The following is a 72089-nucleotide window of genomic DNA, read 5'->3' on the forward strand; positions in this document are numbered from 1 at the left end:
TCTCAGATGATTCAATCCCGCTAGACTATCTCAAGGAAACAAAATAGGTTGTCATTTTCTAAAAACAGGGTGGTCAACTCTGACTTATAAAGGTTTTTTATTTTCACTATCACCATATTCACTGAATTGAACCTTTTCTCTTGGTGTTTGTTGGCTATTAAAAGACTCATGTAAAATGAGTATGTTATGTAAGATGAATACTTATGTAAGAATACACATGTATATATGATAAATAGAACAAGAGAAATTATTTCTAATTTTATAATTGAAAACTAGGATTCCCAGACAAAGAATCTACCTTTTCTCCTTCTTTGTCTCCCACTTTTCCATTCTACACACACACACACACACACACACACACACACACATACACACACACACACACACACACACACACACACACACCACACCACACCACACCACTTTATGCTTTGTCTATGAGGGCTTGTTAATCCATCATAGAATCTGGCCACATGTAAGGGTTTTCTGTAGTCCTCTGTACACCTCCCTCCATTGCTTACACAGGTCAAATGACCAGACACTCACTGTGTTCCCGTAGTACAGAGGAGAATAAAGAAAGAGCCATGTAAGCAGAGCAAGAGTAACAAGCAGAAACAGGGAGAACTCAAACCACATACCAGCTGATTGAAAGCACATACAGATGTTATCCCTAAAGTCTGTAGGGTAGAAGAATGTGTTTCTAATCCAAAACTTTACTTTGCATAAAATGGAATAGAGACAAAATGATGCATCTTCTCCTCTTGAATCCAAGACAATGATTATACACAACCCACAACCCTGCTATTAGTATGGCCACAAATGTCTGACTTTATAATGCTTTCAAGCTGCAAAGTATTATTTACATGATTTCTTTTGAGACAATGTCCCCAGTGGCTCCATTCCTAGATGAAAGAATTGTGAAGGAACAAAGGGCATAATTACAGACTTCCACCTTTTGCCTTATACTGTTTCCTTTTCCCTTTTCATAATCTTATAATCTGATACATTAATCATGAAAGTACTATAAAATATGTGTTTTTTCTTTTATAGTATTACACAGTAAACTCTTATATTTTGGGTTGTGAGCCTAGCCTTTAATGGCTGAGATATCCCAGGGTTGTGTAGGGGGAAGAATAGAGGAGAGAAAAATAAGAGATACCATCAGAGAGGCAGCCAGTATAGGTTTAAAGAGAAATAAGGCAGTAGGGAAATGTCTAGAGATCTACAAGGATGACACCAACTAACCATCTAAGCAACAGTGGAGAGGCTGCCTTAAATGCCCTCCCCTGATAATGAGATTGATGACTAATTTATATGCCATCCTAGAGCCTTCATCCAGCAGCTGATGGAAGTAGAAACAGACACCCACAGCTAAACACTGAACTGAACTGGTATCCAGTTGCTGAGAAAGAGGGGTGATGAGCAAAGAGGTGAAGACCAGGCTGGTGACACCCACAGAAACAGTTGACCTGAACAAGGAGGAGCTCTTGGCCCCCAGACTGATCACTGGGAAACCAGCATGGGACTGATCCAGACCCCATGAATGTGGGTGTCAGTGAGGAGGCCTTGGAAATCTATGGGGCCTCTTGTAGTAGAGCAGTTCTTATCCCTAGCATAGGAATGGACTTTGGGAGCCCATTTCACATAGAGTGATACTCTCTCAGCCTAGACACATGGTGGAGGGCCTAGGCCCCATCTCAAAGGATATGACAGACTCTGAAAACCCCCATGAAAGACCTCACACTCCCTGGGGAGCAGAAATGGTATGGGATAGGTGGGGGGCTAGTGGAGGTCAGGGGAGGAGGGGAGGGAGAGGGAACTGGGATTGACATGTAAAACAAGCTTGTTTCTAATTTAAATTTAAAAGTGGAGAAAAAAGAATCATTATATCTAGTCATCCTACCACCAATAGCACAGCAGAAGTCATCTTATACTTCAGTACACATTGATCAACATTTTACCATTAAGAATGACTATTATTAAATAGACTAGGGAAAACAAGTGCTAGCAAGGATGTTTAAAAAACAGGGAAACATGTCTTTCTGGAAATAGAAATTAGCACAGCTGTTGTAAATAAGCAGTTTGGAGGTTAATCAAATAATTCAAAATATGACTACCATATGATCTGGCAATCTCATTCATAGGTGTATATTCAAAGGAAGAAAAGTTTATGTCAAAGATATATCTGAGCCAGGCGTTGGTGGCGAACGCCTTTAATCCCAGAACTCGGGAGGCAGGGGTAGGCAGATCTCTGAGAGTTCAAGGCCAGCCTGGTCTCCAGAGTGAGTGCCAAGATAGGCTCCAAAGCTACACAGAGAAACCCTGTCTCGAAAAACCATATATATATATATATATATATATATATATATATATATATATATATCTGCCCTCCCATATCCATTGTGGAATTAGTAGCAATAGAATCATTATTTGTCATCAATTAAGGGAAATGTGATACATACATAATACATACATACATACATACATACATACATACATACAATGTACTAGTTATTGTTGATAAAAATAAACTATGTGATGACATGGATGGAAGTGAAGATCATTATTTGAGGTGAAATAAGTCAAGCACTAAGAGACAACTATTTCATGGGTTCACACATATGTAAGGCCTTCAAATGTCAGTGTTAGAGAGTGCAATGTTATTTGCAATAAGCCAGAAGACACAGGAGAAGGTATGAGGAAAGAGTCATCAGTGAAGTCTAAGCTACAGTTAGATAGAGTAAGACAGTCTGGTGAGCTAGTGCACCAAAGTGAGATGACTGGATAACAAACTTAATTGCTTAACCTTTCAAAGGACTAGTAGAAAATAATCGGGACATTTTCACCACAATGAAATAGATATGCTCACCATGGTTAAACGTTATATAACATGTACATCCATTGCATAGTACCCCATTAGTATACAGTTTTGGTTTTGTGTATCAGTTACAGTTTTTAACTTAAAATTGGAATTTGCTCATAATTAATAAAAGTAGTTGGTCTGGTATATCCACTTTTTCACTGATACCCACATAACAAGCGCATATGCTTATTGAGACTGTTGGCTGGACTGCCTTTGGAACAATGAGGTATAAAATTTGGCAAGGGCTTTGGATTTTAAATCATCTTAACAACATTTTTGTAATTATTGTCTTGGTAGTGGCAGAAAAGATGCAGAATAGACCTTCCTGTCCCAATTTGAATTAGTAATTATTTTGGATTGTTGTATTATGCATTAAACAGTTACATGAGTGATTGTAGAAAATAACATGTGTGTCATTAAGTATCTAGTTCCATCTCATTATGTCCATTTCTTCCCTCTGGATCACTCTAAAAACAACACTAAGTTAGGAAAAATCAGCCCAGCACTAATATAATTTATAACTAATAAACATCTTTCAGTTTCTCTTATTATAGTTATAATTGTGTTTTCAATTTTTCTCTAAATAATTCTAAGAAACTAATTCATGTGTAATAATTACTTCCCATGACACATTTATATAATTGCACACACACACACACACACACACAGAGAGAGAGAGAGAGAGAGAGAGAGAGAGAGAGAGAGAGAGAGAGAGAGAGAGAGAAGCAATGAATCTGTTTATCTGTTTGTCTTTACTATTTCCCAGAATGGGAGTTGTTGGCAAAACCTGGAGACATTAAATAATGTAACACAATAACTAGAAATGGTATCATTCGTTACAATTGTGTTTCTCAATCTCAAATCCTTCATGCAATAAGTAAGTTTCCTCTGCAAATGTTCTGTTTGTCAGCTAGCCAGAATGCAGCAGATCATAGCCCAAGCCCATTGTTTACCAAGACTTACATGTATTTCATGTTAAGAATGTATGAACATGTTATTTGTGCATTATATAGATTGAAACAAATAATGAATTTACAAAGATGGTTACAATACTGTGCTCACAAACACACAAGGCCCTCTAATTTCCTCTATGTAAACATAAAGTGTAGACTCCATTCCTAGAAGTCTTCTTTGAGGATATGAAGTTAAGGCCAAATGAAACAGATTATTGTATTCAAATATTCCCTTTCTAAACCACTTTCAGCTTAGTCTTTCTTTCACCATCTTAGTGTACTTCCCATAAGGCACCATGCATAGGGCCTGCATGGGTCTGCACCAGGTCCTCTGTGTATATATTACAACTTTCAGTTTAGTGTTTTTAGTGTGAATGAGTGGGTCTCTGATGCTTCTGCCTTCTCTTAGGCAAAGAGCCTAATTTTGATGTGATGGTTTTTGTTTAATCTTAGTATATATTTTATTATACATTTTTTACTCATTTTACTTATCAACAACAGTTCACCCTCCCTTCCCTCCTCTTGTTCACCCCAGACTTCTCCCCAATCCAACCAGCATCCACTCCTCAGAAAGGGTAAGGCCTCCCATGGGGAAGCAACAAAGCCTGGCACATTAAGTTGAGATAGGATCAAGTCCTTCCCCCTTGCATCAAGGCTGAACAAGGCATCCCACCATAGGGAATGGGCTCCAAAAATCCAGCTCATGTCCCAGTGGTAGATAATGGACCCCCTGCCAGGGGGTCCACAAACAGATCAAGCTATATAACTGTCACCCACATGCAGAGAACCTAGATCTATCCCATGCAGGCTCCCCAGCTATCAGTCTAGTGTCCATGAGTTCCCACTAGCTGTCTCTGTGGGTTTCCACATCATGATCTTGATCCCCCTTGTTCATATAATCCCCCCTCTCTCTCTTCTACTGGACTCTAGGAGCTCAGTCTGGTGCTTGGCTGTGGATCTCTGCATCTGCTTCCATCAGTTACTGAATGAAAGTTATATGGTGACAATTAGTGTAGTCACCAATCTGAACACAGGGGAATGCCAGTTCAGGCACGTTCTCTGCTGTTGCTAGGAGTCTTAGCTGGGGTCAACCTTGTAGATTTCTGGGAGTTTCCCTAATCCCATAATGGCCCCTCTATCAAGATATCTCTTTTGTTTTTTGGGGTTTACTTTTATGTTTTGATGTAGTCTCTTAGAAGCCTATTCTTTCTTAATGAGAAACAGAAAGGGAGCTGGACTCAAATGAAAGTGGATATGGAGAGGAACTGGAGGGAGTAGACGGAGGGGAAATTGTATTCATGATGTGTTGTATAAGAAAATAATCAATTTTAGATAAAATGAGGAAAAATAGAAATATCTCTGTTATCATGTATTTCTCCCAGGAACAACAGCTATGAATTCTCTGTCCAGTACCCACTTACCTTTTTATTGCTAACATTTTTAAAGAACAATTTATAACTAATAAAATTTACCTACTTTAAGTGGAAAGTTGAATCATGTTTAGAACATTCATAGTTTCCTATAAACATTGCCCAGCCCCAGAGCATTGGCCACATCATCAATGTTCCTGATGCCTACTGGCAGTCAGTTCTTAACTCCCACTGTCTTCCCCAGAAAGCCCCAGCCTGCCTAACACAGGTATGTCTCTTGTAGACATTCATATATGTGAAATAGTATAGTACCAGTTGAACAGAGCCTTTGAGATCAGCATAACATTGTCAAGATTCCTCTGTGATATAGATAAAACATTTAAATAAGGTATGCTTAACTGCTAATAATATTACATTTTAAGATAATAGCCAGTTTCATACATCCAGAGATGATGGAATAACACAATCTGTGCTACAGAGGTGTCGCACATGCCATGAACAACACAATATGAAGAGACTGTCCACCTAATTGGGGACACAATAGGATAACTTAATAAATGTGAAGATATGTCCATGTACAAAGTGCCCCTCCCCTTCCAAGTGCCCACTGTGGAACAGGTACACACTCTGTGGTTCATGATGACCATGTATATAACAAATAAACACAATTTGGTTATATGCCACCAATGATAAAGAAATCACTCAATATCCAATACCTCCTCTACTCTTCATCTCTGTATTTGTTTCCACCAGTAACTGGATGAAGGCTCCCTGATGACAATTGGGTTAGTCACTAATCTGGTCACAGGAGATGGCCATTTCAGGCTATATATCAACTAGTGCCAGGAGTCTTAGCTGGGGTCATCCTTGTAGATTCCTGGGAGTTTCCCTTGCATCGGGTTTCTACCTAATCCTGAAATGTACCCCCTATCCAGTCATCCTTTCAGTACTCTCCCCCTCTACTCATCCCCCAACCTGATCCCTCAGGTTCCCATCCTCACCCACCTCCAGTCCACTCAGAAAAATCTCTTTTATTTCCCCTAAACAGAGAGATCTATGCATCTGCCCTTTTGCCCTCCTTGCTACTTAGCGTCTCTGGGCCTGTGGATTAGCATAGTTATTTGTTATTTTATAACTAATATCCACTTATGAGTGAGTACATACCATGTTTGTCTTTCTGGGGCTAGGCTACCTGATTCAGATGGTTTTTTCTCATCCAATTGCCTTCAAATTTTATGATGCCATTGTTTTTAATAACTAATCTGGCTCATAGGACCTCACAGAGTCTGAAAGAACAACCAAGTAGCCTGAATGGGAACAACCTAAACATATAACATATATGTGACAGTTGTGTAGCTTGGTCTATTTGTGGGACTCCTATCAATGGTAGCAGGGACTATCCCTAGTGCTTTGTTGGCTCTTGAGAACCTATTCCTCATGCTGGATCTCTTTGCCCAGCCTAAATACAAGGGGATGTACTTAGTCTTACTGAAACTTGATATGCCATGCTTTGTTGATACCCATGGGAGGCCTGCCCATTTGTGAACAGAAACTGAGGAGGAGTGGACTGGGAGTGGAGGGTGAATTGTGGTTGGGATGAGGAAGGAAGGAAGGGAGGGAGGGAGAGAGGGAGGGACGGAGGGACTGAATTTCCATGAAAGCAGACTTTCAGTAGAACTTGCTTAAACCATCTCTCAAGGACACAAAGAGCCAATCTTCTTTGGCAAAGATGGAAAACTAGATACTTCATTCGACTCAAATTCTAAAATGCTATTACAAACTTCTTACGAACCCTTTGAATTTACTGTTATAACACTCATTAATAATTTGAAAATTACTAACCTTTTGAAATAAGCTAGAAGTATAACAGGGCTGAGTGTGTGGTCTGTGTCTTGGATTCAAGGGGAGAAAATGCAAATCTTGTCTCTAGCCTCTGCACAGTCCCATCTTACACAAAATAGGAGTTTGTCTTAAAAACACATTCTGCAACCCTAGAAATTTAAGGGAAACCATCTCTCTTCCACATTAGATGTGTTTTCCAGAAGCTGGTATACAACTTTAGTTCTGATTGCTTCTGCCAACCCTTGTTCTGCTTACATGACTCTCTTCCCCTTTGTCTGCTCTGTCCTATAGGGCACATTGTATATTATGGTGATTTTACCAGAACAAGCAAGGAGAGGAGAATCCTGGCATGTATAAGAGAATTCTTACATGTGGCAAGTTCTGAGACCTACCAGTAAGTCTTCATTGAGGACACAATAGAGGGAAACATGTTGGGAATAAAATGGGGGGCGCGTATGTGTGTGGGGGTGGGTGGGTATGTGTGTGTTCACAAAACTATCTTGTAGAAGGAAGGATGAAGACACAGAATCAGGAAGATTCTTTGTTTAGAAACTCAGTCTTTCAGTTATAAAAAGAAAATGGAAATTTTCTTCCCTTCAGTTCTATCACATGAGAGCTTTCTTCAACAGGCATATACATGCACATTCACTTCTCTTTTCTCATTATTTGCTTCCCCAAGACCCATGTGCAGAAGACCCATGGTCCTCAGCCAATGACACTACTCAGAGGTGGACATTTTAGAAGGCAGGGCCTGGTTTGAAGGAGGAGGTCACTAGGGGTATGCTCAGGAAGGGCTCTGAGCACCTGAACTACTCTTTGGCCTTCTTGACATTTGAGGGCAGCAGTCATAATTGCCATTTCTGGCCACAGAGATCAGCAATACCACAATCACAAAGCAATAAAATGATATGACCATAGAATAAAATGTCTGAAAAAACAAACAAAGATAAATCTTCCACCCTTTAGAATATATCATCCTAGCTATTTTGTCTCAGTAATGGAAAGCTAATACAACATACCAATGTATACATGTTTTGAAAATATACTGTTAAGTAACAGAAACTATGATTGTTGTCAACTAACAAAAACTTATGATTCGACTTAATTAAATTTTAAAAATACTCACTTTAACTATATAAAATAATAATGCCTTGAAAAATAATTGGAAATCATGATAAAGAAACCGTAAGAATGAATGAACAAAGACTAGTGAGACCAAAATGGAAATGAACGCAAAGTGGAGATGAGGTGCCCAATGGTAGTTAGCAATGTAAAACATTCTAATGCCAATGATTATTGCAGGAGTGTTTAAGTTCATAATAAACATAAACTATGTACATATGCTTATAAAATTTTATTCACATACTTTTCAAACAATTATGATAAAGTATAGATATACTGTAAATTTTATATCCTGGTCCACACACTAACAGGGATTATATTTACCTGCCCAGCCCGAGTAAATAACAAACTGGACCAAATACATACAAACAGGTGCCTCATGCCTGTGAAAAGTGCATACAACTGAAATTTCTGAGGAAGGAAAATTGAGAAGCTGAACATTTTTTTTCAAGGCATTTTCTAGATTGTGGGGTCAGGGGTCTCACATGAAGAAGCAAGCAGCATAATCAGCTAAGGAAAAAATAATCTGATGCAATATCTGAAGTCAGTGATGTTGAGTCACAAATTCTGAAGTCACAAGCATGAGGCACCTGTTTGTATGTATTTGGTCCAGTTTGTTATTTACTCAGGCTGGGCAGGATATAATACTGAGATAAAACATCTATTATTTTTCTATGTGTTAAAATTATCACTTAAAATATCAATCCAGGAAACACTAATGATAAGTCTGGGAAGAAGAGCAAGGTCTGAGCACTGAAATTGCATGTGTTGTTGAGAGGTATAAAGGACATATGTGCTATCCATACATCAGACACAGGGCTTATAAAATGTCAGTTCTCCCATAATTACTCTGTATATTCAATGAAAAGTTAACTGAAACATAAACAAATCTGCCTCTAGAAATTAGAAAGTTGATTCTAAAATAACATGAAAGTACAAAGAATGTTGAACAGTAAAAGTTATTATTGAAAAAAAACAATCATTCAAGGAGACACACTGGCAGAGCAAGTCAAATGATACTACTACAGTTGCTGAGTACACGAAAATGGAGTCCTGCCCTTATCTCATCATTTGCAGAGCATCAGAAGAGGACACTATTACATGGGAATGGCCTGGGGATACGGGACATTATAAAACCAACAAGTGAAGAATTATATTTAATTTCAATTTTATTTATTATTATCATCATTATTGTGCATGTATGGTGTGTGTTAGAATGTGCACATGTCATGGTTGACTTGTGGAGGTCGGAGGATAATTTTGGAGGCCATTTCTCTCCAACTTTATGAAGGTCCTAGGGATCCAACTCAGGTTGCCAAGGCTGTACATAAAGCACATTACAAGTCATCTCACATGCCTGCGTGCAGAATTCTTGATGATGCTGGAAGCTCTAGTTTGTTTATCACATAGATTCCCACTGTATTGTGAAGGAGAGTTTAAAATTGGATAATTCTTTTCTTATCACTGAAAAGTTCAAACTCATACAATGCTGTTGTTGAGATCCTCAATAGAAAACCTATACTGAGGATGTATCCCTAGTGCACAAACAGACTTCAGGAACCCATTTCCCATGGAGGGATACTCTCTTAGCCTAGATTCACAGGGGAGGGCCTAGGCCCTGCCCCAAATGACTTAACAGATTTTTGATGATCCCTCATGGAAGGGCTCACCCTCCCTGGGGAGTGGATGGGGGATGGAATGGGGGGTCGGTGGGGGCATAGAAGGATGGGAGGGAGAGGGAACTGGGATTGATATGTAAAATGAGATCGCTTCTAATTTAAATAAAATCTATTGAAAGAAAAAGAAAACCTATACTGAGAATCAAATGCCAAAATATGAAATGTAGGTTTCATAAAGTAATATTGAGATATGTTAAGTAGAAGTAAACTGCCAGTAATTATAAACTTTCTAAAAAATGTGATGGTTTTACATAGATCAAATATGTCTTAATTTAAGCAGACATCCAATGTTAGAAAATTGAGTGATGTGATAGGTTAAGTGTCAGGAATGTTAATTTAAGGGGCTTCAAGTATTGAAATCTCCTCCATAGAGAGGAATGTTGCCCATCTGTAAGTGCTAGCCTGGCTTTTAGCACAGTCTGGGCTTTGGGTTGCTATTTATTTTTGTGAGAATTCTTCCCTAGTAGTTAAGGCATGCATTAATTCCAGAGGAAAATATCTTCTTTTTCTGTAGTTTCATTAATGCATGTGAAAACAAATAAGGAAAGGCACCGTCACATAAAATGCAAACAGATTTTAAACCTAAAGAAGGAATAAAGACAGCAGTTTCAGAGGAGTCTCTCAGACAGCAAATGTGACATAAACATCCATTCCTGGACAGAAGCCCTGGAGAGGAGGGGTTTAATTAGTAAGATGTTTCTCCAGGAATCACCATCTGAGGGTCCCTGGAGCACAGAAAAGATTCATCAAAGAGACTTGGAGCTGCTACTACAGAGAATTGCCCCCTAGGGCATGAAAGCCCTTATTTTCCACTTGTGAAATCACAGAAAACATCTAGGATGAGTAGGAGGCATTCCCTGCAGAAGTCTTGAAGATTTGATGGCTATTCATTACATTTTGACAAAATAAAAAGGTTAAAAGAGTGATAGCCCATCAAAGCAGAACGAGCTTACATACATGCAGTTGGCTAGAGTTCTCGGTGTTTATAATAATGCTGAAATATGCCTGCCAAAGAAGAATCTAGGGCTAAAATATTATCTCCTGAGATATCAACCCAATTATAAATATTTCAAAGAATCTTGTTTCTATAGTTTTTCTTCAGTGTTTTTAACCACATAGGGAATAACTGCTACTACTCATTAAGGACATGAAGTACCTTTCAACCTTAGTATCTGCCTTGTGATCCAAAACAGAGTTCCCCAACTGGTAAGCAGTCAAAACTGTCTAAACTCAATATTTTGTTTCTGGATGGTCACATTGGGAAGTCTACACTATCTTTAAGGTGAAAATTCTTGGATTCTTTAGTCTTCTTTAAAGTCAGTTTCATTGCCTTAGTTGTGACCTAGATAACCCTGCTAGTTTAATAAAGATATATTATATAATGCATCCATCAAGTAAGTCCTTTCTCTAACTCTGAACATCCAACTAAGCTCCCACAGAGAATTTCTACAGATGAAAAGGCTATTTATTTCTGACAGAGAGGCAAAGGTGAAAAGGGTAGAAGTTCCCTAGTAATTGGGTAAGTAATATTCCTTTTTGATTGGCTACGTCTAGATTTCTAGCCAGATATCTATTGATGTTCCATGACTTTTAATTACGATTTTAAATTTAACTATATTGCTTATGAGAAACCCGGTCTGCTCTTTGAAGAAAAAACAAACATTGTCTCATCTCTGAAATAATAGATATCCTACAAACAAAAATTATTTCAGACTGTGTATATGGTTTGTATGCTAAGATTTTAGTGCAAAATATATGATTATTTTTCTTTCAAACCTGATATTGAAGGATGGGACATGTTTAATTCTCTTTAAAATTTAAGCACATTTTTCATGAGCATCACAAAATGCACACAGATTATTTGATCACATTTCAGTAGAATGAACAGTCCTGGGTAAATAAGAAGAGATGGAGTAAATGTGACCTGACCATTAGTGCAGTAGTTTCCAGCTCTTCATACAGCCAGAAAGGCAGGACACAAGAAAAAAAGCAGGCGGTCTGTAATACAAAGAGCAAAACAAAACAAAAAAACTTGAAAACATAATCCCTCCATGTACATGACCAGAGGGCATCCAGAAGGAAGGTAGTTGTAAATTTTTCATTTAAATGAAAGTATTTAATAATCTAAGGGGAAGAGTGACTGACTGGGTATGTGTGTGTGTGTGTGTGTGTGTGTGTGTGTATGTGTGTGTGTGTGTGTGTGTGTGTGTGTGTGTGTGTGTGTGAAGGGGGTGTGTAGATGTTAAAGGAAAAGGGAAAAGGTTACTAGAATGAAGGTTGGTGCTGAGAGAAGTTTTTCAGCACTAGTTATTACTTGAGCATGATTTTTATAATTTTACAAAACAAAGAATACTAAATTTGATCCTCTTCTTAAAAGTCAACCATTTCATATGAATTTTATGCTCTTTCAAGGGTATGGCTGGAATAAAGAAGCAACCATTCATTTCTTTGAACTGGGATGTCTATATATGAAAAATATAAAACAATTTATAGTTTATGTTCTCCATCAGTGAAAATTCAATGGCCATACTTCATATGAAGAAATGTCAAACATGAGCATAGTCACCATGTTCTTCCTCTCAGGCATTCCTCATGCACCATCTCTGGACACCATGCTCTTTGCCATCTTCCTGGTGATTTACATTCTTACTGTGCTGGGAAACCTTCTCATCCTGATGGTGATCAGGGTGGATTCCCACCTCCACACACCCATGTACTACTTTCTCACCAACCTCTCCTTTATTGACATGTGGTTCTCCACAGTCACAGTGCCCAAGATGCTGATGACCCTGTTGTCCCCAGAGGGTGGGGCTATCTCCTTCTACAGCTGTGTGGCACAGTTTTACTCCTTCCACTTCCTGGGTAGCACTGAGTGTTTTCTCTACACAGTCATGTCCTATGATCGCTACCTGGCCATCAGTTACCCACTCAGGTACAGCAGCATGATGAGCGGGAGAGTGTGTGCTCTCCTGGCTGCTGGCACCTGGCTCACTGGTTCCCTGCACTCTGCTGTCCAGACTACACTGACTTTCCATTTGCCCTACTGTGGACCCAATCATATCCAGCATTATTTCTGTGATGCTCCTCCTATCCTCAAACTGGCCTGTGCAGACACCTCAGCCAATGAGATGGTCATCTTTGTAAATATCGGCGTGGTAGCTTCGGGTTGCTTCGTTCTGATTGCGCTATCCTATGTGTCAATTGTCTGCTCCATCCTGAGGATCCGCACTTCAGAGGGCAGACACAGAGCTTTCCAGACGTGTGCCTCGCACTGCATCGTGGTCCTCTGTTTCTTTGGACCTGGTCTCTTCATCTACCTGAGGCCAGGCTCCAGGGATGCTGTGGATGGAGTCGTGGCTGTTTTCTACACTGTGCTGACACCCCTTCTCAACCCTGTTGTGTACACCCTGAGGAACAAAGAGGTGAAGAAAGCCCTGTTGAAACTAAAATATGGGTCAGTGTTTACTCGGGGTAAATAATCAAGGAAAGAAGAATATGTTTAATGTCTTCAATCTCTAGTTAAATTATGCTTCTAATGTGGCCATGAGACATTCAAAGAGCACTTGAAATGTTGAGCCCTTGTTTCTAATGCTGTGACTGATTTTTTTTTCCCTTGGTAAACACTTGTAAGAATCCCCAAGCAAACTCCCTGTGAACATGTTAATCTCAGCAGAAGGCTCATATGGCTGCTTTGCTTTTGTGTTCTGAGGAAATCATTAGAAAAACTACTTAATTTTATTACCTATATAAATAGTTTCCAGAATTGCAGTCCAGTATCATATTCTTTCAGTATGTTTTATTGGATTGAAGTAAGATTTTAGAAATCTCCTTGTTTGTATGTTTTATACTTTTCATAATAAATGTATAAAACTACAGTTCCTATACTTCAGTCCACTAAAAGACATAGTATGAAGAAATGGACATTTTAAAAAAACACTTGACAAACAATTTTATTCCCCGAACTATCTTTATTCCCTTTCATGAGCTAAAACTATCGAAGATCTTTACTTTTTTAATACTCTGACAAGTTTGGAGGGTTATGTCCATGAATATGACATATACATTGCATGTTTCCTATTGGTTACTGATAACGGCTGTCAGCTGCCCTGCTTTGGAAAATTCCTGACATTTTGTCCAAATTCAAAGTGTCCATTTCAGAAAACAAATTTTAACCTGTAAAAAAAGATAAACATTAAGTATAAAAAATAAATCAAATGTCCTTAGAGAAAAAGAATCAAAGGTATTCATTGAGTTTATTCTCCAATTTATACAAATTCGTGTATAATGATGCAGTTCTGCAAGCCACATTTATGTGACTTAAAGTATTAATTGAACTTTGGATACTTACGGAGAGGTAAGATTTGCACCTCAAACCTCCCAATCAGTTGTCCACATATATACATATGCACTAAGTATGAATTGAGTTTCCTAAAAAATGTTTCATTTACATGCCATGCATCCTCTTATTGCAATACATGCCATCCTTTCTAGCAGATGAGGAAGGTGGAGCTGGAAAACTGATATGAAATGTATCCAGACTCCTAATATTTGTTCCAACTGCATTTCAGAGGTGTTGGAGAAAGAGCATCCTTCTGTGCTAGCTTGCCCTGGCTTCCTTGAGTAGGCTGTGATACTGTGCTGAGAAGAAAATACTCCTAACTCAGGTAGGCTGGCACACAACATTCACAAAGCCATGACCTACACACAAGGTTGTGCACAGACAAAGGCCCACCATAGAACTCACGTTGCAAAGTTGAAAGGCAATGTGCATAAGTAATTCACCACTGGCCTGGCTTTGATTCTAATCCAAAATTTCTACCATTGTACTGTTTTGTTTTGTTTAGTTTTTCCATTTCTCTGTTTGTGAGATAACATCTCACTATGCTGCCCAGGTTGGTTTTTGAACTTTCGGTTCTCCTGTTTCAGTCTGTTGGTTACAGCTGTGCCCCACCACAATGTGTTCAATGATAACATAACACTCTCTTTGAAATTTCCCCCATAGTTTACCCAGAATAATGTATGCTTCTGTTTTCCCATAGTGTAAAAAGTGTTACATCACACTGTAAATTTTATACTAAACCTTTTTAATTTTAAATTTTTATTCATTTTACATACCAACCACAGTTCCCTCTCCCTCCCCTCCTCCTGCTCCCCACCACCTCCACCCAAACCACTCCCCCATGTATTCCTCAGAAAGGGTAAGGCCTCCCATGGTGAGTCAACAAACCCTGGCACATTAAGTTGAGTCAGGACCAACTCCCTTCCCCCTGCATCAAGGCTGAGCAAAGCATCCATCCATATAGAATGGGCTCCAAAAAGTCAGCTCATGCACCAGGGATAGGACTTGGGCCCACTGCCAAGGTTCCCACAAACAGACAAGGCTACACAACTATCATCCACATGCAGAGGGCCTAGTTCTGTCCCGTGCAGGCTCTCCAGCTGTCAATATAGAGTCCATGAGCTCCCACTAGGGCAGGTCAGCTGCCTCTGTGGGTTTCCCCAGCATGATCTTCAACAATCCCCTCTTGCTTATATAATCCCTCATCCCTCTCTTTGACTGGACTCCTGGAGCTAGGCCCAGTACTTGGGTGTGGATCTTTGCATCTGCTTCTATCAGTTACTGGATGAAGGTTCTGTGATGACCATTAGAGTACTCACCAATCTGATTGCAGAAGTCTAGTTCAGGTGCCCTCTCCACTCTTACTAGGAGTCTTAGCTGGTGTCATCCTAGTGGATTCCTGGGAATTTCCCCAGTACCAGGTTTCTCCCTAACCTTATAATTGCTCCTCTATCAAGATAACTGTTTCATTGCTCTCCAACTCTGTCCCTCCCACAGCTCGACCATCTATTCCCTCATGTTGTTGTCCCCCATTTCCTCCCCTCTAACACACCACATCCCCAGTTTACCCAGGAGATCTCAGCTATTTCCCCTTCCCAGGACTATCCACGTGTCCCTCTTAGGGTCCTCTTTGTTACCTAGCTTCTCTGGAGCTGTGGATTGTAGTCTGGTTATCCTTTACTCACACCTAGTATCCACTTATGAGTGAGTACATACTGTGTTTGTCTTTCTGAGTCTGAGTTACCTCACTCAGGATGATTTTTTCTAGTTCCATCCATTTGCCTGCAAATTTCATGATATTGGCTAAAGCACCTGTCTCCTATGCTAAACCTCTTAAAGCAGCCCAGCTGGAGCCTCACTCTGGTCCACTCATAGGGACAAGCAATCTTGGCCTTCTGTCCAGTTAGATGCAGGTCCCTGTCCACTAATATGCCTAGCCTGGATATAAAAGAAATGTAGATGCTTTACTTTTTGTCTCTAGTGACCAATTTTTCTCTGCTTACAATTAAAAGATTCAAGACAATATAATTTGCCATACAAATAAAAATCTCTGAATTTATTGCATACCACATAAACTTTATGCATGGTGTGTGAAATCTTCATTAAAAACCACATGGTTAACATATGCTTTTGTTACTTATATGTGCAAATCATCAACTTTCCTGACTTCCTGACTATGGATGACTGACTAACCAACTCACCTCATCTTTGCAGGATTCTGTCAGTTTACCCTGCCATCTCATATGTGCTTTGTAACATTCTAAAATCCACCTTTTTTTTCCTATTGCACTCTGGAGCTCCAGAACATGCTTTAAATCTCTGTGTCTTCAATTCCTGAGAATTAAATGTCAATTAGATTATAACAAAAATAATGATGAAATTGTTGCATTGACTAATTTCTGAGAAAATGGGGCTGCGCTGATCAACACAAGTATCTATCAGCACTGGGATTATTATTATTATAAAAGTTATGCTAAACTTAGCTGTTTTAATCCCTTAATGTTATCCACTTTCTACTTATAATTTTAAATCCTTTTCAATTATTTATTAGCTCACAACATGCTGTTTCAGGAAAATCCATCAGATAGGTCATAAGCACACCCATACCTTATTTTAGAAATAGATTTACCTGGAAATAATATCCCTGGTTACTGGCGTCTGTGAATACTTGTATAGTTTGGTGCTTCAAGAGCTGTTAATTTGAGCCAAAAAGTTCAAGGAAATAGATGAAAATATGGTATAATATGATCAAAGATTATCCAAAGTTTCAACATTGTGTATGTGTAGTGCAAGCAAACGTCAGCTGCGGTGTTGTTGTTTTAACTTTCTTCTAAATTTTTCCTTTGAAAACAATACTGATAGATCATTAGAGCACTAATAAGGACACACTTTCAAAATTAAGTTATGCTGATAATGTGGATGTTTTATTAATTAAAGAAATCAGTCACTTTGTTTTTCAGAGATTTAACCAATGGTTTATACCCTCTTACCTCCCTTACCTCTTCATTTTTTTTCCTTTATCCCTTAGTCTACTTTCAATCACATTTAGATGTCACATCTGAAGAGGGTTGTAGACAGAAATTATGCATTTCAGGTTATAGTTTCTTGAGGCAGTAATGACAAGAGAAAATTAAATTACTATGAATACAAATCATATATACATGCAAGAACCATATTCACATATATAAGCATAACTATATAAAAATATCTTTTCTTGTCAGTGATTACTCTTGTTAACCGATATTATCTTGACGTGAAAAAGAAAAGTACCTGGAAGTTGTCTAAAAGCAACATAGCATAAAAAATAACACTATTGAATTGGTACCAGATAGTGTGGGGTCAAAGCTTGACCATATTCCTTACCTATGATGCCCATTTAGATGACAGCACCTATCAGAATACCTCCTAAATATTAAATTGAGATAATCCAAGTAAAGTATATAATATATCACAGTTTCAATACTGTGTATGATTTTCTTTTTTAAATGTTAATTTCATATATCTTAATGTTACACAAATTTTAATAGTTAAATTTACTACAAAATTAATAAATATGAGTATATAGAATAAATATCATTAACTGGACATAAAAATGGCTGAATTAAATCAGGTATGGTGGTATACGCCTTTAATCCCAGCACTTGGTAGGCAGAGACAAGTGGATTTCTGTGAGTTCAAGGACAGCCAGGTCTACAAATAGAGTCAGGACAGCCAAGGATGTTACACAGTGAAACCCTGTCTTGAGAAACCGAAACAAAAAGGAAGGAAGGAAGAGAAAAATAGTTGAAATGTTTAGTAAGACCATTTATCAGTAATTAAAAGAAGCTACATTTCTGTCTCTTTAAAAATACTATTCAACTAAACTGTCAGGACAAGTGCAAACAGACAACTGTGACTCCAACAGCAAAAAAGTTTTACACACCAAAGGAAACATTCCACAAAGTGAAATGACAACCACGGACTAAAGAAATATTTGCAGGTCGTGTGTTTGATAAAGAGTTAATATCCAAAGTTTATCATTCAAAACACTTAGTATCATGTGTGTAAGATTACATAAATATTGCATGCATGTGTAAGAATGAGTCTCCAAAAATGTGTCAAAGTATTTGAACAATTTCCAAACAATTCTTAAGAATTGCCAGAATATTGCATGCCTTCAATATCACTAATTATTAGGGAGATGCAAATTAAGCCACAAATGTGAAATAAGGGTATCACCAAAAGTCAAAAATCTAGTCCATTACATGATGGTGACTACAAGAACAGGCTTTATCCAGTCTACATTTAATACGTTTTATCACATTTTATATTATGTCTAGCGTTTTTTACCTTCTTTTAAAGTACAACTTTTTGGGGTTTTGAATGCATCATACAATACTATTCATACTTGACTTACACTCTTTCTCTCCCATCCAAACCTTTCTTTTAAATTAATGATTTCTTTTTGTTATTATTACATATAATATCATATGTTTTATGATTTTCCTTTCTTTTAATTTTCACATATATATGCACACATACATATGAATGTCCTTTTAGTGTTGCTTATATGTCATATGTACATATTTAAGACTGACCACTTGGGATTGGATAATTTATCAGGAAGCTCATCCCTGGAACAAACAAAAATCTCCCCCACCCATTAAACATTGATTCCTGTGGCTCTTCATCTGGGGGAGTCTTTATGAAATTTCCCCATCCTCATTGGCATGCCAACTGCTGTGGTCATTGTAAAGATCTAAAGATCTTGTTTAAGCAACCATATTGTAGAGACACATGGTAGCAGCTGGCCTGACATATCCAAAGAACACTAGCTTGACAATTGTTGGTCTTAACTCCTGAGTAAATGGAACTCCATTCAGAAAGTCCTTTCCTACACCTATGTTTTTTAGGGTATTGCATGTGGACTTATATATACATATATATATATATATATATATATATATATATATTTGTGTGTGTATAATTATTGAGATTATAATATAATTGCATCAATTAACCCTCCCTTTCTTTCCTCCAGCTCCTCCCTTGTATAACTACTCTCTTTTCAAATGTATGACTTCTTTTTCTTTAATTGTTCTTTCATGTATAAAATATTTACATATATAGACATATAGACATATAAAACCCCAGTTCATATAATGGTGCGTGTGTGTGTGTGTGTGTGTGTGTGTGTGTGTGAGAGAGAGAGAGAGAGAGAGAGAGAGAGAGAGAGAGAGAGAGAGAGAGAGATTTCAGATCTAGCCATTTGGTATTGGATAACCAATTGTTGTGCTTTTTTCCTGAGGAGGACTAGGTCTCCTGCTCTCTGCATTCCTTATTTGGTTGTAGTTCTTTATGTAGGATTGAGGACTTAGGTACTTTCCCCATCCCCATTAGTAATTCTATTGGTGTCATCTTTTTTAATGTTGAATGTGAGTTCACAATGAATGTCATCTATTGTCCTGAGGTATTTTCCCTCTCTTTAGAAATTTTATCATAAAGACATGTTGAATTTTGTCATAAATATATGTTTGTATTTTCTGTGTCTATTAAAAAGATCATGTAAGTTTTTACTTTAAGTCCATTTATATGATTTATAAAATGATTTATGTATGTTGAACTATCCATGATCATCTAGGATAAAGTAAATTTTATTATGTTGGATAATCTTTTGATATATGCTTGAATCCAATTTGAAAGTATTTTAATTATGATTTTTGATTCTCTGTTCAACAGTAATAATATATTCTTTTATTTTTAATGTGTTATACCTGGTTTGGGTATAACAGTAGTATTTGTTTTGCAAAAGGAACTCTTCTGATTTTTGCCTTTTTAATAATTTAAGAAGTGTTGGTCATAGATCTCTTTGAAGTCTGGTAGAATATTGCTAAGGGTCCATCTGAGCCTGGGCATTTCTTAGTCCAGGTCTGTTTAGTCTGTCCATCTCTTCTTGGTATAACTTTGGTGGTTTGAATGTTTCTGAAAATTCATCCATTTCTTTTAGATTTTTAAATTAATGAAGTATAGGTTTGTATAGTACTCATAATATTTTAAATTTCTTTGGTATCTGACATAATGTTTCCCTGTTCATTTCTGATTCTGTTAATTTGGATGGTATCTCTCTTTTGGTTAGTTGGATCCAGGGTCTGTCAACATTGTTTATCTTTTCATTGCACCAGCTCTTAGACTTGTTGATTTTTTGTGTTGTTTTGTTAGTTTTCACTAAGTTCTGCTCTTATTTCTGTTATGTCTTCTTATCTGCTGGATTTAAGCTTGGTGTGGTTTTGTTTTTGAGTTGCATATTCTTGAGTTGCATCATTAAGTCATTTATTCCTGTTCTTTGAATATTTCTCCTTTTTAATTATTTCTATTTCTTTCTTCATCTGCTTTTTTCTCTGACTCTACATATTTTCCTCTCCCTCAAATCCTTCCATGTATTTTTAGATTGTATTAATTTAGACTCTTAGAGCTATAAATCTCCCTCCTAAGTCAGCTTTTATGGTGTCCCATGGGTATTGGTTGTTACGTTTTCATTTTCATTTAATTCCATGATGTTTTTATATCTTATTTTACCCATTCATTATTCAGTAATGTGGTATTCATTCTCCATAGGTTTGTGTAACTGTTAGAGATTCTTTTGATCCTCTACTATTGATTCTAACCTTGTGATCAGAGAAGATAAATGGAGTTATTTCACTTACCTGTGTTTGTTGAGATTTGTTTTGTGATCCAGTATATAGAGGTTTTGAGGAATTCACCAGGCTCTGCCTCTGCATATTCTGTTTGATGTGAACTAGGCCTGGGAATGTGAGGGTCTATTTTCCTAATTTTTTAAAGAAGTATGATGAGATCTTATATTTTTATTTTTCTGCTTTCTAAATAAAAGCACCATTGGCCCATCTTTGTAAATAGGAAAAACTCTACACCAGGGTGGCTGTAGTTGACTGCACTTCAAAATTTTTTGAGTTTGTAACAGAATATACCCAGAAAGCATGCCAGCTTCAAGTCTGCAGGGGGTGGGGGGAGAGAGATTCTGCAGAATGCACAAAGCAAAGTTCTAGTCATCAGTAATAGAGAATTGAGGGAGTTCCCTCTACACAATCATGTCCTATGATCACTCCTTGCTCATCATTACCCATTCAGGTATAGCAGTATGATGAGTGTGAGAGCATGTGCTCTCTGACTGTTGGCACTTGGTTCAGTGGGTCCCTGACTCTGCTGTCTGGACCACACTGATTTTCTGTTGGTCCAACAGTGGACCCATCCAGATCTAGTGTTACTTCTGTGATGTGCTACCCATCCTCAAGCTGTTCTATGTAGACACAGATACCTCAGCTTCTCTTCTTAAGCCAACAGAAGTTCATTATCTGGATAGCTCTGGAAAACAGAAACACAAATAAACAAGGCATTCATCAGTTGGTACGCAGAATTAATTTCTTCTGGGGACTCTAGAAGGTAATTCTTTACTTGCCTTTCCTATATTCTACATTAATCTAGAGTCCTTCATTTTAGACCCATTAATTTTTCTAGGCTCTGCCTTATTATGAAATCTCTTGCTTATGACTTTGAACTTTTCTCTTAGACTTCTGATGACATTGGGCCATTATGGTTACTACATGAGGTCCTTTATGATTAATCCAGGGCAATTGCTTCATTTAAGTAACTTATTCACATTAACAAAAAACCCTTTTCCCTATAAAGTAAAACATCCAAAGGTTTTGATGATTGAAAATAGACTAATCTTCATCATAAAAGGTGAATTGCAGTAGCATTATCATCTACACTTTTTATATGAATAAAATGGAGAAGTTCACAGAAACCTTGGTAGCACTGTGAACTGATCAATTAACATTAATATTATAATTAAACTTCCCAAGTATATTATTTTATCCTTTCTTTGAGATTTTCATATATGAATACAAGGAATTTAGATCATGTTTACCCCTTTTCTATAAAATGTCTAAAACTTTCTGGGTACCCAACATATATATCCCTTTTCCAACTTCATAACTTCTTATTCTTATTGTTATTAATGATCCAATGAATCTAATTAGCATTGCCCCATCCCCATCTACTACTAAAGTTATGAGAAATACCACCCCCAGAGAAAAATGACTCCCCTTCTTCTAGCAGGCATCAATTATGAATCACACCTCGACTTCTGGGCTTTTATTCCCCTCCTCCCTCCACACTGAAGTGTTGAATAGGTGGATCTTGTGTACCTCTTGTATTGAGAATCACGGCTGTTATAAATTCATGAGTGCACCCTCCTGACATCTCAAAAAGAGACTGATTCATCCCAAACATCCCCAACCTCCTGCTTAATCCTACATGTGTGCAATGTAGTCTGAGAACTAGCATCCTTAAAATATTGAATCTCCCAGTCTGTTGTAAATCTTCTTGGATAATCACATTTCCCCAAATGTGCTCTTGCTGTGAATATGACTTGAGATCATTTACTTCACTGATTGTCTTGTATTGAACCACACTTTGTCTTACCAAAGAAAAAGTGACTTTCCTGAAGATGGGAAAAGTACCTGCCATGTTAAAGGAGACTAGTTGACTAAGATTTTATTTTTTTCTATATTTGTTATTTGTTTTTTCTATATTTGTTCCAATGTATGTGTATATTTAATATATTTTGACTTTTAGGTGTTTAATCAAAACAGATAGCTCTATAATGCATGTTATAAATAGTCATAGATCATCATGACCATTGCTCTGTAACACTATATATAGGAATATAATTTCATTCAATTGTTATATATTTGAATAGTTGAATTTTGTTCACTAGGAATGGAGCATTTTAGAAATATTTTTATAAAAATGCTACATGCATATATTCAAACATACATTTAGAGGTAGAATTATCCTTAGAAAGCTATATATTACATATTCTGAACCTTGTTTTGGATACGTTTTCATAGCTATGCACACAGAGTAACACAGAACCACTGAAAGAGTAAAAAAAATTGCATCTGAAAAACTAAACCACAGAATAACATGACCTCTGCTAATTGCAATAATGACATGACTATGACTTCTGGATACATGCACAAGAGAAATGAACCCAAAAGGAGCATTCTATAATATCAGTTAGAAAAGAATTTCAACTCAATTAAGCAACTGAGATAACATCACATTTCTTTATTAATGTTATTTTTTAAAGATAAAAAATCATATGCAAAGGGATAAAATGTTAAACCATGAGCACATTTATCTCATGTCAGAGATCTAATTACAATTTGAAAATCCTTAGAAAATATAAGAATTGAATATTCCTGGGAAGTTGGATTCAAAGATGAATTATAATTAAATGATATTGTTGATGTTGAAAAAATGAAGTATCTTTTTGCCAGTGGTTACTGGATCTGAGAAAATGCTATTTTGTCTTTGAGTTTGACCAGTGCTTTCTTCACCTCTTTGTTCCTCAGGGTGTACACAACAGGGTTAAGAAGGGGTGTCAGCACAGTGTAGAAAACAGCCACGACTCCATCCACAGCATCCCTGGAGTCTGGCCTCAGGTAAATGAAAACACAGGGCACAAAGAAACAGAGGACCACGATGCAGTGCGAGGCACACGTCTGGAAAGCTCTGTGTCTGCCCTCTGAAGTGCGGATCCTCAGGATGGAGCAGACAATTGAGACATAAGATAGCACAATCAGCAGAAAGCAGCCTGAGGCCACCACCCCGATGTTCACAAAGATGACCATCTCATTGGCTGAGGTGTCTGCACAGGCCAGCTTGAGGATGGGAGGAGCATCACAGAAGAAATGCTGGATCTGGTTGGGTCCACAGTAAGGCAAACGGAAAGTCAGTGTAGTCTGGACAGCAGAGTGCAGGGAACCAGTGAGCCAGGTGCCAGCAGCCAGGAGGGCACACACTCTCCTGCTCATCATGCTGCTGTACCTGAGTGGGTAACTGATGGCCAGGTAGCGATCATAGGACATGACTGTGTAGAGGAAACACTCAGTGCTACCCAGGAAGTGGAAGGAGTAGAGCTGTGCCACACAGTTGTAGAAGGAGATAGCCCCGCCCTCTGGAGACACCAATGTCATTAGCATCTTAGGCACTGTGACTGTGGAGAACCACATGTCAATAAAGGAGAGGTTGGTGAGAAAGTAGTACATGGGTGTGTGGAGGTGGGAATCCACCCTGATCACCATCAGGATGAGAAGGTTTCCCAGCACAGTGAGAATGTAAATCACCAGGAAGATGGCAAAGAGCATGGTGTCCAGAGATGGTGCATGAGGAATGCCTGAGAGGAAGAATGTGGTCACTAGGGTCACATTTGACATGTCTTCTCCCCTGGTTCATTCTCCCTATAGAAATATAAGAATCACTCAGACTTTAACAAATAATTATCTGTTTTACAATGTTAGACTTTATGGTACTTCATTTAGGTCTCCTTTAGTGATAGTATTGAAATAATTAAGCACCTCTCTCACACACAGGCTTAGAAATACAAGCAGTGCCATACACAAATGCATACAAGAAGAAAAGCTTATAGGAAAATGTCTCTGTTTTAGTTTTATTTGGGAGGATCATAAATTCACACAGCTAATAAAACATAAAAATGTGTTATTCTCCACATGTTGTAGTTCAGGCCTGCTATAGTGTAACTCACAGATCTTAAAACCCAAGGTCCAAACCAGTTATATAATCATACCTGAGCATCAGAATTTTATTCTAAGCTACTACAGTTTCTGATAGAATTTAGTTTTGTACAGTTTTAGATCTGAGCTTCTCATGTGTTTAATGGTTCTTAGCAGATTCCATCAGTCTAGAAGTTACCACAGTTACAACAGTCCTAGGTTGCTGGTCATGTCACAATATGGCATGTAATATTTCTGTTACCTGGAGAGTCATTTTCCCTAAAACAAAGTGTGACGCAAGATAATCAATGAAGCAAGGAGTCTTTAGCCATGTTCATATCCAGGCACCTATTTGGGGAAATGTGATTAGCCAGGGAGAATATAGTAATTTGTAGCAATCTTGGAGTCTATTTAGAGTTCTACCCACCAGAATCAGTTTTGACCTTTGGATTCCCACAGAATTTTGGAGAACCAAAAAAACTGCTGACATTAATGAGTATCATTGAAGTCCATGACATATCTCAATCATTTGATATGAAATGTGTTATTTAGCAACACTCATACTATCTCCCTGACTGAAAATATGCAAGCAAAGATTGGCATGCAGTCTCTACTTGTAAATGACAGTAGACCATACAGTACTGAGGCTTGCTGAAATACTGTAGAATTGCCTCTTCTGGATCTTAGAAAGGGAATATGTCCATTCTCTTGGAATCCCAGAAACCTCCCAGTTGGACAGAAAGTTGTTAATGGCTTTGTTCCTGCCCGTTCAGTGTTGCCCCATTACTGCCTGCTTCTCACAGAGTCTCCCTAGAGTCTCCAGTCACATAAGAACAACAGATGCCCTACCACTACGCAGTAGGATTGCCTACAATTCATCTGCCCAGAAAAGAAAAAGTTTCATACACATTAAATCCATGTTTCCGCTCTATGATGTTTTATTAAAAAGATTGGATTCATATGTACTCTCTCAACCACAACGTGCTGATACACATACTTTATGCTAGGATTCTGATTGCTTTCTGATACTGGATTTGTTAGAGATTATATTTTATCCACACCCTCTTTCCTCATAACCCTCAAATGAAAACAGTGCTTTCACAGAAGGAAATGATTCTGTCAAGTCTATGTGGCTTACTCAAGACCTATGACTTAAAATTGAAACTAATGCCAACAGAGAGACCTCATGTCACTCACTATGGTAATACTGTGTATGGCTAGGACTGAAATGATTGTTTTTACTTGATGCAAATCATTGCTAGAACTAACAATTGTTTTTATTTTAATTGTTTTAACTTTACTGTTTTGTGAGTTGACTTGTGGAACCATTTTTCACTAAGAAAGAATAAATGTTCTGCTCTTAGAAGATTCAGGATAAAATGTATCTTCTCTATAAAAAGTATGACTTCAGCTACAAGAAAGTTATCTTCCCACAAATATGAGAAAAAAATAACAGAAACTAGATTATTGAAGTTACCAGAATGACCACGAGTAGCCCCCTCAGTCAAGGAAATGGAGATATGAAATGTCTGCTGCAGCAACACGACCCAATCACAGATAAAATATATTTAGAGTTGATAGAAAAAAATGTCCATGAGGAGAAGTGCAAGGTAGCCTGAGATTGGAGCAGAAACCTCAACCATGAAGGCTGGTGCTTAAGTTACATGGCTACTGTAGCAACATCACTCTTACTTGAAATCATACAGTTACTACATCTATCTACTGGTCATCTATCCCTCTTCCTATGTACCTATCTAATGAGAGAGACTAGGCAGCAAAATTAGGAGGAAGTCTAAGAATTTACAAATATCATCATTGAATGTAAGTATTTACACTAAAAGGAAAACAGAAACTGAATGGAAAACAAGTTTAGGTCACTCAAGAACATCTATGGGGTGTGATTCATTTTAGTCAAAAAACATACCTGAGCATTTCCAAAAATGTTTCACCTTCTACATGTTATGGACAAGCACAAATTTTCAGGTTATCATATAAAGAGACACTCTGAAATGAGAAAAGGGTGTCCCTTTCTAATTAAAAGTCAAGCTAATTAGTTCATAGACTAGAAACCAGAATGACTAAATGTGCAGGAGCTTAACATGGTTTCATGTCTCAAGGGATGGGATTGCTCTTGGGTTTCCAGGTTCCCTTGATGAGTAAAAACACATCAGCAAGACACAAAGGAAAGGATTTTCATAAACATGCATGTCTCTCCTCAGAATATCCCATGTCTTGCTGGATCTTTCCAGTGCCTGTTTCCACTTAAAAGTTCCCACAGTCCAAGTGGGCATCGTTTGACTGCTGACTGTAGCTGCATGCCTGTTTCTTATACCATCTGTTGTCATCAACTCAAACATCACACATTCCTAACATTTGTGTAGTTTTTAAGGTTCCAGGGAATTTTACCACTTGAGTCCAATGTGAATACTTATCTTAACACTTGAGACTTACTAACTTTCAGATAGTTCGAATTTCAATGTTTTGGCATCTTCAGACACAATCAAGCTGATACACTTAGGAACTCTCAGAGACTGTGACAGCATCCACAAGAAAGACCTCCTGAGAGGGAAAAGTGGACACAAAGTTCCACTTCTAGCCAAGGAGCTATTTGCAATCAATAGCTTTGGTGAAAAGGAAAATCAGTTTTCTCTAATGGAGTGTCACTGGGTATATCAGCAACACAGCAGGGCAAGCCCTGTATCCAGAAGTAGCTGTCCAACACAAAATGGACTGCATAGGTTTTCCATGCGCTTTTGTTTTCTTTTGATGTATTCTTTTTGGTCTTGTTGAGGCTTTTCATTTGTTTGTTTTGGTCTGTGTTTTCTTTTGGTTTTATTTTTTGTTGTTGTTTTAAGAGAGAGATCTTCAAGTTGGGTAAGGAAGGTACGAAAGATTTGTAGGAGGGTAAATTATATGATTAAAATGTATGTATAAATTTTTATATGTCCATTGATTTTATTGGCTTCATAATTTTTATTGGATCATTCTTTTGTGTTACAGCACCTCAAGCCAACAAACATAATGTTTTTTTTCATTTTTTATTTGAATTAGAAACAAGATTGATTTACATGACAATCCCAGTTTCCTTCTCCCTCCCATCCTCCCCTACCACCACCCCCCAACTAAAACCCTACCAATCACATACCCATTCTTAGGGAGCCACGAGAATGAGAAGGGAAGAAGAGGAAGGATACAGAGGTCATGAGGGAGCAGAAAGGCTGAGACAGGTGAAGAATAGAACATAATGGTTTTACTACTTCACAAATTATTATTGACTATTTTATTCATGTTACAAATAAAACTTCTAAAAGGGCAAGTTCTATTTTTCTCTTGTTTTGGGCTAAATGTCTATTTCATATTCATGTCATTCAGGACTCATGTTCCTAAACTAAGTGGCAGTTTATTGATATTTTTCTAATATTAATATATTTTGCACTAATAGATATTCTTTCTTTTTCTTTTCTTTTTATAGAGTTTAAATTAAGTAAAATTTAATGAAGTTTGATGTTGTAAGGTATTCTCCCTTTTAGATGTTTATCATGCCAAGTCAAGAATGAATATTTTTTCTACATAATTAAAAATTGCAGCTATAATTATTTCACTAATTACAATGTTTTCTACTAGATATATTCACATATATTCTTGTTTGTTTTAGGTTTATTACATTCTGGCTAATGAAAATGAAATAAAAATTTGCACTATATGGCATAATAAATTTGATCTGATGCATAATTTGGCTCTTTAGGTTGTTTGCTTCAAAATAGCACTATCTAAACAAAACGTATAAAGATTACCAATATAAGCAATTAAACTAAATGGATTGTATTTGATGTCTACATTTTGAGATGAAGTCAAAATGCATTCATTTTTACACAAATAACTCAAATAACTTACTGAAGATGCTCTTCTTTCTCTGTTGCAAAGCAGGATATCTAGGTCATGTGAACATGTGCCTGTATCTTTGCTCTCCTTTCTCCTATATTTTTTGTTAGACCTCATACAAGCAATACTCTGAACTGCTAATGATATTTAATGCATTTCTTTTCAAATTGTTAGATGTTGTGAATCATCTAATTTCTTCTTTTCTTTGATGTTACCATGACAACCTGGGGTCTTTGAAATACAAAGGTGGAGACCACTGGTCTAAATCAATGGAGAATATGTGGGAGTTTAATATTGAATCCCCCAGTCGATAATAAGCACAATCAATACTCCATTTCTTTGGAAATGTATTACACACACACACACACACACACACACACACACACACACAATATATATATATATATATGTATGTATATATAATAGTTTTTCAAAACTATTTTGTAAAATGCATTGTCATGATTTAGTCATTGTTATTTACATCTATACCCAGTATACTTCTTACCCTGAACATTAATCAAAGTAATAGTTCCATAGTACATTTTATGAATATTTCTAGATCATCAGTAAACCATTGCCTTAAAACATACTTTATGTATTTACATAAAAGTATTATTTCAGTCAATTGTTACACATTTGAGTATCTTCTTATTTTTGCCTACTAGAACATTAGCAATTCTAGAAACATGAATTTGTATAAATATATACTAATCACACAAACACACTGTATATTATACATTATAGCTTATTTTCAATACGTTAGTATTATTATAAATACAAAGAGAACTAGCAAAACAATAAAATGCACACTTGAAAAACAACAGCTTCAGGATAACATGACCTCTGATAATTGCTGCTGCTTCTGAACAGCAGCTCAATGACTGCATATTCTCAAAATCATTTGCATGACAAATAAACCTTGAGAAAGTAACATATGAGCTCAGCCTAAAGAAAAACAATTTACCCTTCACATTAGATATTCTTCACGTTAGATGTTGACCACATCAAAGTGTTATTTATTTATTGTTTGTTGATTTGTTTGTATGCTTCAAGACAGGTTTTCTCTATGTAGTCATGGCTGTCCTGGAACTTGCTATGTAAACCAGACTGGCCTCAAACTCAGACATCCACCCACCTAAGGAGTGCTGAAATTAAAGGTGTGTGTGACAGACACCACATGGCACAATGCTATTTTTTTAAGATTAAAGAAATATGTATTCATGAGTAGATTATAAATACAAATATGAGCACATTTGCCATGTATGGTGGATATAAATATAACTTTTAAAACCATTAAAAACATATAAACTATGTAATCCTGAGAAAGTGGTTTTAAGCAATGATTTGTAACTTAGTTATATTATTGATGTTTTAAAAATTAGGTGGGTCGGGCTGGAGAGATGGCTCAGAGGTTAAGAGCACTGACTGCTCTTCCAGAGGTCCTGAGTTCAATTCCCAGCAACCACATGGTGGCTCACAACCATCCATTATGAGATCTAGTGCCCTCTTCTGGGCATGGAAGCAGAATGTTGTATACATAATAAATAAAATAAAATCTTTAAAAAAATTAGATGGGTCCTTGACAATATTACGTCATTGAGAAGATGCTGCTTTGTCTTTGAGTTTGACCAGTGCTTTCTTCACCTCCTTATTCCTCAGGGTGTACACAACAGGGTTGAGTAAGGGTGTCAGCACAGTGTAGAAAACTGTCACAACTGCATCCACAGCATCCCTAGAGCCTGGCCTCAGGTAGATGAAAACACAAGGCACAAAGAAACAGAGGACCACGATGCAGTGTGAGGCACATGTCTGGAAAGCTCTGTGTCTGCCCTCTGAAGTGCGGATCCTCAGGATGGAGCAGACAATTGACACATAGGACAGTGAAATCAGAAGGAAGCAACCCGAAGCTACCACCCCAATGTTTACAAAGATGACCATCTCAATGGCTGAAGTATCTGCACAGGCCAGCTTGAGGATGGGTGGTCCATCACAGAAATAATGCTGGATCTGACTGGGTCCACAGTAGGGCAAATGGAAAATCAATGAAGTCTGGACAGCAGAGTGCAGGGAACCAGTGAGCCAGGTGCCAGCAGCCAGGAGGGCACACACTCTCCTGCTCATCATGCTGCTGTACCTGAGTGGGTAACTGATGGCCAGGTAGCGATCATAGGACATGACTGTGTAGAGGAAACACTCAGTGCTACCCAGGAAGTGGAAGGAGTAAAACTGTGCCAAACAGCTGTAGAAGGAGATAGCCCCGCCCTCTGGAGACACCAATGTCATTAGCATCTTAGGCACTGTGACTGTGGAGAACCACATGTCAATAAAGGAGAGGTTGGTGAGAAAGTAGTACATGGGTGTGTGGAGGTGGGAATCCACCCTGATCACCATCAGGATGAGAAGGTTTCCCAGCACAGTGAGAATGTAAATCACCAGGAAGATGGCAAATAGCATGGTGTCCAAGGATGGTGGGTGAGGCAGGCCTGAGAGAAAGAATGTGGTCACTAGGGTCACATTTGACATTTCTTCTCATCTTTTTTATTTCAATTTGCATGGAACTGAGAATGAAGGATTGCTTCTCTATTTGGCCGCTGTATCATCCATGATGGATAATTCCAGAGTTCACTCAGTTTTCTGCATTTCAACGCTTCTTTGGTAAAGATGATGGAATGATTTCATTCTCTCTTTTCTCTCAAGCACAGGCATGTAGAAGACACAGAAATATGCACACTCCAAAAAGACCGAGAGAGAAGAGAAAGATTTTTTTCTATTTGTATATATTTTAGCTTCCCTTTCCTGTAAAAATACCTGAAACAGTTTAAGAAGAAAGGTTATTGTATTTGATTGGCTCATTTCTCTTGTGTTTCATCAAGGTACCACATCATGGCAAAACTATTCATCTCATTACCAGTAAGTATATGAAAGAAAGAAGATTAAGAAGAATGCAGAGTTCCAAAAATCCTCTTCTAAGAATATTTTCTCTATGAGAAGTCCTCTTACCTAGAATCCACTCCTTAGAGTTCCCATTACCTTATCAAGTCTTTAATATCTGAGGCTTTGTGTGCACACTCGTATAACCCAACCACAGTCATGATATAAGTTATAAAAACTTGGTGAATAAAATACAAATGTGGTATTCATGCCCTTTTTATGAATCAGGTCAATTGTGTATCTACTCAAGGTATCATCAGTTTAATCAAGGAATTATTTGGGGAATCAGTCTCATCTCCAACCCTGGAACTTCTTCCACCCCTTTTGAGATTGCTAATATAACTGCATTCCTTTCACTTTCCAGGATGAGGTTCTCTGTTCTTGGTGGTTAGTGGCACATGGATTAAATCTAGAATTCTTCAGGCAAACCTGGGAGATATATCATAGTGACCTGGATTCTTAAAAATTAGTAGCTACATTTTCAAAGCTATAAGAACAACTGCTTACATATTACTGTGACAAAGTGTTAAATGATAGAATATAGTCAATTCAGTGATACCCCATCACATTCATGACAGTTAAACATACTGAAGGGAGAGATGGTTGTGTAGGAAGTATATGCTGTTTGGAAGCTTCCTGAGAATTCTATCATTCTCTATTTGCTCTCCAAAGCTGCTGTAAAAACTTACAGAGACAAGACTCTCGTATTCCTGGGACTACTCACTGGTGAACCCATCTCAGCTGACCAAGCCATCCAGAGTCTATCTATATCTCAGTGCTATTCCTGACTCCACCCCGGGGAGGGGTGAGCATGGGCCTGTTTCCACCTGCCTTCCACTTGTGCTTCTAATACTCTCCTAGCTCAGAGACTTCACAAAGTGGCAGGATATAAGATTAATTCTAATGAAATCAGTAGCCCTACTATATACAGACGATAAGAGGGCTGAGAAAGAAATCAGAGAAACATCACCCTTTACAATACCCACAAACAACATAAAATATCTTGGGGTAATGCTAAAAAACAAGTGAAAGACCTGTATAGCAAGAACTTTGAGACTTTAAATCAAAAATTAAAGATACCAGAAAATGGAAAGATCTCCCATGCTCTTGGATAGGTAGGATCAACATAGTAAAAATGGCAATCTTACCAAAAGCAATCTAGAGATTCATTGCAATCCCCACCAAAATACCGGCACAACTCCTCACAGACCTTGAAAGAATAATATTCAACATTATATGGAAAAACAAAAGACCTAGGATAGCCAAAACAACCATGTACAATAAAAGAACTTCTGGAAGCATCGCTATCCCTGACTTCAAGCTCTATTATAGAGCTATAGTCCTGAAAACAGCTTGGTATTGGCACAAAAATAGACAGGTAGACCAATGGTATAAAATTAAAATTCCTGATATTAATCCAACACCTATGAATACCTGATTTTTGACAAAGAAGCTAAAATTATAAAATGGACAAAAGAAAGCATCTTCAACAAATGGTGCTGGCATAACCAGATGCTGGCATGTAGAAGAAGACTGCAGATAGATCCGTATCTATCGTTATATACAAAACTTAAGTCCAAATGGATCAACGATCTCAACATAAATCCAGCTAAATTGAACCTCTTAGAAGAGAAAGTGGGAGGTACCCTTGAACGAATTGGTACAGGAGATTGCTTCCTGAACTTAACACCAGTAACACAGACATTGAGATCAACAATTAATAAATGAGACCTCCTGAAAATGATAAGCTTCTGTAAAGCAAATGACACAGTCAACAAGTCAGAATGACAGCCCACAGAATGGGAAAAGATCTTCACTAACCCCACATCTGACAGAGGGCTGATTTCCAAAATATACAAAGAACTCAAAGAGCTAGTCATCAAAACACCAAACAACCAATTAAAAAGTGGGGTACAAAACTAAATAAAGAATTCTCAATAGAGGAATCTAAAATGGCTGAAAGACACTTAAGAAAGTGCTCAACATCCTTAGCCATCAGGGAAATGCAAATTGAAACAACTCTGAGATACCATCTTGCACCTGTCAGAATGGATAAAATCAAAAACACCAATGACAGTTTATGCTGGAGAGGATGTGGAGAAAGGGGAACACTCCTCCACTGCTGGTAGGAGTACAAACTTGTACAGCCACTTTGGAAATCAGTATGGCAGTTTCTCAGGAAAACAGAATCCATCTACCTCAAGATCCAGCAATACCATTCTTAGGCACATTCCCAAAGGATGCACATTCATACAACAGGGACATATGTTTAAGTATGTTCATAGCAATATTATTTGTAATAGCCAGAACCTGAAAATAACCGAGATGTCCCTCAACTGAAAATGGATGAAGAAAATGTGGTACTACTCAGAGGAAAGTAACACTGGAATCTTGAAATTTATAGGCAAATGTATGGAACTAGAAGAAACCATCCTGAGTGAGGTAACCCAGTTGGAAAAAGACAAACATGGTATGTACTCACTCATATATGGATTTTAGACATAGAACAAAGGATTACCAGCCTACAACCCATACCTCCAAAGAAGCTAGGAAACAAGGAGAACCCTAAGAAAGACACAGATGGTCCCCTAGAAAAGGGGAAATGGACAAGATCTCCTGAGCAAACTGGGAGCATGGGGGAGGGGAGAGGGAGTTAGGAGAAAGAGAAGGGGAGAAGAGGAGAGGGGAGGAAGAAATGAGGGACCAGTAAGATTGAGTCAGGGAAAAATAAAGGAGAGCAAAAAAAGAGATATCTTTATATAGGGCACCACTATAGGTTTAAAGGGAAATCTGGCACTAGGGAAATATCCAGAGATCTACAAGGATGACACTAACTAAGATTCTAAGCAATAGTGAAGACGCTATCCTAAATGCCTTTCCCCTATAATGAGATTGATGACTACCTTCTATGTCATCCTATAGCCTTAATCCAGTGGCTGATGGAAACAGAAGCAGACACCCACAGCTAAGCACTGAGTCAAATTCCTGGAATCCAGTTGTAGAGAGGGAGGACTGATGAGCAAAGGAGTCAAGACCAGACTGGGGAAACCCACAGAAGAAGCTGACCTGAATAAGCCGGAGCTCATGGTCCCCAGACCAACAGCTCAGAAACCATCATAGGACAGAATCAGGTCCCCTGAATGTGGGAGTCAGTTAGAAGACCTGAGCAGTCTATGGGGCCTCTGGTAGTGGTTCAGTATTTATCCCTAGTGTACAAATGGGCTTTGGAAGCCTATTCCCCATAAAGGGATAATACTCAGCCTAGACACATGCAGGAGTGCCTAGGTCCTGCTCTAAATGATATGACAGACTTTGAAGATACTCCATGGAAGGCCTCACCCATTCTATGGAGCAGAAGAGGAATGCGATGGGGATCAGTGAGGGGCATGGGAGGAAGGGTGGGAGAGGGAACTGGGACTGATATGTAAACTAAGTTTGTTTCTAATTTAAATAAAAAATAAAACAAAAAACTTACAGAGACAAGAATTTAGTTGCTGTAATGAGTTATTTTTAAGTTCACAACAGCCTTAAACCATGCTCTGTTACCCTCACCTGTCATCTGGGGTTACTAATATCACATTCCTGGGAAGTCATGGGCAGTAAATAAGATGATAGACTGTGGAACTTAGTGCAGACCTTTGGCATGTGATAACTGCTTAATAACTAATAGCCGATCACACATTAGAATAGTAGAAGCATTACAGAATTGCCTTTTTTGAACTTACAGAAAAAAATAAGTATACTATCTTTGTGTTTATAAACAATCTCAATTTCAAAAGTAGCTTCTCAGAATGCCTTCATTCTTGCTACTGCTATTGGTGCCTATATCATTCCCTGATTCTCACAGGGCTTCTTTGTGGTCTTTCAGAGTTAGCAATAATATCACTCAGCCTCCGTAGTGAGAGTCCCTATACCATTTATCATGTCCTAGAAATCATTAAACCTCATACATGACTTACATCCTGTCCTCATCCACTTGATCTTTTATGAGGATGTAAGAACATCAACTTCTTATGTATTGTGTCAAGTAGGATCTTTTAGAAAGCAAACATTTCCTGTAATTCAACCCTCAACCTAGTTTTCTGAATATTTTGTGACTTCAACTTCCTTAAGATCACATGGTATCCTAATTCACCTCCTGTTTTTGTCAAGTCTATGCTACTTCTTCAACACTTACAACCTGACACAGGAAAATGAAAACAAGGCAATTAAAAAATTAATGTCAATAAAATTTGAGGTCTCAAACAGTTGAAATCAGTTACAATTTTTTACTTAATAAAAATATGTCCATGCTTGTTAATATCTGTTTATTGATATAGAAATAATAATATTTAATTAGTCTGTGGACAAAGATGGTGAAAGATGCCTACCACTTTAGAGAAATTGGGATCTGCTACTAAGAGACTTCACATAAAATAAAATTCCCAGATTGATTTTAACCCCAGGGAATGTGGTTTCAGGAAAATTAAAACAATTTTTTCAAATATGAGCTAGTAGAGATAGGATTGTTATTATCATCAATTTTAATTCAGGACTCATTAAAGGGGGGAAATGTATGCATAAAATTTATACTGTAATAACAGAATGAAATGAGAAATTCATTTCTAAGTTTAATGAAAAAATGTTTTATCAGGTTAAACATTTTATCAGTTTATATCCATGATTGGAATCTCTATCACAGAGACTAATATTCTACTTGCTTTAATGTTATAACAATGCGGCCACTATTTGTAGCCACCCTAACTGCCTGTCTCTCTGCCATCTCCTTATCTACCTGTTTTTATATCCTCTCTTTCTACCTACCTGTAAATCATCCAGTAGGGATACCAGCTAATGAAAATTAGATGGCGGCCAAGTAACATTGCTATATATAAGATTAAAGTTAAGAAAAATGAAAGCAGAAGAAAATTAATTAAACTCACCTAAAACTCACTTTATAAGATACGGTTTATCACAAATGGTTTACCTACTACATGCTGTAGACCATTACTTATCTGTAAGCTGTCACTCTTAGAACTGATACACCAAATCAATAAGAAACTGGTCCATTTCTTATCAAGAGCTAACTAGATGAAGTGTGGAGACTGGAAATCAACATGACTAAATGAGCAGGTGTTTAACTTGGTTGACATTGTTCCCAATCTCAGAGGAAGAAATTGGGTTTCCATATTCCCCCAATGAGCACAAAAACAGGAAGTCACCAAAGAATGTGCATAGTCACATTTCCCTGTATATTTCTACCTGACTCTTCCTGGAACAGCCCCTGTCTCCCTCCTTATAGCTAAGAAGGGGGAAGCCAGACTGTTCCCTTTCTCTATCCTGCAATGAAATCTTACTTTGTCTCCATTGAACACTGTTCAGAATCTGGATGGTCATGGCTTTCCACACACTTCAGTTCAGTATCATTGTGCTTTTGCCATCTTTATCCCCAGATAAAACTTCTAAAATTTCCAAATTGTATTGTTACTACTTGGGAGTTTAGAGTCACTATTCCCAAAAGGATGACTACAGATAATAATGATTTCCCAATCGTATTTTCATAATCATGTGTTATTTATTCTGCATCACTGTTTTTACAAACCTAAAAAACACATATGCTAGATTCTTCATAAATTATCTCACAAGGGACTTTCTTTCTTTCTTTAGAGTACTAGTGTTTTTCTTGAGTTTATATGAGCACTTTTTATAAATGGAAAATACTAATATTGTCATCATTAGTATTTTTTTATTAGTCTAGGAAATTTTATCCAAGGATTCCCGTATATTTTCAAAGTTGGTATTTTGTTTTACCAAAGTTCATTTGTGCAAAACATTTACCAGCTTTCTCTTACAGAATATTTGGTACTTTAAATGACTATTTCACATAAAGTTTGGGTTTCACTTTTCTTTAGATTTTATATGCAAATAATTTTATTTCCTACATAATTTGGGATTATGTTTGGTATTAGCTCATTAGCTGATGTGCTCATTTAGAAATTTAAGTTTCCAATCATGGTTTCCTTTCTGTAAATCACTTGATTGTTTCACTGTTTCACTAGAGTCAGAGTGAACTGCAAAAGCTTTCTTTCACAGTGAAATACCTGAAGTACAGTGTATAACATTGTATGTTTACCCTTTTCTGTCTGCTTCTCTTAAAATATCTTTACCAAAGTATCATAAAGGCTGGTGCAACTAATGCTGCCATCCACATGAGATTGATTTTATGATACATACTTTAAAAACCAGTCAAGACTTTCATCACTTGAAGTTCCAGATAACCCAAAATAATCATTACAAGACTCCTTTCTCCACTACACTTAGCATCAATTTGCTGTATGCATCATTCCATATAATTGCTCCTCTGTGTGCTCTGTTTTGCCATGTGTCCATCCTCATACAAGTACTGGCTCCTTAGATGGTCTCTACAGGTAGGTTTGGGACTCTTCTTTGCTTTTAATTTCTTTAAGACTACCTAGATCATTCATGTCAACTATTCCATTTCAATGTGGTGTGTACTTTAAGATCCACATCCCCATGTGTACAGAACAGAACAATTTTTTGTAATACTTCAAACGTATACAACACCTTTTGTAAAACGGTTCTTTCAAATGTTGAATCTCACCATCTATGAATACATCACAATCCTCTGTTTCATCAGCAACTTTTATATTTATCTCAAAAGTACTTTGCTAATTCTATTTTCATAGTGTTAGTCATCTTTACTTATACTGATGTCCTGGTCATCATCAGCATTTTAGACAAGATGAGTTTCCTGTAGGCTGTTCCTGCACTGTGAAAGGTTATGTGGCCCATGCCCATGAAATTTAAGATCTCCACATGTTACCAAATGGTCTTAGTGATGTAAAACTTAGCCCAGAGTTATTGATCCATATGTTTAATAGATACATTATATTTTATTTTGGACCTTCACAAACATAGATGTTTGTGAGATATGCTTGCAGAATACAAACACATATGCTACAATAGATTGCAGAGTAATCCCCTGCTTGTACATCAATTGATTTTCAATTTAACTCCAGCAGTTTTTGTGTCCTTTTTTTTCACTCCTCAAAATCATGTCACAACGAATGTCAAGAATCTGTGTTTGCAAATACTGATATACTATTTTGAAATTTTATTTGTCAAACAATTATACATGATACACTTTTTAGCACACATTTAGATTTGTATATACATATTCAATCTCTCTCTCTCACACACACACATACACATACACACACAATAAAACATGCAGAAGCAAACATATACCACATGCACATTCATGAAAAAGAGAGATAAATAGAGACAAAGACACTTCGCCTGTATTAAATTATGTCATGCTTGCTATAGTGTTACTTTTATTTTTAGGTTGAGTATGACTTTTTTTAAAATCACCACCATTGCCTAACTTTATCCTAATAATCTGATTTATGCTCTTGAGCCCCTTCTTCTATGTTCACATAATACCAAAATTGTCTTTTTTGCTTTAAAAAGAATACTACAAGGTTAGCCACACTTTTGGTCTTGCCTTCTCTACCAACTTAAGTTATCTCAGGAGACATTCAGTATTGGCTAATGTGGTTACAGTTCAGTTTTCCCTACTGCTGTTCAATATTTCATGATGGTGTAGTACTTTTACTTATTCAATCCTCTTGACTTCATTCTCTACTGTTTGAGATTATAAACCATGTATCAGCACAAATATTTGAGTGTGTAAGCTTATATAGTGATGCTTCTACCAACAATATGTTCCTGGAATGGGGAATTCCTCAGTGTCTGTATATCTAAATTTGTAACAAGAAATAGTCTTACTTACAGAAAGTTTAAAATGCATAACAAAGCCTAACAACATGAATAAATAAGCCCCTTCAAAATCTGTGATTGTTCATAATAAATTCTTTTGTTTCCTCTCAGAAAATCCCACTTGTTCTTTCTTTAATTTTATAATATTTACAGTAATTATCAGTGTGCTTGTATGAAGTGTGGCAGGGTGAGGCATATGACCACCTTGGTACAGCTTGGTGAATTTGGTTATCTCCAGTTCCCTGTAAATAGGTTCTGTAAAATCAAACTCAGGCCATCAGACTTGGGCAGCAAACACCTTTACACACTGAGCAATCTACTTTCAGTTCAGAGACTCTTATCCACCTTCTAAGACCCAGATGCTTTTCCCCTTCCTGCGTGCTCTCCTTCCCTTCTTCTTACCTTCTTAAAACAAATTTTCTCCTGCTCTGCTTCTTTTTCTTCTATTTCAAAGTGGAAGAAGATAAGGTGGTGCCTCTTTGGAAGTTTTCCCTCCTTTCCATATACCCATCTGTGTAGAAACTCAAATTACTGAGGTCTAGAGTTAACAAACTAACAACAGTCATTTAGTTTCCCAAATAAATAAACATCTATCCTAACTTCCAAAGACCAGGGATCCACACCAGAGTTTGAAGCCAAAGCCTTCTGTACAATTGAGTGTTCTCTGTCCTCACATTATTCTTCTTAAAAGTATACTTTCATCTGGGATATTATACTAGAAGTGATTCCATAATGGATGGATGATATAGATGGAGTCCGAAGCCCCTTCCATCTTACTTTCTCTATGTGGAATAATCTATTAGCAAAGATAAATCTGATTTACACTTCCCATAATCAGGAAGTAAAGAAAATAAAACCCACACAGAAGGGAAAAAACCTGATAATCACAAACCAAAGTATTTGGTATGATTCCTTAATTACAGAATAATTTATTCAAAACCAGGTCCAGTACAATGTGTTAGTTTACAAATAAGTTCCCTAAACTGTGGAGTAACAATTTCTTTAGTAATTAAACTGAGTTAAACACTAGACAAAATATATTTTAGCAAATGTTGCTATCTGTAGTTTGCCAACTCTGGTTCAAAACTACAAGCTTCTCTATAACTAGAGCTGAATGAATTTATATTATTTGTCTACACAGACTGGAATACTTCATTCAGTTGTATGACATTAACTTTTGGAGGCAACCTCACTAACCATAATTCCATTTCTTCAAGTGTACCACAGTATGTGTTCTGAGTCACTTATCCTAAGGCCCTCACAGTCCATCTTTTTCCATCCTGATGACCAAACACTACTCTGCCCCAGATGGTGTGACATACTCTAATACAACCCCTAGTAATTTACTCCAAGCAAATTTTGAATGGCCCATTTAAAGTAATTTAAATTTGTTTAATATCCGTAGGTTTAAAGTTCTTTCAGATTCCACCCAGACTTTCATGGAATAAGTGAGCAATTCAGAATTATGTAAGTTTCAGGGTAAGAGAACTGAAACCTAGAGAAGAGGAAGGTACTCTCAAGGAGTACCAAGCGCCTGCTCTCATCGGGATCCTATGCTACAGGAAAACTAATAGCCACTCAGTAAACTTCCAAAGTGTCTGCTGTTAACAAAGCCCAGTGAAATTTATTTATACTTAGAAAGTTAATTGCTCCAGTGGAAAAGGCAGAAGTAATCTCAGCATCCCTTAACTCCTACCCCATTGAGACTGTAGGAAGAAAAGACCTGATTAGTGAAGGAAGAAGCTGCTCAGTAGAAAACAGGACTCCAGAGGCCAAAACCAAATGACCCCACTGCCAATGGCATCACAAAGGCTATAAGGGGGATGCACAAAGAGTGCAGTCTCACAAGCAAGAAGGGCCATGGCCCGTAAAGCTGCTGAAATGGACCTCTTTACGGAGCAGCAACATGCAAGAAGCTGAGAGCAAAGCTGGCAGTGGCCTCCCTGCAGATTCTCTCCCAGGCAGAGCTCATCAGCGGGCTCCTGGAAGAGCCACGAAGGGAGAGGTATAGTAACGGCAACTTTTTGAGATGCCGCTTTATTAAAGTGACAGGTGTTGGAATCTAAAGCATTGCATATGACAGGAGAGTCCTTGAATGCCATTTACCAAAGGTCAATCTTGTCTTGCAGTTCTCTGATCCAAATGATCTTCAGAGTTTACCTTAAGCTAGATCAGGACAACGAAGAAGCAGTTACATGGACCCTGGCGTCCTTGGTCACAAGCCTTCTTCAACATTGCACAGATCAGAATGCTGGATACTGATAACGTAGTATGCAGACTTGTCACTGAGAACAGCAATGTCTGTGGCAGTCCGGAAAGTTGAAAGGGTAAGATTTGCAACAACTGTTAATAAAAAGTCATAATATACTGAAGTTCTGTGTTCCTACTCTCTTGGAAAAGCAAGATAAGTAATATTTTCAGTCCATAGATGACTATAACTGAAACTTTGGAAGGTGAAACTATGGATAAGGAGATTAGTTCCTTAGCTTTAGTGCTGAAAAATTCTCTTGTAAGCAAGCAGAATCTCCGTGGGAAGAGGTGAGAGGGAAAAATAAGGAACAAGCGAGTAATACAGAATAGAGAGGAGGAAGAGGGAGGGAGAAAAGAGAAATACGGAGAGGAAAAGAGAGGGGGAGGGAAGAGAGAAAAATCTTTTCTATGCCTGTTTGAGAATAATGCAAAATATATGTGCCATGTCTAGAGACTTCACACAAGCATTAAGCCTGCAGTCTTTTGTCAGATGTGACTACCAAGGACATGCAAAGCGGCAACCAGACTTCTGTGTCTCACTTCATTCTGGTGGGCCTGCACCACCCACCTCAGCTCGGAGTCCCACTCTTCCTAGCATTCCTTGTCATCTACCTTCTCACTGTCTCTGGCAATGGGCTCATCATCCTCACTGTCTTGGTGGACATCCGGCTCCACCGGCCCATGTACTGGTTCCTATGTCACCTCTCCTTCTTAGACATGACCATTTCTTCTGCTATTGTCCCAAAGATGTTAGCTGGCTTTCTCTTGGACAGTAGAGTTATCTCCTTCGGGGGCTGTGTAATTCAACTGTTTTCTTTCCATTTCCTGGGCTGCACTGAATGCTTTCTTTACACACTGATGGCTTATGACAGATTCCTGGCCATCTGTAAGCCTTTACACTATGCTACCATCATGACTCGAAGCATCTGTAACTGCCTAGCTTTGGGCACCTGGGTTGGAGGGACCATCCACTCCCTTTTCCAAACAAGTTTCCTATTCAGGCTGCCCTTCTGTGGCCCAAACCGAGTTGACTACTTCTTCTGTGATATCCCAGCCATTCTCAGTCTAGTCTGTGCAGATACCACCATCAATGAGTTAGTCACCTTTGTAGACATTGGCTTCCTGGCCCTCACGTGCTTTATGCTCATTCTCACTTCCTATGGCTACATCGTGGCTGCCATCCTGAGAATCCGGTCTGCAGATGGGCGTCGCAATGCCTTCTCTACCTGTGCTGCCCACCTCACTGTGGTCATCGTGTACTATGTGCCCTGCACCTTCATTTACCTACGGCCTGGCTCACAGGAACCTCTGGATGGGGTGGTAGCTGTCTTCTACACAGTCATCACTCCCTTGCTCAACCCCATCATCTACACACTACGAAACAAAGAGATGAAGGCAGCACTGCGGAGGCTGGGAGGCCTCAAGGAGGTACAACCTTGCTGACTTCACCCAGCATAGGCCTACTGTACACATAAGACAGAGGACAACAGACATTGTGCCAAACAATTAGAAAGAATTAAGACAGAAAAAGAAAAGAGGATTAGTGTGGGAAGGAAAGGACTCTTTGTTAGGAAAAGCAGGAGCCTGGAAAGTTCCACATTGTAACCTCTTGGTACTCAAGATTTTCCATGTCATCCTTCAGCACTGTGGAAAATCAGTCAAAATCCCACTGGGCAAGGATGGCTTCTAGCAGGAAAGTCATAAATAAGTACAATGGTCACATAAAAGTTGTTTCTCTGTGGCATCATCTATGTGTGCATTTTAATTTGTAAGTCCTATGTTGATACAAATAACCCACATGTAAACTGTCAGATTTAGCATTGATGAACAAACCTTGTGTAAGTTAAGTATTATTGTTGATATCATACAACTATGGAGGACCTGAAATTCAAGGAAGCAAGCAGACTTTCCCAACTCTCTTCTGTCTGTATTTTACTTTGACAAAGGAACTACAGTTGTACTTAAACATGAAGGGGCAATTTAACTTCAATATGAAGGGCTTATTACATGTGTACTGCCTGGTGACCTGAGTAGGTACAGCTTCTGAATTTTCACAGGACTCTACTTTGGTAAAATTTAGGTAAGTGTATCAAGAAAAAAGTTTCCTTGCCATAAGCATAAAGTGGATCATTTTGACCTTCCATGGATATGAATGAAGCAGATTGTCTCAAATGGTAAATACATGCTTGTGCTAATACACCCTTCATTCATCACAGAGATGTAGCTTAGTCACATGGGGCAGAATTATCAGAGGTTTATAACTGATTGCCACAAAATATTTGATGACTTGAAGCTCATCTAGTCTTTTTCATAGAAGAATGTGGCCAGCATCTAAGGGGAGGTCCTTCATGGGCAGGACCAGGACCCCCTGAGAACTGGCTATACCTTCCCTCGTTTTCAGAAAGGGTATGGTCACAGACAGTCCAAGACGATCTCTGTATTTCCCAGACTCAACTCATCTGTGAATTTTTTTAAAAAGCTACAGATGATGGGTAAGGGAAGAGTATTAATAAACGAATTATATTGTCATGGTGTTTCCTTCCAAAGTTAAACTTCAGAATCTGCATGAATGAGCAATGTGATTCAATTCAGCATTAATTTGCTCAGTGTATCTTTAAACCAATTGCATTATTGTTTATTCTAAATGAGTTTCTAATCTTCAGACAAGAAATTCATTTACATATAAGGCAAAAAGATAAGATATATGACCAAAAAGATTAAGAAATTGTTGATACAATTCATCATATACTAGATATTTCTTAGGAACTGATGGGAAAAATAAAGACCATTAACATTGAACTATAAAAATGACTTCTTGGGAAAATATGGTTCTGTGGTTTGAAAGTATTGTAAGACCTAGTTAACTGAAGAAGTACAGAAGTTTCTCACACGATAGAATGTCCTACAGGTAATAAGAATAAGACTACTCTAGAAAAATTGATCAACTATCTGAGGAAGAATACTCCAAGATAGCTATATTCTCTTTCAGGTTAATATACACAGCCACAAACCCAGAGGTGACCATCACACTCCAAAGTCAAAATGTAAGCAAAGCATAGATAATAATGTCCATGGGCTAAATCAACCCTCCTGAAAACACAAAAGTATCACCTGTCTGCACAACCTTCTGAACAAACTTCTTAGCCATTTTACATCTCATGAAGAAATATTCTATGCAAACTCATCATTTTATGAAGAAAAGTGTCACACAAAATCCCAAGAAACAAGTTTATTCTCTATCCACAGTTGAGAATCATCTTATCCACACTATTCACCAAGAAGAACACCTAGCAATGAGTTTTAAACGTTCACCTCTTGAGAGGATCCTGGTGTGATCTTAAAATGAGGTAAAAATTAAGCAAAAGGGTAAAAGTAGTGTCAGCCTGTGCAGCTATTTCAGCACTAACAAATGCAAATGGCATACCGAAAAACTACTTATAGTGTCAGTGGCATCTTCTGGCCTCTTTCAACCCTTCAGCTTCATATTTTCAAACACATATATGTGTGTGTGTATTTATATCCAGATTTTACTAATATAGGTTTTCTAGTATCAAACTTCCTTAAATAGAATTTTTAAATATCCTTAAATATGCAAAAGGATTATCTTATCAGTCTTTTCTTATTATTATTTCTGGGTTTTTTTATTTACTTAGGTTAATTACAGAATGTTCAATCAAACAGTACGCACACAAAAATATTTCAGTCATCTTCCTGAGACTCACATTGTTTTTTAGGAACTTTTGTGGGAAAGGAGTGCTCTCCATATTCTATCCACTATGAGCATGGAGATGGCTGTTCTGTGGGTCAAGTTTCCCTCACACTTCACCAGACTGGCTTTCTCGGGGGTAATACATTATTTCTTGCCACAACTAGGTGGAATGTTCAACAAAAGCTCAGATCAGATCGTGTTTATGGTAAATTTAATGATTAGTGCTTGGCACTCAGATAGTCCTAGTTTTTAAGTTTTCTACAGGACATTTTATCTTACTGTGCTCTGTTTATTTCTCCTGTGATTCATTTTCTGTAAAATAAACTTTAACAAGATGACTTCCAAGTTATCCTGTATTTTGAGATTCAAACATCCTGTAACTACTCCAGTCCTACTCTTTCCATGAAAGCTTCAGATGGAAGCTTTCAAAACTGGGCACAAGAAGTGGGGGGTGTTCTTGAGAAAGAAACGAGTCCAATAGAGAAAGATCAAAACTCTTGGGCCAGGCATTGTCTCTTCTACCATTTTCATCCTCTATGATGTAGGGAGTTAAATGCAACAGGTATGATTTTCTTTGCTCAAAGGTATATTTCTATTCGCATTTGTTAGATATTTTCTTTATTCCATTTATTTCAAAGAAACAATTGTGAGGTTGTAAGCATTCTGGTTTAAACTATATAGAAACAAACACAAGAACCAACCTCTATGTAATTTTCCCATACAGAGATAATAGGTTCCCACTGGAAGGGTCATGGAAAAAAATTAATAGAATAATTTATTGAGAAAAACTATCTTATGTAATACACTGCTTGGTGTTGTGATACTAGGGTCCATTCTGTCAGATGTTTTGTTTCCACTTTTAGAATATGGAATTGATTATCCAGTTAATGTACATGCACATATGCATAGCATTATAATACATGTCAACTCTTAAAATATTTTACTATTTTTAAATTACAGATGAGAAAAATTTAAGTGTATAATTTACCAGGCTACTTGGTTTAACCTAAGTTTACATGTAAACACTCTCCTTCCATCCAGGCTCCAAACCTGTTCATGGTACCACGAACTATTCACTACAAAGAACCTCGTTATTGCACATATTAATTATGTTTTATACATTTATTTGATGTAAGATTTACTTGTTTTATATATTCACTTTGCTAATTTTCTGAAAAAAACTCACCATCTGTACAATGATCTCTACTACCAAGTTTTAGAACTTCTCTTCCACTGTATTCAACTCAGTCAATTCTTGTTTACACATAGTTCCAGGAATTCACTAACCTACTTTCTACTTCATGGATCTGCCATCACCACCCCCTACACACACACACACACACACACACACACACACACACACACACACACACTCAGAGAGAGACAGAGACAGAGACACAGAGACACACAGAGAGACTGATTTTCTTTTACTTTACATGATTTTAAGCTTCGTCCACATTATAGAATGTCATTGCATCATTCTTTTTATAATTGTGCAGTATTCTGCAACACAATTGCCATATTTTTCCGTATCTACTAATCGGTTAGAATGTTTTTTGGTATCTTGTTGACTCTGAATAGTTCATTTTTTTTACTTTATGTGTTTGTTTATTCATTTATTTTTAGCATGGCAAAATAAAATAAAACAAAAACAGCATCACATTGAGGCTGGACAAGGTAACCCAACAGAAGAAAAAGAGCCCCAGGAACAGGCACAAGAATCAGAGACCCAGTCATTCACACACTAGGGAGCCCAATAAAAACATTAAGCTGAAAGCTATAATGTATATGCAGAGGACCTGGTGCAGACCCATGTAGGTTCTGTGCTTGCTGCTTCAGTCCCTGGGGGCTCATACACACCTTGCTTAGTTGATTCAGAGGGCCTAGTTCTCTAGTGTTCTTCATTCCTTCTGGCTCTTATATTCTTCTCACCTTTACCCTGGGGTTCTCTGAGGCCTGAGGGGAGGGATTTGAAAAAGAAATACCATATGTACTCTCTCTCTCTCTCTCTCTCTCTCTCTCTCTCTCTCTCTCTCTCTCTCTCTCTCTCTCTCCACAAAATGTCAGGCTGAGGGTCTCTGTATATGCTCCCATCTGCTGCTGAAGGAAACTTCTGTGATGATGACTGAGTAAGGCACTGATGAGTATAGCAGAATATCATTCAGAGTCATTCTAGTCATTTTTTTTTTACTTTTTAAACCAGTAGTATTTGGTTTTACTCTGTGCCATCTAGTTTCAGGTTCTTAGCCATCCAAGCACTGTTAGGTATGGATTCCATCTTGTGGAGTGAGCCTTAAATCAAATCAGACATTGGTTGACTATTCCCACAAGATCTCTACCACCATTGCCCTAGCATATCATGCAGGTAGGACAGACTGTAGGTGAAAGGCTTTGTGTTAGGATTGGTGTTTACATTTCTCATTTGGTAGCCTGCAGAATAACTTTCCACACCAAAGACACTAGAATGTAGGGATGAAGGCTCCATGTAGGCACCAGCTCAACTTCTCCATGTTCATTGAGTTGTGTGGGTGTTATTGTTGTCAGTTTGTGGAGAACAGTACATTGTCTTAACAACAGCCTGGTTTATTTGGGGATTTCCATGGGATACCATTAGCCAACATCTCGATAGAATGCAATCAAGTCCCACTCCCATTACCCCTCATTAGTTGACGAGATTTGCAGTTGAGACTCCATATCTCCAATTATTAAGAGACCTCATTAGGATCACTTTCATATATTTTAGGAAGTTTCCACTGCAGCAGGCTTTGATTTCATCCTTCAAATATTCTTCAATTCCAGATGTCTCTCCTTGCATTCTCTCCCTCAACCCTATCTTCCCTTCTTCTTCCCTGGCCCATCCTCCTGTTTCTATCCCCACCTGCTTCCAGTCTACCCATAAAATCTATTATATATTCCCCTCCCAGGGAGATCAATATGTCCCTACTACACTTCCTCCATACCTATCCTCTTTGGTTCTGTAGACCTTAGATTCATTACCATTTACTTAATACCGAATATCTGAATGTAAGTGAATGCTAATACCAAATTTATTTTTCTGGGTTACTTTACTCAGGATGATTTCTTCTAGTTCATTTCATTTGCCTGAAAATTTCATGATGTCATTTTCTAACAACAAAGAAGTAATACTCCATTGTGAAAATGTCCACATTTTTTTGTTTATTATTCTGTTGAAGGACATCTAGGTTCTTTCCAGTTTCTGACTATTATGAATAGAGTAGAAATGAACATGGTTGAACAAGTGTCCTTGTGGTAGCATGGGGTGTCGTTTGTGTATATGTCCAAGAATGGTGTAGCTGAATCTTGAGGTAGATTGATTCCCAACTTTCCAAGGAATTGACATGTTGATTTCCAAAGTAGCTGTACAAGTTTACACTCTCACCAGCAATGGATTCCATTTATTCCATAACCTTTTCTGCATGATCTGTTACTTGTGTTATTTATTTTAGCCATTCTGACAGGTATAAGGTAGAATCTCCAAGTAGTTTCGACTTGCATTTCCCTGGGTGCTAAGAATGTGGGCAGTTCTTCTAAGAACACTCATATATCAGTTTCTATGTGACTATTACATTTTCCATTCTCTTATATATGCACCTAGGAGGGAAATTATTGTAGTGTATGGGAACCCTATCTTTATATTTTAAGAAATTGTCAAATTGTTTCTCACAGCAATTACATTACATTCCTAGCAATGTGCTCTACATCCTATCTGATGTTTACTAATTTTCTTTTCCTTTGTATCATGGCTCTCTTTGCGCACTTGAAGTGATATCTTGTTGTCGTTGTGTTTGCATGTAACTAATGACTATAATATTAAATATCATTTATGTGTTTATTTGGTAAATCATGCATTTGGCACATGGTATTTTCACATCTTTACCCATAGTTAGACTGTGTTATTTAGCATCTTACTACTGAGTTCTAAGAGTTCTTTATATACCTTGACACAATTTGTTGAATATATAACTTTTAAATATTTGTTCTCAACTATATATTTTGTAAGGGTATTTAATAGGGAAAAGTCTTATTTACAGAGCGACCTAGCCAGCCGGCATGGCAGCAGTCTGTACAGCAAGTACCAAAGTGTAACCGAAAGCACAAACGCAGTCACACTACGTCATTCTGACCACGCCCTCACAAGCGTGGTCAGGCATATCTGTAGCCAGCCCCTAAGTAGGCATGGCTACAGTTTCCCCTACATTTTGTTTTTTATTATTTTTTCAACTTTTTTATTTGAATTAGAAAAAAGATTGTTTTACATGACAATCCCAGTTCCCTTCTCCAACCCGTCCTCCCCTACCTGCCCCCAACTAAAACCTTATTTGCCACATATCTTTTCTGCTACCGCTGGATGGTGAGGCCTTCCATAGGGTGTCATCAGTGTCTATTGTATCCTTTGGGATAGGGCCTAGGCCCACCCCCGTGTGTCTTGGCTCAGGGAGTATTCCTCTATATGGAATGGGCTCCCAAAGTCCACACCTATGCTAGGGATAAATACTGGGCTTCTACAGGAGGTCCCATAGATTTCTGAGGTTTCCTCACAGAAACCCATGTTCCTGGGGTCTGGATCAGTCCCATGCTGGTATTCCAGCTATCAGACTGGGGAGCAAGAGTTCCCGGATGTTCAGGTCAGCTGTTTCTGTGGGTTTCACCAGCCTGGTCTGGACCTCTGTGCTCTTCACTGGTCCTTCTCTGCATCTGGGTTCCAGTTCAGTTCGGTGATTAGTTATGGGTGTCTGCTTCTACTTCCACCAGCTGCTGAATGAAAGCTATAGGATGGCATATAAGTCAGTCATCAATCTCATAATCAGAGGAGAGCATTTAAGGTAGCCTTTCTTCCATTGCTGAGATAGTTAGCTGGTGTCATCTTTGTAAATCTCCAGACATTTCCCTAGTGCCTGATTTCTCTGTAAACCAAAAATGTCTCCCTTTATTATGATATCTCCATTCTTGTTATCATGTATTCTTCCCCTGACTCAAACTTTCTGCTCCCTCATATCCTCGGCATCCCTCTTCTTCTCCCCTTCTCATTCTCCTAGCGTCCTCCCCCCTCTTCCCGTGCTCTCAATTTGCAGGGCAGATCTTGAACCTCTCCCCTTCTCCAGGGGACCATGTATGTCTATTTTGTATTTCATGTGTATACTACTTTCAAATCAGAATTGTCACATTACAGATATAGTTTTTGCTGATTAATATACTGTGTCAGTTACTATTTTTTACTATGATAAAATACCGTGACTAGAACTTCACAAATTTGCATGTCATTCTTGCGCAGGGACCATGCTAATCTTCTCTGTATCGTTCCAATTTTAGTATATGTGCTGCCGAAGCAAGCACATATTTTAAAAGTTGTGAGATAGTATACTTTAAGTGTTCTCAAAACAAAAATGATGAATATGTGTGATATAACATGTTAATTGGTTTAATTTAGCCATGCCATTGTGAACATACTGTATTCTGTATCATAATTGTGCATGGCTTTATTTATGAGATAAATGAATGGAAATAAAATACCATGACTAAAGAAAATTTATGGAAGAGAGTTATTTTGGCTTACAATTCCAAAGTGTAAGAGTCCATCACTGAGAGGAGGCATGAAAGCAGGTGGCATCCATGGTGGCAGAAACAATAAGCTGAGAGATCAGGAAGTAGGAGAGCAAATTGGAAGTGGTGCAAGGGTGTGAAATCTCCAAGCCCAGTCCTACTATAGCAAGGCTGTACCACCACCTCCCAAAACTCCAAACACAGCCACTCAAACAACAACAACACCCGGGGATTTCAGATTCTTGAACCAATAAGGGACAGTCTCATTCAAACTACCACATGTATTCAGCCATAGGTCAATGCAAGTGACCCTTAAAGAAATCTTAGCAATAAGGGAAAATAGAGTCAGCTGACTGTTGTACAGGCCACAGACCGACATTGAAGGATTCTGAATATAAGAGAACCTGGACTAAGAGAATGATACAGTTTTACTAAGGAGACTAAAACCAGTGTAGTGTCTTATACCTAAAATCCCAGCACTGACTGAGTAGGCTGGGATGGAAGGATTGAGGTAGCCTAAGCTACATGGTAAGTGCCAAAGCAGCCAACTCTATGTAGAAAAACCATGTCTCAAAACTTAAAAATAAAAATAAGGAGAATGAAATAGATTAAAAACTACATATACAAAGCAAATCACCAACCAGTGTCACTCATATCAATTCTAAATTACAAAGTAAATATTTTTAACAAAATCCAATAATACCACATTATAAAAATGATATATGATCATACTTAAAGTACTATGTAAGTAAAGGTAGATCATTGTTGGCTAATGAATTAACATTCTATGTTGTACTAACAGATGTAAGGAAAGAACAATACTGGGATTTTTCACAGATACAATTTGTAGTAAAACCTAACACACATTCATAACTTTTAAGATTCATGTATTTAATTATGTGCACGTGTGAGCAGTTTGTGTGTATGTATGCACACTTGCATGTATGTAGGTACATGGGGAAGACAGACAAGAATAATGAGTCACCTGTAGCTAGAGTTACAGGTGGTTATGAGCTGCCATACATAGGTGCTGAGACGCAAACTCTGGGCCTCTGGAATAACATCAATTAACTGCTAAGCCATCATTCCAGCCTCCAGGACTTTAAAAATAGTATTTTAAAAAGTGAAGAAAACTATCTGTGCTGATCATCAAAATGCATCAGAAAGCCTCTACACTTGGGGCATTGTGACTCTGATGTCTGATAGACCATTACATGATAGACTAATGGTGGGATAAAGTAGAAACTCAAGATTGAACTGCAAGCACCCAAGGAAATTTGTTATGTGGCTACTCTGGCATCTTCACTAGGGTAATGTTATATTAATCCTATTTTATTTCATTTCAGTTTTATTAACTTCTTAATTCTAGTAAGAGTAGGTAATCATATGTTAAACGGTAATATATATTTAGAGAGAGAGAGAGATTATTAAGTCTTTGTTGATGGTCAGTATCTGCACATATCTTCCCCAAATCTCACGTTTCTTTGTCTTTTACACACAAAATCACATCCTGGTTCACACTTCAGGAAGCAGCACGATGGAAGCTAAAATCAAGGTTAGTATATTTATGGACTTTTCTAGATTCTGGAACTATGGACCCAAGTCTTTGTTGGATTAGGTCTTTGTTCCCATCTTTGGCAGATGTTTGGGTCTATATGATGGGTTTTATGGTTAGAATGATGCCTCTAACATGACATCAGTTGTGCTAAGGTCTGTGGACTTAGTACAATGAAAACATTCACAAATCTGAGGAAAGTCTCAGAAACAATTTTCCAAAATCAGAGATTTGATAAGTCCAATTTGATAACTTAACATTCTAGTGGGTACTTATAGTGAATAGACCAGAAAGTGTTCTCTTTGCAAGTATTGAATTATTTATTAAGGTAGTAATCTTAGGACAACAGTTTAACATCAATTTAATCACCTAAAGATGAGAACTCAGAAATAGGAAAAAGCTGTTATATTAGTAAGTGACAAAAGAGAGTTTAAATCCATAATATCTATCTACAAAGTCCTCAGTTTTCACTACTGCATCATGAGAACAAGAAGTGGTTGAAGGAGAGTAACTAAAACAGAAAAGCAACTGAGATGTCACCAGGTGAACAAATCAGGAATATGGCAGGTGCAGGGGCTTGGGAGACACAGACTGCAGAGTTTAAGCTGGAAGGTGCCCAGGAGGAAATGTGTCAGTCTTCAGGTTGCCAAAATGGTAGTGGCCAAGATATATAAATAACTCAAGAAACTATATATCAAAAAATCCAATTTAAAAATGGGGCACAAGGCCAGGCGTTGGTGGCACACGCCTTTAATCCCAGCACCTGGGAGGCAGAGGCAGGCAGATCTCTGTGAGTTTGAGGCCAGCCTGATCTCCAGAGCGAGTGCCAGGATAGGCTCCAAAGCTACACAGAGAAACCCTGTCTCAAAAAGCCAAAAGAAAGGGGGGGCACGTATCTAAATCGAGAATTCTCAATAAAAGAAACTCAAATGGCTCAGAAACACTTAAAGAAATGTTCAGCATCCTTAGTCATTAGGGAAATACATACCAAAACTACATTGATATTTCATCTTCCATCTGTCAGAATGACTAAGATCAGCAAAACAAATGACAACTCATGCTAGCAGGGAATGACTACAAGGAACAGATATTCATTGCTTGTGAGACTGCAAACCAGTACTGCCACTATGAAAATAAGTATGTCAGTTATTCAGGAAGATGGAAATCAGTCTACCTCAAGATCCAGATATACCACTCTTGGACATATATCCAAAGAATGCTTCATTCTACCACAGAGATACTTGCTCAACAACATTCATTGCTACTCTATATGTAATAGCCAGAAACTAGAAGCAACCTAGATGTCCCTCAACATAAGAATGGATAAATAAAATGTGATACATTTACACAGTGGATTATTGTGCAATCATTAAAATCTATATTTTGTCATCTATATAAAAGAAAAAACTGCAACTGAAAAAACATAATTGTAAAACCTGAATCTATCCAAGTACCCAAAAATAAGAAAAAACAAGTTATCATTCTTCTATTGTGGAATGTTATGACTCAAATACAAAGGAAACTTTAAATATTTGAATTTATAAATAAATATTTAACTAATAAGAGCTGTCTGTCACTGTTAGGTTTTTTGTCAACTTGACACAAGCTAGAATCCTTTGAGAAGCGGTAGCCTGAATTGAGAAAATTCGTCCCCACCAAATTAGCCTACAGTCCAGCCTATGGGCCACTTCCTTGATTGATGTTTGATGGTAGATGTCCCAGCTCACTGTGAGCAATGCTGTCCCTGTTGCAGGTGTGCCCAGAGGATACAAGTAGGCAGAGAAAGCAGGGGGCAGCAGGCAAGTAAACTGAGTTTCTCCATGGACTCTGCTTCAGTCCCTGCCTCCATGTTCCTACCTTGAGCTCTTGCCTTGACTTCCTTTGATAATGGACTGTAATATGAAAATAAAAAATGAAATAGACCCTTCTCCATGTTACTTTTGGTCATGGCATCTTATATCAGCAATAGAAGCCCTGAGACAAGAATCAAGTCTCTCCCGATAGAAGAAAAGATATTAGAATAAACAAGCAGAGACAGCATTGAATTTAAATCTGGAAGTAGAAGTGCACAGATTCTATTATTTATAGCAAAAGATTCAGAAGTAAAATAAAGGATATGCCAATATGTTGATATTCATAAATGCATTTCCTATTTTCACAAAGAAAAGATCTAGGAATACAAGCCCATGTATTGTAGAAAGTAGAGTGTACCATTCCAACCTTTGGTTTGTGATGGTGTTTCCCGTTAGAGAATTTTTGAAGTGCAGACTAGGGTTGTGACAGTAATAATATAAAAGGTGCCTTGGGCATAACAAAGTAGCATTGTGCCAGGACATAAACAAGTATGGAGAAACTGGGAAATGTCAATAATTGCATGTGACAAACTAACAGAGACTTGGAAAACTTTGAGTTAAAAAATAATCTTCATGGTCATTGCTGCTCAGAATCATCTGACACAAGGGACCAACGTGCCAGACCCAGTTCGGCGGTGGCGGGTTTCGAACAACGAACAACCAGAGACAGCCCGGCCTCCATCCACTGGTCCAGGTAGGCCAAGGGCTGTTTCCAGCTCCTGCTCGTCGTCTCTGCTCAGAGTCATCTGACGCAAGTGACCTGCGTGCCATATGAAGTTCAGCAACGGGATGCCACACCCTGAGGCCCGGTGACAGCTCTGCCTCCAACTGCCAGCCCAGCAGGACCCAGCATGCCCGAACACTGCTGACAGTGACACCTCCATCCATGAGAAGAGGACTGACATCAGAGTATTGGATCTGTTTGCATCTACCAGAAGGGAAATGTGGTTCCACACCCACCAGAAGAACAAGAAACATTTGCTAAACCCACCAGAAGAAAAGATGAGAAGAGGACAAGGTAAAAGCTCATCCAACAACAGAAAACCCAATATGACACCACCGGAGACTAGGAACCATACACCAGTGAGACCTCAATATCATGATGCAGATGAAACAGAAGATAATGACCTTAAAAACATCTTCAGGAAAATGATAGAGGACCTCAAAGAGGACATGAGAAAATCCCGTAAAAGAATTGAAGACAAAACAAACCAAAAAATACAAGAAATAGTTCAAGACCTAAAGTCTGAAATAGACACAATAAAGAAAGCACAATCTGAGGGAATGCTGGAAATAGAAAAGCTGGGTAAGGGATCAGAAACTACAGATGTAAGGATAACCAACACAATACAAGAGATTGAAGAGAGAATCTCAGGAGTTGAAGACACACTAGAAGAAATAGATTCATCAACCAAAGAAAATCTTAAGTCCAACAAATCCCTAACACAAAATATCCAGGAAATATGGGATACCATGAAAAGACCAAACCTAAGAATAATAGGTATAGAAGAAGGTGAAGAAATCCAACTCAAAGGCACATAAAATATATTCAACAAAATCATAGAAGAAAACTTTCCCAACCTAAAGAAAGACATGCCAATGAAAATACAAGAAGCCTATAGAACACCAAATAGACTGAACCAAAAAAAGAGGTCACCTTGCCACATAATAATCAAAACATCAAGCATACACAACAAAGAGAAAATATTAAGAGCAGCAAAGGAAAAAGGTCAAGTAACCTATAAAGGCAAACCTATCAGAATCACACCTGACTTTTCCTTGGAAACTCTGAAAGCCAGAAGGTCCTGGATCAATATTCTACCTACACTAAGAGACCATGGATACCAGCCCAGACTATTATACCCAGCAAAGCTTTCAATCATTATAGATGGAGAAAACAAGATATTCCATGACAAAACCAGATTCAAACAATACATATCCACCAATCCAGCCCTACAGAAAGTACTGGAAGGTAAACTGCAACCCAGGGAAGTTAACTACAACCAGAAAAACATAGGCAATAGATAATCCCAATTTACCAACAGCCAAAAGGAAAAAAGGACAGAATCCCACACATAATCTCACCAACATCACCAAATCAAAACAAACAAAAATGAACAATAATCAATGGTCATTAATATCCATCAACATTAATGGTCTTAACTCTCCTACAAAAAGACACAGATTAGCAGAATGGAAACGAAGACAGAATCCTTCCTTCTGCTGCATACAAGAAACTCACCTCAACCTCAAAGACAGACGGTACCTAAGAATTAAAGGTTGGGGAAAGATCTTCCAATCAATGGAACCAAGAAACAAGCGGGGGTAGCAATCCTAATATCCAATAAATTGGACTTTAAACTAAAATCAGTCAAAAGAGATGAAGAAGGTCATTTCTTACTCATCACAGGAGAACCATCAGGATGAAGTCTCAATTCTGAACATTTACGACCCATATACAAAGGCATCCACGTTTGCAAAAGAAACTTTACTAAAACTCAAATCACACATAAAACTGCACACACTTATAGTGGGAGATTTCAACAGCCCACTCCCACCACTGTACAGGAACACCAGACAGAAACTCAACAAAGAAACAAAAGAACTAATAGAAGTTATGGCACAATTAGACTTAACAGATATCTATAGAACATTCCACCCAAATACAAAACAATTTACCTTCTTCTCAGCGCCACATGGAACCTTCTCTAAAATCGACCACATACTTGGCAACATAACAAACCTCAACAAGTACAAAAAAATTGAAATAACCCCCTGTGTCTTATCAGACCACCATGCTTTAAAATTAGAATTCATCAACAACAAGAACTACAGAAAACCTACAAACACATGGAAATTAAGTAACACCCAATTGCACAATTCATGGGTCCAGGAAGAAATTTAAAAAAAAAATTAAAGATTTCCTAGAATTCAATGAGAATGCAGACACAACATATCCAAACCTATGGGATACTTTGAAAGCAGTGCTAAGAGGAAAGTTCATAGCGCTAAATGCCCACATGAAGAAACAGGAGAATAATCACACTAGAGAATTAACAGCACAACTGAAAGCTTTAGAAAACAAAGAAGCCAATACACCTCAGAGAAGCAGACGCCAGGAAATAATCAAATTGAGGGCTGAAATCAATAAAACGGAAACTAGGAAAACAATACAAAGAATCAATATAACAAAAAGTTGGTTCTTGGAGAAAATCAACAAGATAGACAAACCTTTATCCAAATTTACCAAACAACGAAGAGTGAACATGCAAATTAATAAAATCAGGAATGAAAGGGGGTCATAACAACAAACACAGAGGAAATCCAGAGAATCATTAGGTCATACTTTGAAAACCTATATTCCTCAAAATTTGAAAATCTAAAGGAAAGGGACAATTTTCTGGACAGATTTCACTTTCCAAAATTAAATCAAGAACAGATAAGCAACTTAAATAAACCTATAGCCGCTAATAAAATTGAAGCAGTCATTAGAAGTCTGACAACCAAAAAAAGCCCAGAGCCAGATGGCTTCAGTGCAGAATTCTACCAGAAATTCAAAGTACAGTTAATACCAATTCTCCTAAAAGTATTCCACACAATAGAAGCAGAACAGTCATTACCAAACTCTTTTTATGAGGCTACATTAACCTTGATACCCAAGCCACACAAAGACACAACTAAGAAAGAGAACTACAGACCAATATCCTTCATGAACATTGATGCAAAAATTCTCAATAAAATATTGGCAAATCGAATCCAAGAACACATCAGAGAAATCATCCATCCCGATCAAGTAGGCTTCATCCCAGGGATGCAAGGATGGTTCAACATACGAAAATCCATCAATGTAATCCACCATATAAACAGACTGAGGAAAAAAATCACATGATCATCTCACTAGATGCCGAAAAAGCCTTTGACAAAATCCAACATCCCTTCATGATAAAGGTCCTGGAGAAATCAGGGATAACAGGAACATACCTCAATATAATAAAATCGATATACAGCAAGCTGACAGCCAACATCAAATTAAATGGAGAGAAACCCAATGCAATTCCTCTAAAATCAGGTACAAGACAAGGCTGTCCACTCTCTCCATACCTCTTCAATATTGTCCTTGAAGTTCTAGCTAGAGCAATAAGACAACAAAAGGAGATCAAGGGAATACAAATCAGAAAGGAATAAGTCAAACTCTCACTATTTGAAGATGATATGATAGTCTACATAAGTGAACTGAAAAACTCAACCAGGGAACTCCTACAACTGATAAACACCTTCAGCAAAGTGGCAGGATACAAGATTAACTCAAAAAAGTCTGTAGCCCTACTATATATGGATGACACATTGGTGGAGAAAGAAATCAGAGAAGCATCACACTTTACAATTGCCACAAACAACATAAAATACCTTGGAGTAAGACTAACCAAAAAAGTGAAAGACTTGTACCATAAGAATTTTGAGTCTCTAAAGAAAGAAATTAAAGAAGATACCTGAAAATGGAAATATCTCCCATGCTCTTAGGTAGGATCAACATAGTAAAAATGGCAATCTTGCCAAAAGCTATCTACAGGTTCAATGCAATCCCTATCAAAATCCCAACACATTTCTTCACTGACCTTCAAAGAAAAATTCTTAACTTTATATGGAAAAAGAAAAGACCCAGGATAGCCAAAACAACTCTGTACAATAGAGAAACTTCTGGAGGCATCACCATCCCTAACTTTAAGCTCTATTACAGAGCTATAGTCCTGAAAACAGCTTGGTATTGGCACAAAAATAGACAGGTAGACCAATGGAATAGAGTTTGAAAACCCTGAAATTAACCCACACACCTACGAACACTTGATTTTTTACAAACAATCCAAATATATACGCTGGAACAAAGAAAGTATCTTCAACAAATGGTGCTGGCCTAACTGGAAGCAAACATGTAGAAAACTACAGATAGACCCAAGCCTTTCGCCCTGCAGAAAACTTAAGTCAAAATGAATCAAAGACCTCAACATAAACCCAGCCACACTGAACCTACTAGAAGATAAAGTGGGAAATACCCTTGAATTAATCGGTACAGGAGACCACTTCCTGAACATAACACCAGAAGCACAGACACTGAGATCAACAATTAATAAATGGGACCTCCTGAAACTGAGAAGCTTCTATAAGGCAAAGGACATAGTCAGCAAGACAAAACGACAGCCTACACACTGGGAAAAGATATTCACCAACCCCACATCTGACAGAGGGCTCATCTCCAAAATACACAAAGAACTCAAGAAGCTATTCTCGAAAACACCAAACAATCCAATTTAAAAATGGGGTACAGAACTAAATAGACAATTCTCAATAGAGGAATCTAAAATGGCTGAAAGACACATAAGAAAGTGTTCAACATCCTTAGCCATCAGGGAAATCAAATCAAAACAACTCTGAGATAACATCTTACTCCTGTTAGAATGGCTAACATCAAAATTACCAATGACAGTTTATGCTGGAGAGGATGCGGAGAAAGAGAAACACTCCTCCACTGCTGGTGGGAGTGCCAACTTGTACAGCCACTTTGGAAATCAGAATGGCAACTCCTCAAGAAAATGGGAATCAGTCTACCACAAGATCCAGCAATTCCACTCCTAGGCATATACCCGCAAGAAGCACATTCATATAACAAGGACATATGTTCAACCATGTTCATAGCAGCATTATTTGTAATAGCTAGAAACTGGAAGCAGCCTAGATGCCCCTCAACTGAAGAATGGATACAGAAAATGTGGTACATTCACACAATGGAGTACTACTCAGCGGAAAAAAACAATGGAATCTTGAAATTTGCAGGAAAATGGATGGAACTCGAAGAAACCATTCTGAGCGAGTTAATCCTGTCACAAGAAGACAAACATGATATGTACTCACTCATATGCGGACCTGCTTTATGATACATAGTAGTGACCATGCTTTATCAGAGCTGTTTTTAATGATGTTGCTCAGAATTGTTTCCTTCCAGATGATGATTGAGAAGCTAATTTAAAAAAAAAAATGGTGCCAGGTACCACAAGAGGAACAGAACTGTGCTGTTTTTCTGGGATTTTGTTTTTTACTTTTTTTTTAATGGAGAGTGCTGGATGTCTCTACAATTTTGTTCAAATGACTGCAGAACCTGTAAAAGCTGTTGCTGCTATTGATTCATAACATACTGCCATTATTGGTCTTTTTATATAAATATATATATAAAGATTGGTCAATAAAAAAAGGAAAAAGAAAAAAATCATCATTCATTAAGTAATATATTCTATATGCAACATGGCATATTGTTGCAATTATGTAGAGCTAATCGTGTAAATGAATAATTGAATAAGTAATTAGTAGTAATTAGTAATTAGTAGTCAGTTCTTTACAAAATCTGAAGTGATGGAGGAGAGTTTGAGAAGATTAGGGTCAAAACATGTCTTTTCAAGACATTGAGCATGACTAGAAACAAGATATACTGGAAACATTGGTGTGGGATCTCTCATGAAATAGAGATAACTACTTTTCTGATCTTGGCTAAGCAGATGTTTTATAGTTTTTTTTTTTTTTGGTCAGAAACATCAGAACGATCATCAATGAATTGATGAATTTATTTGCTATGAAGAATATAAACTCCTCTTTTATATGCTTCATTAACCCTAAACACTGAATAACAACATTGAATAATCACTGGCAATATCCATATTTTACATTTAGGGAAAGGAAAAACAACAGAGATATTTATTATCACAATCTGTCATTCACCTGATAAGTGGTCAACTGGGGACTTCAAACTGAAGTTCATAAAAATCCCAAAACTGTGGTTCTTTTTTTATTTCTATCTCAAAACTGTCAGGGAGAAACTGGAGAATGTGTGAGGCTCTTTCCCTGTGTTCCTCTTGAGGAAACATGACACTAACTCAGAGTATCAAATTACCCAAGGCAAAGCATTGTGGGAATTCATATTTTTCATTAGGTGTCAGGAATTTCTAAATTGGTATGGAGGAAAATGTGTAGCAGTGTATCTCCGAGGAATTAAAGTTTAGCATTAATCCCGAAGAATAAATTAAGGAAGGTGAATGTCGGAAGTGTTGGAAAACAATGCCATGATTGTATTGGAGAGAAATCAGAGCAGGGAAGAAGATGCTTCAAGTAGCACTCCTGGATGGGAGGACTGCACAAGAGAACTCTCTTATGACAATGGAAAGATACTTCTGAATGCTGCACTACAATGCACCAAGAGTAGGGGGTCACAGTTAAGGAGTTTTCAGAAGGCTGTGGCGCACAATACATAAATATCAAAGTCATTAGAGTATTAGATGAGGTGGCACATAAGATTATACTCCAGGATGAACCTTAGGGAAAATATGACATTGTAGATAAAAGTCAGTGAAGAAACTTTCACATGATATAAGATGTAAGGTACAGTATGGAACGTATCAAAAAGAACTCTGAAATTTCAAGTCTAAACCAGTACAAAGGAACATTCAGAAAGACGTTGGAAAATAATCCCCAAAAGGGTAAGAAATGGTGTTATGGGGAGAAAATAAACTATCCTCAACAAATAGTTTGCGTAATTATATAGTCTTTTCCTGAGGGCTTCCTTTTCATACTCTTGAGGGTTGTAGGTAGTAAAATTCCAAAGAACTCCCTCTGAGTGAGAAATGGGTGGGAGGGGGTGTTCCTGGATGATGTAACAGCTCATTGATCCTAGACAAGTCCAGAGATGGAGGCTATTCCCAGATGGCAAACAGCAATTAAATATGTGGCTGGGTGCATGTAAAGCATAGCAGAGGAAATTAGGAGGCAGGAGCATCACCATTCTGGAGTAGATGCCAAAATCACTTTCTCAATGACAGCAGGATTGTACTCTGTGTTTACATAATTAATTTAGGGACTGAATTTCTTCAGACAATCCTTACAATGCATTATATACCCCACAAGGCTACAAGCCATGCCTTCAAAACTTCATTTTTGCAAGAATGTGTGGTGTGAAAACACAAATATAGAAGAAAGCTGAATTGAACCTGTTAATATTTTTATCTTATGGGGCAGGGCCAAGGTGGAATGCACCAAACAATAGCGACATTTGAGGAAAAGGTGAAGCCATTTATTCTATTACAGGCAGCTTTATTGAACAGACGATGAGATGGCTGTGAAGATAGAGTACCTCAACCAGACAATGGTGAGCCACTTCTTCCTAGAGGGTCTGATGTACACAGCAGAGCACCCTGGCCTCTTCTTCCTCCTCTTCATCCTCATCTACAGCATCACTGTAACTGGCAATCTCCTCATTCTCCTGACTGTGGGCTCTGACCCTCATCTCCACTCCCCCATGTACCACTTCCTGGGCCACCTCTCCTTCCTGGATGCATGTCTGTCTACAGTAACTGTTCCCAAGGTCATGGCAGGCCTTCTGACTTTGGATGGGAAAATGATCTCCTTCCAGGGCTGTGCTGTACAACTTTATTGCTTCCACTTCCTGGCCAGCACTGAGTGCTTTCTATACACAGTCATGGCCTATGACCGCTACCTGGCCATCTGTCAGCCCCTGCACTATCCAGTGGCCATGAACAGGCGGGTGTGTGCAGGGTTAGCTGGGAGCACTTGGACCATAGGTGCTATGCACTCTGCAATTCACACTTCCCTAACCTTCCGCCTGCTGTATTGTGGTCCTCACCATATTGCCTACTTCTTCTGTGACATCCCTCCAGTACTGAAGCTGGCCTGTGCAGATACCACCATTAATGAGCTTATCATGCTTGCAAACATTGGTGTGGTGGCTGCAGGCTGCCTCATCCTCATCATCATCTCCTATGTCTTCATTGTGGCTGCAGTGCTGCGCATTCGCACAGCAGAGGGACGGCGGCGAGCCTTCTCCACTTGCACAGCACATCTCACAGTCGTGCTCCTATACTACATGCCGCCTGTCTGCATCTACCTGCAGCCAAGCTCCACTGGCGCAGGGGCAGGAGCCCCTGCAGTCTTCTACACGATAGTCACTCCAATGCTCAATCCTTTCATTTACACACTGAGGAACAAGGAGGTCAAGCAAGCTTTGAGAAGGTTGGTGTGTAGAGGCTTCTGAGAGTCTCCAGCTGGCAGCTCAGGCAACCACTCAAGTCCTATTTTAAGGAGAAAACTGCTGAGTGTCAAGTAGGCCACATGTCCTCCTCCTTGGTCTTCCCATCCTATTTTAAGGAGCAAACTGAATGCCCTTCTCTTTGGTCTACCTCAGCATCTCCTTAATAAACTCTTCATCAATAAAATGCAGACTAGAGATGTGACTCTTCCTAGTATTTCCAACACTTACGCTCAGGGGTATGTAAATTTTGTTCAAACTCTTGCTTGTTTTAGTATTTCTGTAAAGTAATTGTACTGACTGGATATCTATTACTAATTCTCAAAGCAAAAGTACAAGGTTCAAATTTTTGTCATCCATCATCTAGTTTAATAGAAGAGACTAAATTTTATCATGATTAAAATAAAATTCCAATGAGAATTGTGGCTTGCCCAATATCACTTAAAAAGTCATTATCTTATCTTTTCCCATTCCAGGTAGTGATATCTAACACCATACTCACAAGGTGCAATAACAAACACGGGATTTGGAGTCATTTGAACCACCCAGATCCCAGACTCTGAATTCACTAGTCAATAGATAGAAACTTTTGTACAATTCTTATACCTGTAGCTTCAGGTTAAGAAGAAAATAAAAACTAGTTTCCTTGTGGGATTTTATGAGGTCTGAATTAGATAATTGGCAAAGTTTTGGTATTTCCATTGGTGAAGTACTTTACTTATAAAACAGCCACAAGAACAGATTTTTCTAGATAACAAGGTGACAAATACATCAAGATTCTGCTTGAAGCGATTTGCCATATGGTTGGAGCAATTGTGATGTCTTTCAGGATGAGTAACTGATCTAACCTTTAGATAAATGTGCCTTGACTACCAAGCTAAAGACTTTATGCACATGGCAATTTGTCACTTTAATTGTACTGTTCTTCTGTAGGAAGAGCCTCTACCAAACAAGTGAGTCTTTATGCTATGTTTTATAGCAAAAGAAAATAAGTGGTAGAATGACCAGTTAATAAAATATTATAATACAATAAACAAAAAAGAGTGAAATTTGTTTAAATGGATGAGGTCTTGGAAATTCAAAGATGTTATTTATTATAGGTTTATTTATGAAGGAAAATGATTAAATATGTATTAGGATGAGAATAGTAACCATGAAGGATAATCTTGGTTGTCAACTTGACTGGATCTGGAGTCCACTAAATGGCAAGCTGACAAGCACACCATTGAAGGATTTTCTTGATCAAATCATTTGAAGTAGAAAGATCCACCCTTAATGTGAACAATGCAGTCAATGATGAAAGGACACACAGACGAGAGTAGTAACATTGGTTTTTGCCAGTTTGTCTTCACTCTTGCTAGCAAGCTTGTCTACTCTGTTGCTACAAATGCTACATTTTCTCACTGATATTAGAACCAGACTCTTCAGGCTTCCAATGTAGACTGAGGATCAGCAGCTCTTTAATAATCCCCCAGACTTACAAAGCCAGATTGGCATTGCTGAGCCCTCCAGTTTCATGGACAGCTTCATCTACAGAATCTTCATCCTTCCAGTGTAAGCCAGCAATTGTTGAACTACAGAAACTGTACCATGTAAGCCAACTGAATAAACCCACTTTAATATGTATTCATTCTATCTGCTCTCTTCTTCCAGAGAATCCTAATGCAGTTAACTATAATCCACTATCAAATCCATTTCCTCGAGGTAGTGTGATGGTTGTATTACCTATTTTACTGCTCATCAGAATTATATATCAAGCGATATTTTTATTTTTCTCTCTACATGCAGATGGGGTAACTATAGTGATATATTATTTATGATTTATTAAAGCTTGCCATAGAACCTGGAGGTGGTGATACACACCTTTAATTCCAACAGCCATACTAGATACCATGGAACCCAGGTGGTGGTGGTACACACCTTTAATCCCAGGACTCAGGAGACAGAGGTAGATGGATCTCTATAACTTCAAGACCACACTGAGCTACACAAAATTGACCCAGTCTAAAAGAGAAATGGCTCACCCAAAGGATATGTCAGCACTTGGGATCCCATTTCTTTAATCCCAGGATTTAAGAGATATAAAAGGAAGAAGCAAAGGGTCTCATGAGAGCATATTTGTCTCCAGCAATGTTGAGGGCAGGATTACTTCAGCCTGAGTAGAGGTAAGAGTTACTGGCGTGGTGCTTTGCTTCTCTCATCTTTCAGCTTGAACCCCATATGAGTCTTTGAGTTATTTTTCATGTTACAGATAACCCAAAATCTATAGACACAAAGAAACTTTCTCAAGACCATGCAAATTTAAGAACTGAAGCTAGAACATCAGCTCTAATATATATGGCTTCAAAGACTGCATATTTTTGTAATGTGACAGTTCCTTAGAGGTAATCAAACCCGCCCCTCCTCATTTAGGAAATTCATAGAGGGCTCAAAACCATTTTAGGTTTTGTGGTCAAGATTCCCTAGTTTTTGATTTGTGCCTAGTCGTCTATAAATGTAGGATTTTAATCTAAAACTCCTGGAAATGGATAGAATATAGGGAACATGACAACAAACTTTAAAATATGCAGTTAAGCTGCAGCATCCACATAGAACTCAGGGTTATTCACCCTGACAGTTACTGATACAACTGAAAAAACGATGAAAGTAACTCAGGCAAGCTCATTGTTTCCATCAGAGCAAGCTTCAACACAGACTGAGTACAGAATGAGGACAGTGCCAAGATAAGCCCTGGTTTCATGCTACACTTCCCTCAGTCTTGTTAAACAGCTGCCTCCTGGAAATCCAAGGATGAATTATAGAAAACTAGTCACACAACTGCAATCATTAATTTCTTTCATTTCACCTTTTGCCTTAACACTTTTATATCTGTCTAGTCGGTAAGAATCCTTCAATCTCTTGAGTTCTTCTCTTCCTCTTTCAAATGGTCCATGACATCAGCTAATTATATGCCTTTATAACTGTATTGATAGATATCTCATCTTTATTAAATATTTTGTGTACATATCACAGTTGTAAGAACTATAAGAGGTTTTATATTGTTAAGTGTTCCAAACAAAACTACCCAACAAAATATTTAAGTCCATAAAATATATTTTCCTTCATGTATTCAGCATTTACAAAAAAAACAAGGCACAAATACATTCTTCATAGTAAAGTTGCCAGATAACAATTTGGTTTTCTAATTGTTCTTAGGGGAATGGAAATTATTAATCCAAAATTTTCCTCTCAAATTTTTGTATTTTATTATAAGATTTGGGAAGTGTAGTATAACTAATTGCATTATTGTAGCTATAATTAAATTTTGAATGTAAAAGAGAAGTTGAGAATTAATTTGTATTAATAAAAATGAAAAAAGTAGATTTGACAAAATGAAGATAACTATTTAAGATGATTGTTTTCCCTACAATGTATCTAGTAAGTGACTGATGCTTCTCTATGATGAACATCTTTCAAATGAACAGAAACTATTAAAAAATATTTTCTAGGGCAATTATCAGGGAAGGTTTTCTTATACGTGTAACTAAACAATCTTTACATGGGCAATCCTAAGACAAGAAAGGTAGTTAAATAAAATTGCTGAAAAGTTAGATTAATTGATATCCTGCCTTACATTAAATAGCTCATGTCAGAATTTCACAATATTCTGGAAGGCCAAGCACGTGAATTAGGAATCTAGTAATTGAGTGGCTGCAGTTTCCCCCAGTGATTAACATGCCAGTGGTCAGTGTTTTCAGGCTAAGTGACATGAAGATCAAAAGAAAAAACTGTGTTCCCTTTCATAACTGGCAGCATTGTGGCCAAATAAAATACCATTTCTTTGAAAAAATACGCTTTTACCTAGAATTCTTTTACATGGTTAGATCCACCCTGCATTAATATCAATTCTAACTCAGGTACTCATTACTAATTTTTTCCATGTAAAGTAAACCCAAACACTCTGAAAGGAAGAGCACAGGCTTTAAAGAAGCTGTGATAAGGTAGCATGCTAACTGTATATTATTGAAATGGATAATGGTAGAGGCAAAAATCAAGATTTTTCTATCAGCCTTTAATGAAAGAAGCCTGCCTTTGAGAGAAAGGGGTCAGTGTTGCTATTCTGTTCTTCTTTAGAATTGAATAGTATTCCATTTTATGAATGTGTCAGATTTTCATCATCCATTCATCCAATGATAGATAATTAAGTTTGTCAGATATTGAGCTTATGCCTCTCAACTTTGAGAAAAAAAATTATTTATTTATTTATACATTTATTTATTTATTTATTTTTACAGTCTGACTGCTGTTTCCCCTCCTTCCTCTACTCTCAGTAACTTCCATCTCCCTTCTGGCCCTCACCATCCACCTTTCCTCTCCATTTCTAGTCAAAGGAGGGTAGACCTTCCATGGATATCAAGCAAACATGTCATATTAAGTTGAAGGCTGGACAAGGCAACATAATATGAAAATAAGGGTCCCGAAAGCAGGTAAAAGAGACAGAGACTGCCACTGTTTCCACTGTTAAGAGTACCACAAAAAGACCAAGCTACACAACTGTCACATATAAGCAGAAGGCCTACATCACTAACGTGTAGTCTCCCTGGTTGTCAGTTCAATCTCTGGGAACCTCTATGGCCTAGGTTAGTTGATCCTGTGGCAACATTGACCCCTCTGGCTCCTACAATTATTTCTCCCCATCTTCTGCCGCATTCCCCAAGGTCTATCTAATGTTTAGCTGTGTGTCTCTGCATCTGTTTCCATCAGTTGTTGGATGAAGCCTCAATTTTGAGAAATTTTAATGCATGAAAGGTTTAAAATTTGTTTTCATTCTTGCACTCATGTCTTTGCTTTCGGTAGTTCCAAAGAGTTGTTCTGCAGAGATGCACAGGTCTCAAGTCTCTATTTACATTTGGTTAGTAGATGTGTTTGTTTCATTTTTCATTTTCCTACTAAATTGTCCTTGATTTGACTTTGAATTCATTATTCATTTACTATGTTATAGCCAATACCTTCTAAGATTATCCAATAAGTTTTAAATTCCATTTGTTTTAAATTCTACGTGTATAAATTTTTATTATTCTTTCTAAAAAAAGGATAAAATAAAATTTAAAAACAAATTTTAGACATAGGTTAAGATTAGTTATTATACTGATACATCTTGAATGTGGTTGTCGTTTTGCAGGAATATACATGTCACAATTAATTAATGTTGATACTTTAACTTCATACTATATTTCATTTGATGTTACTATACCTCAACAAAGAAAACATAATTGATATTAAGCTTAACTTACACAACCAGATTTATTTAATTAAACAGGTACTTAATGATCTGATGTCATTAAACATTAGTTCAAAAGGAGACTAAATATTCAATTCATAAGAAATGTAGTTTTAAAGTATTTTTTGAAAATAAAACAAAAAGGCATTGTTTAATCTGAATTTAAACCATACTAACTGAATATTTTCACTGTGTTTCTTTTGAACAACAAGTTTTATGATAATAATACACACAACAAAAGCCATCAATTGATATTTTAAATATGAGAAGTCTCAGGTTCACACAACAGTAAGGACTTGCTTAATAATACATAAATAGCAGAGGTAGGACCAAAGTCTCAGGCTCTTCAGTTTCTATATTCTGAGTGGTGACCATTTGAAATGATAAACACCACTATCCAACGAACAATGTCCCCAAATCCTCCCACCGTTTCAGTCATCATGTATGTTTCTTTTAAATTGATTTTGTTCCTGAATTGTAGTTATTATAACACCTTTCTCTAATCTCCTTCCCCATCTACAACACAGTCTTCCTTCCTACAATTCCTGTTTCAACATTCATCAATTTTTTGTTATTGTTATTTTGTTTGGTTCTCTTTTGGCATTTATTGTATGTTATATTTACTACTCCCATATACTTGATACATGAAACCGATACAAAATGTTAATATTTAAATTGATACATTTTATATAGTTTTTTCTCCAAAATTGTACTTTTTATATTTTTATTTTTATATTAAAAAAACTATTTAGTCTTATTTACTTTCTTTAAATCAAGTCCTCTCCACTCAGTCCTTTCTCCATCCTCCTACGTTAACTTTCCATATTTCATGTGTTCTTTTTTTCCCCTTGTTGAATACACTCAGCACACCCCATATGTGTATGCATTACAGGGCCATTGACTGGAACATTGGTAGTCTCTCAGGGGCCAGATTTTTGGGAAAAACTGACTCTCTCCCCCTGGAGCCATCAATTGCCAGTAGCTCCTCAATTAGGGAGGTAATGTGGGAAATTACCAATACAGAGCCAGGTAGAAATACAAGGGATTTTAATAGGGAAAAAGCCTTACTTACAGAACGACCTAGCCAGCTGGTGGGCAGCAGTCTGTACAACAAGCCAAAAGTGAAACCAAAAGCAAAACCAGCCACCTGAACGCCCCTCACTCTACGTTACCCTAAGCAGGCTTGGCTACAGCATCCCCCACAGGGAAGAACTTTATGTCTGCTTCCTTGTCCATGTGGGGATATTTCTAGCTTGATCTTGTGTAAGTCTTGTGCATGTGGACATGACCACTCTCAGTTCGTAAGTGCAATAGCCTTGTTTTGTCCTATAAACACTGGTTAGTTGTACTCATCCACCACCTAAGGCTTTTACAATATCTCCACTACCTCTTCCATGATGATCCCTAAGTCATGGGAGGAGGGAGTATGATATAGATGACCCATTTAGAGATGAATATTCTGTTATCTCTAATTGTCTACATGTTGGCCAATTGTTGGTTTCTGTTTTAATCACTAGTGCTAAAAGAAGCTTTTATAATGAGGGTTGAAGGATGATAATTCATTAGAAATAAATTTAATACTGTGTACTTTTGGCAGAATTATAGTTGTATCATCTCCTACAGGGGAAAACCTAGCCAGCTACATATTCTTGGCTCTGATAACAATGTCAGACACAAGTTCCATCTTATGGAAGATGCTCAGTAAACGATTGGCTACTCTTATACAATTCATATCTTAATTGCACCTATAGCCATATCCCATGAGACTAGTCACTACTACAGTCATAGATTGTATGGTGACAAATTTTCTTCTCCAGTAGTATGTATAGCACCTTCCAGCATTATAACAAATAGTCAGTAGAGGCAAAGCATGCAGCTCAGTACTAGCCTAATTTCTCTGTGTTTAATGCTTTAATTATGTGGTATCTCCAGCAATAGGGTCTACCATCAAGTTCTAGAGAGTAGTCAAGAGCAAAAGAGTGAAATGTTGGTGTACTATGGTATACCACAGACCAACAACTCCAAAAGAGGAAGTCCATTCCAGCACTGTGCTATTTGATAGCCTATAATGACTAGGAGGAACATTGTTTCCCCATTATAGGGTAGTTTAAACTCTTTTTACATATGTGTCTCATATATTTTAGGAAGCTTATCAAGTAGCAAGTTTCCATGAGACTTTCTTAAAGCTCTTCAGTGTTGTTTATTCCTCTCCACAATCCTACCTCTATCCTGCCCTCTACTAGCCTGCCATACCCAATCCTTCCTATTCTATTCCCAGCCCCCATACCTCCTGTGCTTCCTTCCCCATTAACCAAAGCCTAATCATATGACTTCTACGTCCATAGGTGCTCCAATTTAAATACACATACCCAAATATCCAAAGCTAGCATCCATATGTAATCACAAGCAATGTGGGGGTTACCTCATTCAAAATCATTGTTTCTAGTTTCATACATTTTGCGTGAAAATTTCATAATAGAATTTTCTTAACAACTGATGAATATACCATTATACAAGTCTAGACACATTTTTGTTATCCATTCATCATTCAGTTGATATCTATGCTTTTTCCATTTGCTGGCATTTGTGAATAGAACAACAATGGATATGAACAAGCAAGTATCTCTGTAGTAAGATAGAGTCCTGTGGGTACATGCCCAGGAAAGATATAACTACCCAGGTGGTGGTGGTGCATGCCCTTAATCTCAGCACTCAGGAGGCAGAGGCAGGTGCATCTCTGTGAGTTTGAGGCCAGCATAGCCTGCAAAGTGAGTTCTAGGACAGGCCCCAAAGCTACACAGAGAAACCCTGCCTCAAAAAAACAAAGTAAACCAAAATGATATAACTATACTATATGATAGATCTATTTCTAGCTTTTTAAGGACTCTCTATGCTCATTGCTATAGTTTCCCTACCAGTCTTCAGTGCCACAGTGAATACATGTTTCTTTTTTGCTCACTTCCATATAACCAGATTGCCAATATTTTTGTTTTCATGCTAGCCATTCTGACTAAGGTAATATAAAATCTCAAAGTAATTTTAATTTACATTTTTTGTAACAGAATTTAAACTATTGATGATTTAAAAATATTTCTAGGCCATTTGTATTTCATCTTTTGAGAATTTTGTTTTATTCTTTTCTCTAATTTTAATTGGTTGTTTGCTTTTATCCTAGCTACTTTTCAATTGCTGAGAAGAGAGCAAGGCAACTTTGAAAAGAAAGTGTTTATTGGGCATTTTTAGTTTCAGAGGATGAGTCTGTGACCATCATGGTGGGGAGCATGGCAGCAATCTGGCAGGCATGGCTCTGAGGCAGTACTTGGGAGCTCATGACTTAATCCACAAACAGAAGGCAAAGAAAGCTAACTAAGAGTGGTGTGGGCCAGTGATGAATTATAACCTAGATCATGAGCCAAATAAATTCTCTCTCTTTCAAGGTGTGTCTGTCAAGGTTTTTTGTGATAGCAATAGGAAGTGA

At 37.7% G+C, this 72089-nt stretch overlaps 5 protein-coding genes and 1 non-coding gene across 6 annotated transcripts; 3 read left to right on the plus strand and 3 right to left on the minus strand.

The window, feature by feature from the left end:
* Positions 1 to 12372: 12372 nt before the first annotated feature.
* Positions 12373 to 13308, plus strand: LOC100758628 (olfactory receptor 10G7). Its single transcript, XM_027412300.1, has one exon. It carries the CDS (start codon positions 12373 to 12375, stop codon positions 13306 to 13308), a length of 936 nt encoding a protein of 311 aa, XP_027268101.1.
* Positions 13309 to 23512: 10204 nt separating this feature from the next.
* On the minus strand, positions 23513 to 24448 carry LOC100759491 (olfactory receptor 10G9). Its single transcript, XM_027412301.1, has one exon. It carries the CDS (start codon positions 24446 to 24448, stop codon positions 23513 to 23515), a length of 936 nt encoding a protein of 311 aa, XP_027268102.1.
* A 5772-nt stretch (positions 24449 to 30220) lies between these two features.
* Positions 30221 to 31150, minus strand: LOC100758915 (olfactory receptor 10G9). Its single transcript, XM_027412195.1, has one exon. It carries the CDS (start codon positions 31148 to 31150, stop codon positions 30221 to 30223), a length of 930 nt encoding a protein of 309 aa, XP_027267996.1.
* Positions 31151 to 42076: 10926 nt separating this feature from the next.
* On the plus strand, positions 42077 to 43033 carry LOC100759783 (olfactory receptor 10G6). Its single transcript, XM_027412196.1, has one exon. The coding sequence runs from the start codon at positions 42098 to 42100 to the stop codon at positions 43031 to 43033; it is 936 nt and encodes a 311-aa protein (XP_027267997.1). The 5' UTR covers positions 42077 to 42097.
* A 7510-nt stretch (positions 43034 to 50543) lies between these two features.
* Positions 50544 to 50654, minus strand: LOC113831542. Its single transcript, XR_003484751.1, has one exon. It is a non-coding gene; the product is annotated as a U6 spliceosomal RNA (small nuclear RNA).
* An 11764-nt stretch (positions 50655 to 62418) lies between these two features.
* LOC100760073 (olfactory receptor 10S1) lies at positions 62419 to 63357 on the plus strand. The gene has a single exon (XM_027412197.1). The coding sequence runs from the start codon at positions 62419 to 62421 to the stop codon at positions 63355 to 63357; it is 939 nt and encodes a 312-aa protein (XP_027267998.1).
* The last annotated feature ends 8732 nt before the right edge of the window (positions 63358 to 72089 follow it).

Source organism: Cricetulus griseus, chromosome 4 (genome assembly GCF_003668045.3).
Source record: "Cricetulus griseus strain 17A/GY chromosome 4, alternate assembly CriGri-PICRH-1.0, whole genome shotgun sequence".
In the NCBI taxonomy this organism is placed as follows: domain Eukaryota; kingdom Metazoa; phylum Chordata; class Mammalia; order Rodentia; family Cricetidae; genus Cricetulus; species Cricetulus griseus.

Excerpts from the sequence above, each read along its gene's own strand:
- LOC100759491 (XM_027412301.1), bottom strand. The coding sequence starts at position 24,448 with ATGTCAAATGTGACCCTAGTGACCACATTCTTCCTCTCAGGCATTCCT.
- LOC100758628 (XM_027412300.1), top strand. The coding sequence starts at position 12,373 with ATGTCAAACATGAGCATAGTCACCATGTTCTTCCTCTCAGGCATTCCT.
- LOC100759783 (XM_027412196.1), top strand. The coding sequence starts at position 42,098 with ATGCAAAGCGGCAACCAGACTTCTGTGTCTCACTTCATTCTGGTGGGC.
- LOC100758915 (XM_027412195.1), bottom strand. The coding sequence starts at position 31,150 with ATGTCAAATGTGACCCTAGTGACCACATTCTTTCTCTCAGGCCTGCCT.
- LOC100760073 (XM_027412197.1), top strand. The coding sequence starts at position 62,419 with ATGGCTGTGAAGATAGAGTACCTCAACCAGACAATGGTGAGCCACTTC.